The sequence below is a fragment of the Sceloporus occidentalis genome, unplaced genomic scaffold (genome assembly GCF_023333645.1).
Source record: "Sceloporus occidentalis isolate IW3139 unplaced genomic scaffold, rSceOcc1.0.p SCAF_125, whole genome shotgun sequence".
NCBI classification, from domain to species: Eukaryota; Metazoa; Chordata; class Lepidosauria; order Squamata; family Phrynosomatidae; genus Sceloporus; species Sceloporus occidentalis.
In genome coordinates this window covers 340,074-412,162 of record NW_028317105.1, presented here as the reverse complement: position 1 = coordinate 412,162, position 72,089 = coordinate 340,074, and the positions used below count along the sequence as shown (strand labels likewise).

At 41.8% G+C, this 72,089-nt stretch overlaps 2 protein-coding genes and 1 non-coding gene across 4 annotated transcripts; 1 reads left to right on the top strand and 2 right to left on the bottom strand.

Moving 5' to 3' along the window:
- Positions 1 to 16,723: 16,723 nt before the first annotated feature.
- LOC149281983 (protein POF1B-like) lies at positions 16,724 to 38,785 on the top strand. Its single transcript, XM_089498741.1, has 17 exons — positions 16,724 to 16,942; positions 26,312 to 26,377; positions 26,710 to 26,772; positions 27,763 to 27,822; positions 28,458 to 28,550; positions 29,458 to 29,562; positions 30,633 to 30,691; positions 34,216 to 34,338; positions 34,681 to 34,705; positions 35,075 to 35,143; positions 35,630 to 35,722; positions 36,178 to 36,291; positions 36,570 to 36,722; positions 36,900 to 37,019; positions 37,325 to 37,453; positions 37,847 to 37,911; positions 38,503 to 38,785. Exons 1-17 carry the CDS (start codon positions 16,724 to 16,726, stop codon positions 38,783 to 38,785), a joined length of 1,839 nt encoding a protein of 612 aa, XP_089354867.1.
- A 5,334-nt stretch (positions 38,786 to 44,119) lies between these two features.
- LOC149281982 (zinc finger protein 711-like) lies at positions 44,120 to 50,554 on the bottom strand. 2 transcript variants are annotated; one of them, XM_089498757.1, is made up of 8 exons: positions 50,476 to 50,554; positions 48,667 to 49,185; positions 48,151 to 48,309; positions 47,694 to 47,840; positions 47,442 to 47,579; positions 46,710 to 46,757; positions 46,325 to 46,468; positions 44,120 to 45,297 (listed from the first exon to the last, which is right to left on the bottom strand). In XM_089498757.1, exons 1-8 carry the CDS (start codon positions 50,552 to 50,554, stop codon positions 44,120 to 44,122), a joined length of 2,412 nt encoding a protein of 803 aa, XP_089354883.1. The 2 variants fall into 2 exon arrangements, with proteins under 2 accessions (XP_089354883.1, XP_089354884.1); XM_089498758.1 differs by lacking the exon at positions 47,442 to 47,579.
- Positions 50,555 to 53,168: 2,614 nt separating this feature from the next.
- On the bottom strand, positions 53,169 to 53,350 carry LOC149281981 (U2 spliceosomal RNA). Its single transcript, XR_016278003.1, has one exon. It is a non-coding gene; the product is annotated as a U2 spliceosomal RNA (small nuclear RNA).
- Positions 53,351 to 72,089: the final 18,739 nt, after the last annotated feature.

Here is a 72,089-nt window from a genome sequence, read left to right as displayed (position 1 = left end):
AGGTGAGGTCTTACCATTAACTTGTATAGAGGCAAGATGTATGTTTTATAAATCCCAATGTTGTATCATCCTTTTGCAGCTGCTGACTGGCATTGTGCACTGTTGTCTATAATTATTCCTAAATCCTGTATAAATACATATAAATTACAACGGTTTTGGGAAGCAGTGTACCAAAATAACCCAGTTCCATGTAAATTTAGCAGCCTGCATCTACAAATCAAAAGAGCATTGTTTAAACAGTTACAGATATGGATATCGAGTCTTTTAATTGAGCCGCTGAACCCAACCCTCATTTCTTGGCATACTCGGTGCTGTCTCGCATCCAAGCAATGTTCATTCATGCATCTTCCCATTTTAATTATCTAAGGAGTGTTTTGAGATTTGGTTTTCAAGCTGCTTTTGGTGTGCTTTTCTTTCAAATTGCATTAGTTGTAAGCCTGGTGTATGATGTTGATTATCGTGCGTCTGTAGAGCGCTACTTTAATGCTAATTAGGATCTAATTCAGGGCTTATATATATAGATATATAGATCTATACATATCTATCTATCTATCTATCTATCTAGATATCTATCTATCTATCTATCTATCTATCTATCTATCTATCTATATAGATATCTATCTATCTATATATATATATATATATCTATCTATATATATATATATATCTATATATATATATATATATATATATATAGGGGGTAGTAGAAGTATTATTAAACACTCATCTACAGACACCAGACAAGCCAGAAGGCTTGCTTTTCCCTCAGAAATCTCATGGTGCTTTCACAACCACAAGGGATTCTGGGTAGGCGCATGCAAATAAGGTTAAGAATTATCACCTTTTGCCTCTATGTCCACTTTATACATGGATTCCTTGAAAGTAACTGCCCGCTGTACAAGACAGCCTTTAGACAAAACTCAGGAAGAGGTACAATAGCCAGATCACCACTCATGGACAGCTGTTTCATCCTTCATGGGACTCGTCAGCATGAGGTTGTGATACTGGCTTAAAAGTAGAGGCTTGGGGTAACTAAGAAATATCATTACATAAGTTATGGTGGTATATATATATGTTCTCCTTGCAATTCCACTTATAGCCACCAGGGCGCCCAAAGTAACAATAACTTTAGGCAGCTTTTTTGCAATAATTAGATCTTTTCACAATCTAAATTGTCCCTTTTTTTGAATGTATGTTGGTTACATGCGTTTGAGCTTCTCTTTTCCTGGGCTATTGGTAGGGTCCGTCCCCTAAGCTGAACGCTAATTGCCCCCTTTGAAAAAATACTTGCTGGGCAATTTGGGCACGGTGTCCAGATGTATTAAAATCAGAAGCTCAGTGATTGGCTAATATCCACAATCCCTTATCCATTATTTCCTAAACATACTGTTACTGTATTGGGTCAACAATTGGCTTCAGTGTGTATGGAGAGCATCCATGCATTATAATTGGCTTTGTCTAAGTTTTCTTTTAACCGTGTAACTAATCTTGAGTTGTGAGTTTGAACAAGTTGGAGCATGGATTTAATTATCACCCTCAGCCGAGCCGGCCTCATCCAGTTTTTTTTTTTTTAAAAGTACATCTCCAGCAGCAGCAGCAAGGCTGTTCCGAGTGAGTAAGTGTAGAACAGACGCTTGAGTGCGGATTGAAAGCGTTTTCGATGTAAAGTTAAGTTTTACAAGCGCCCAAACATTCTTTAAAGTCTAACAAACTCCAGTAAGAAACAATTACTCGAGTGGTAATGACTTCATCTGGTATGGAAAGGGAATTCCTGAGAAAACTTGGCAGAGAGATTGGAATTTTGAACAAATAAAGATTCTAATTCATAAAAGTTGTCTAACTTTACAAAACAAACTCTCCTCGCCTATCGACGTCCTTGTTGGTTTCATTGATGACATAACCAGATTTCCATTCCATTGATGTAAAGTTAAGCAAAGCGTAGCTTGTTATTATTATTATTTATTTATTATTCATTATTTATTTATTGGTAAATTGGCAGCAGCACTAACATTTCTGACATATAACTCATATCATGTACAAAATCGAAGTGCATCGTCTACCTGCTACCTCTATTGCCTGCACATTCTAATAAACGAGAGATCCATGTGTTGGGTGGGCTTTACCCAAAACCCGATTGTTTTGCTTGTATGACTGTTAATTCTTGTTTTGTTATAAAGTCGTGCTGCCCGGTGATTAAATAAAAATATAATTTTCTTCTGCAGGGTTCCTTTATTTAATAAAAAACAAACAAAAAAAAAACCCTGCAGCAGCCCAGCTGGACCTGCATGCTAATCCAGTAGCTTCATATTTCTGTATGAAAGCTGTGTGCACACATGTACATATACACACACATACATCCACACACACACAAACACACACATCCACACACACATCCACACACACATACACACACACATCCACACATACATATACATACACACACACACATACATCCACACACATCCACACACACATACATCCACACACACACAAACACACACATCCACACACACATACATATACACACACATCCACACACACATCCACACATACATATACACACACATACATCCACACACACATACATATACACACACATACATCCACACACACACAAACACACACATCCACACACACATACATCCACACACACATCCACACATACATATACACACACACACACACATACATATACACACACAAACACACACATCCACACACACATACATATACACACACATCCACACACACATACACATACACACACACATCCACACACACATACATACACACATACACAAACACACACACATACATATACACACACATCCACACACACATCCACATCCACACACACATCCACACATACATATACATACACACACACATAAACACACACACATATACACACACATACATATACACATCCACATCCACACACACATCCACACATACATAGACACACACATACATACACACAAACACACACATCCACACACACATACATCCACACACACATACACACACACATCCACACATACATATACACACACACACACATACATATACACACACAAACACACACATCCACACACACATACATATACACACACATCCACACACACATACACATACACACACACATCCACACACACATACATACACACATACACAAACACACACACATACATATACACACACATCCACACACACATCCACATCCACACACACATCCACACATACATATACATATACACACACATAAACACACACACATATACACACACATACATATACACATCCACACACACATCCACACATACATAGACACACACATCCATACACACACACACATACACATCCATACACACATACATATACACACACACACATCCACACACACATCCACACACACATACACACACATACATATACACACACATACATACATATACACACACATACATACACACACATATACATACACACATACATAAACACACACACACTCTGATTGGCCAGACTCCGTGTTAGCGTTGTGTTCAAATATGAAAAATGCTGACAGCGTTTGGAAGAACGAGTTTCGCAGAGTGTTGCATCACGGTGTCTTCTGGCGAATGCCCAGTAATTACAGCAGAAGTATAATTATTATATGGACTGCTTCGAGGCTTAAGTTTGGGTGGAGGGAGCTTCCCTGTCATAGTAAAGAGGAGCGAGGCACAGAAACCAGCCTTTTCTCTCTAAATGCAAGTGAATGGAACTGCGATGTACTCATGAAGCATGTACGTTTGTGCTGATTTTGGGTTTGGAATGTCTGTCTCTTCCACCTCTTCTGGGATACTCTGCCATGCATCTACAATGATTTGTTTATATGTTTTTAAAATTTTAAAAGAAAGTATGTAATTAAAGTATTGTTCGCTGTTTCTATTATACAGATATGTGATCTATATCCTTTCTGAGGAAAAGAAAGACAACAAAAACAAATAAACAATATAACAACACAACAGTATGGTCAAGATTTATGGACAAGCTCAGTGTTAAGGAGAGGAGATTCATATAAATTCCTGGTTACCGACTCTATTTTTCCAACAGAGCAACACAGTAAAAAGAGAACGACCATGGATAAAAATGTCTACTAAAAAAACATAATTAAATAATAATAATAATAATAAATACTATTATTATTAATAATATCTTAACAATAACATATAATATATGAAGGAATAATTAATATTTTCTCCACTTTCCAGCTACATTACCTCGTTCCCCAGTTCTATTATTTGACATCAGACATAGCGAACCCCTAAAAAAAACTTTTTCTGGGTCCCCAAAAGAACCAAATTAAAATGAATCCTGAATTTGGGCATAAATTTCAGATAACTCCAAAACCTTGACACTGCTCAATGTCAGTTTGGTGTTGACTTTTACATACATAGAATATAAAATGTCTCAACTTGATAGATATTTCCCCAGAGGGGAGAAAAAAACTAGTTTTGCTCCATTTCTTTGTGTTTTTTGATGCCGGTACAGCCACGTATATTTTACACACTAAGCCTTACACTCATCGCTCAAGACTATTAATAAATAAACGTATTTTCACATTATACGAAACAGAATAAACTCCTGGGAACTGGTGGCGATATCCACCCAATTGGGTGTAACCACGCAGGAATTCGTCTTTCAACTAAGCAAAAAGTTTCAGTACTCCATGTTAGGAAAAAAGCATTTTATTAAGACATAAGACGCAGACTTTTATGGCAGATAAGAAGCCTTTGACCCATCAAGTCTATCCATTTCTCCTGCTGTAAAGACATAAAAGCTCACTTGGTCCATGGACTTGTCTTATGTTTAGGGTGTCTTATGGCCATATGCCTATCCAATGCATGTTTATATTCTGTTACTGAATGGATACTGTTAACACTCGTTCACATCCGCTGGGTACCCCACAGCCCTAAAAGCTCGCAAAGAACAGGTTCAATGAAAATACTGCATTCTCCTCAATAACGTAACAACCCTTTCAATGGGTTACAAGGTTAGCGTAAAGCCCCTTCTCCAAAACATTCTTCTAACAAAACCCTACTAAACAGTCATTTGATAGCTTATTAGATATAGAACTCTATACATCACTTAATTTAAGGTGAAGACGAATACAGCTACACAAAAAGAAATAAGCTCGTTTGAGCAGGGCCCTCCTCACCTGTTGTCTCTCTTAGTCAATTTGTTATGTCCTGTCTACCCATTGTACAGCACTACGGAATTTGATGGCGCTATATAAAACAATAATAATAATAATAATAATATGAGATGCTCACCAAAAAAACAGATAGCTGCTTTATAACCTGCCTTATGGCGCATCCTTGTTTGGGAGCGTCTCAAATTTTAGCACTCTTGGCCATTACTGAGGAACAATCTCCATCTACATATCAGTCTAATCCCACCCATAGGTGCTGTCCAGAACCAAGCGAGAGGCAAATGGTGGGGTTTTTTTTTGTGTGTGTTTTTTTGAGATGGGGTGGGGTTTAAGCACCAAAAAAAAATAATTGGGCTATTTCTCCATCTACTTCCATTACATAAATTGTGGTGGGTAAAGGTGATTGGGGGGGGGGACCCTTCCACTAAAATTAAGGGGGTAGTGGAAGTATTATTACACACTCATCTACAGACACCAGACAAGCCAGAAGACTTGTTTTTCCCTCAGAAATCTCATGGTGCTGCCACAACCACAAGGGATTCTGGGTAGGCGCATGCAAATAAGGTAAATAATTATCACCATCTACTTCCGTGATCGATGAAAAAAGGGTGATCTGTGCTCTAAAGGTGGTAGAGCCACAGTAGAAGTCGAGTCTCCAATCTACGTCTACTGTGGCTGCACTCCCCAAAGGGATATGCAGCCCCTTCCTTCTCAGGCATAAGTCTTGGGTGGGCTGTATGTTCTTTGATCTATCCTAGAAGAGACTCTTTGAAGCAGGGACTAAAAAGAACAATCCATTCCCCTACCTAACCTGTCTTCAGGAACTCTGTTCTGCTGTCACTTTTGGTGACCAAACAATACTTAATTCACCAACAAAAGCAAAAAAATAAATCATGCCAATATTATTCATTTTAGAACTTTTACCAAAACGCTAACAATATTCAATCTTATTCCAATACACGAGAGCAAAGAGGTCCACATCTAGACTCACTTTACACTTGGGGTGAACACTTAGAGCCCCCCCCCCCCAAAGGTGCCATGCAAAAAGAATAAGATGCTCACCAAGAACCAGCCATACCCCACTTACGAGGCCAGTTACATATGTCTGGGGTTGTTGGTTCCCTCATGCAGAGTAAATTTGCATCTCATTTGGTTCTGGGCTTCCCTTTTGGGTGGGATCAGACTGATATGTAGATGGAGATTACTTTCTCTGTAATGGCACAAAAGAGCTAAAATTTGAGATGTTCCCAAGTGGGGACGCATCGTAAAGCAGGTTCTAAAGCACTCGCCTGTTCTTGGTGAGTTCTTTTTTGGATGGGAAAGTTGAGCAGGACTAGAACTTCTTTTCTGTCTTCTCGCCTCTTCCATACAAAAACTGCTTGAAGCAATCAACAACAATCAGTAACTTCATACAAGTGTAGAGATAACTGGGGAGAGATAATCATGACCTGGATGAAGGGATTCAAGAGTCCTTTTGGAATATGTATAAGTTGGGTTTTTAAATAATGCTGATTTGACTTCTCGGCCTTTTGGCTAAGATCAAGTGTAGTTCCTCTTAGGGAAGGGGGGGACTATGCTGATCCTCTGGCCTTAGGGTTCGGGGTAGCTAATGGAGCCCGAGGTGAAATTGCCCTGGCAGAAATGCTGGAGTCACCGTGTGTGGTATTGCACGCCACTGCACACGGTGAGCGCACGTTTCCACTGGCGGCCCGTCAGCACTACCTTTTCCCCAGGTACCTTCTGGTCCTGGGGTTAAGAGATATTTTTGAATCTGGCAGGCCAGCAATGGTCTGTCCTTAAATTATTTTTCTCTAATTTATTTAATTCACTTGGTTCACGAGTGCCTATTAATTTGCCCCCATTTTGAATTCACGGTTGCTAAATTTCACGGCTTGGCCCTCACGACTCTATGGCACACGATTTTGATCCCACGTTTTTGGACACTGTTTTCTTTTAAGAGGCATTGAAGCCTGGACTTTGCTGGAGGAGGATTGGGAGCCTCCGGGCCCCTTCCTCTCTCTACAAATCCAGCAAGGAGTCTCACTCTTCGGGGTGAGACTCAAATCCGACCCTCCCATGGGGGGGGGGTTGGAATTTGTCCGAGTTCTCCGTGAGGGAACTCGGAATCGTAGTCTGGCTTCTGTTGCCTTGTGCACAGAATGCGGCACCAAAAGGAGCACGCACCTCGGGCTTCCAAGAAAAAAAAATAAAAAATGCTTATTTTAGTGAGTACACAAAACCTTCATGCAACAGATCAGACCACAAAAGCTGCCAAGGGATGCTATTTAAGATGTAAAAATAAAAATAAATTAAAATTATTGTTACTGCGTTAAACTGCTCTACCTGCGACCTCATTCGCTTTCCCTGAGGAACGGAACGCCAGACACGACCCGTCATTTTATTGTGAGCAATAACCTTTAATAAAAGTGGAATAGTAAATGACAAGTTTGTACTGTGTGCTTTTGTTTTTCCTTTTTGCAAATGTCAGATAGTGGTTTGTTTGTTTTTCTGGAGATTTATGACCTTTGGGGTTTTATTGCACTGAAAGTCCATAAATATATATATTTTGTAACCGTATAGTTTCACAGGCTGACATTTTCTACCTCTGGCTGTATAACCATAGAGGGGCTTTTAAAACAATGACAATAGAACGCATTACAAACTGCTGCAGCAGGCCGGTCTGCTGAATTATTAATTCTGTTTCCACGCTGCAGAACGTCTATTCTTCAGGACTTTCTCAAACACCTTGATGCTGAAATGGGTGTGCGCTCAGCCCCAAGGAGTGCTAAATCAACATTAGTATAGATCCTAAACAGACTCCAATGTATAGGATACAAGTATTTGGCTGTTTTCTTTTTTTAAAACAATTCTAGTCTTTTGCATAATATTAGCTCTTTGTATGAGTGTTTACTCTGTTATCTGAGCCCATACTGCCTGAGGGAAACAATAGAATGGCTCAGTCTTAATCATCACAACCAGACACGCTGACTAATGAAAGTCTATGGAGGAACAGACTTCATTAGCATTGCCATAAAGCATTGGCTCGGTGAGGTGTTTGAGTCGGGAAAGTCACCCAAAATATCACATGACCGACAACAATGGCCGCATCCAGGTCTGTAGATAAAGGGAGATTATTGGGGCAAAATGAGATAAACTGGGTTTTGTCAATGCTATAATCCTCTCTGCTATATCATGTGTGTAGTTTATATCTCTATGGCAGCTTCACGCCGGCATAAAGATAACGGAGAGGGAATTTTAGTTTATATACGGAAAGTTTTTATTCCCAACATAGTTACCCCCTACATAGTGTGGCACCTTGTCATTTTTGATCCGTCAGGAAGCTTTGTGTTTGGTTCGGTTACAACTAAACATTTTAAAAACACCTGAAATGTTAAATTTTACTAGAAAAGAATACATTCTAATTATCTCTCTTTCTCGGAACAGATCACTGCTGCAATTTGAAGTAGAATCTTGTGAATTTCTTTCGTTGTAATGGCCGGCGTGTCAAGGTTAAACTTGTATGTGTTTGGAATTCCAGCAATGACCCTAATGTTTATGTCTTTTGTCCTGCGGGGGATTTTTGTCTAAGAAGTATGTTCATTGTAGAAGAGAAGAATTGGTTTGTGTTACTGTACACTCAGAATCACTGTGCCTGGGGGGGTTGGGTAAATAACTAGGTTTTGCATCTTTAAATAGGTTTTTTCCTTTGTATTGATTCTGGGTTTGGGATTATTTGATTTTTTAAAAAGATCAACCGCAGACGATTGCTAGATCTGGAACGTACAGCTGTTCTAGATGTTCTAGATTCACAGCCAGGGCTGGAAATGGCTTATATTTGGTCTAGGTGCATCAACTCAGCTTAGAAGGAACCACATCTGGGCAGAGTTGTAATTAAACCATTTACCTTTCTTATTACCAGCTTTTGTGGTGGAGAAAAGGGTGGGAGTATTCATGAACGACTTCACTATTGTGATATACCAGCCAGCGAGGCAGTTCCATTACTACACCTATCATATTCACCACCATACGCACTGCTGTAAAAATGTGCTTCATCTACTGTGGGTTAGGTCTCCATACAGGTGGGATAGGGTTACATGTGTTACAATGGGATACAATACCCTCCATTTGGGGTGGGAAATGTCTTCAAGTATGGTCTTTGCCCAAATTACCAATGTAGTTAGTCACAAGCCTCTTTTTGCCTATTCTAGGTTACCATCATTCCTGCCTTGGCAGCCAGTGAGAAGACTACAAGCCCTAAAAGCATTTTTAACACACGCATCACATATAGAATTTTTTGGTGTTTGGAACCAATACTGCTACTATGCCACTTCCAATTGAGCCTCATCCCAACATACAGGAAAAGACTTCCACTTAAACATTTCCATCAGTTGACAAATGCCCAGCCACCACAAACACCAGTTCACATGGTCCATCTGTGATGAGAAATAAGGGGCTTCCACTAGACAATGGTGAGTGAGGCTCAAATAGCAACGTGCGTAACCTGCTGGAATGTGTGGGTCTTCCCACCCAAAAAAATTGTCTCTAGGCACATCCATAGCCCGTCATGACCTTAATCTAACATTCGGGCCTGACCCTAGTCTATTACTACAGAAGTTACCTTGTTGGAACCTGGGTTATTACCATAGAACGTTGGTGTAATTTTTCTATCAGGCTTGTCTTTATGGTGTTTGACCTTTCAAAAAAAAGAAAAGATTTACTTCCCACATCCTTCATTATCAATAGCTGCGATAACTTTTAAAGTTTTTTTATTTATTAGCGTAGAATTTGGCACCACGACTAAAAGTTAACCTTACGAAACGTCCAATCTGAGACCATTAATGATGCATAAATAAAGAATTCTCCATTAGCAGATTAATGTTCCATTTTAACAGTGATACTAATTTTAAATCACTGCTATTTCATGAGCCGAGGTCAGGCGTTAAATGTTAAACTCATTATTTCAGTTAACTTGACCATATTTTGTTTGTTAATGCAGTTATCCGTTCTGCCTGCCAAATGAATTTGTGTGTTTCCCAAAGTAATCCTTAAAGAATATGAACCCGTCAAAGTAGGTTTAGCTTCTATGGATCTGTGGACCTCAAATTCTCCGGAAAAATAGCATTTTTCGCACTCAGGTTGGGTATGATTAATAAATCTTGGAAATCCACTTGGTTCTCGGCCAAGAACAAACAGCCCAACCTGTGGGAGACATTCTAGAGTCTTCAAGAACGGAGTTGACTTTTATTGAAGATGAGCATTGCTTAAGAGCTTGCTTTATGTTAAAACTCCTTTCAGCTCTTACTCATACTCAGTTACATTTTAATTAAAACCCTAATATGTAGACGTGTTTGCTAAGTATGTCTGGAGAGTGTGAGTCATTGACATGGTCCATGAAGGACAACATGTATGCTTCGAGCCACGGTTCATGGCAGGTTTAGTCTAGGCTTGATTGACAGCAGGTCTAACTCAGCTAGATCTCCTTGTGTGCTCCTCAGCATGTATAAGATCCCACTGCACATGAGGCATGAGTGAGCAGCGTAGACCCTACTCAACTCAAGATGACAGCCCAAAATTGGATGATCGGGTAGATTTTTTTCATTTTAGAAAAGCATCTCTGATTAATGAAAAATGTCTATTTCCAAGACTGGTGCTGTTGCAACATTAAACTCCGTCACGCGTTATATATTAACTCTATATTATAATGGAACGTTAGCGTGTGAGAAGAGTGAATCAAATCCAAAGACAGAGAACCTACGGGATAGGTCCCTGTTCCATCATATAATTTAAGATGTCTGTTTCTAATCCAGGATGCGTTAACAATGCATGCTTGATACTCTGTGGGGCGGATATAACTTGTTATCTTCACTTGAGAGGATTTATTGTATGGGGTAATTATACCACCCCAATATCCACCCTGTGACTCCACATTCTTGCAACATTGTATCTTAAATGAGATGTTTACGAGCGAGACTATATTAAGAGATTAAGTAACTTTGGTATCACTAAGGGTGGATTATTGCTTTTTTTTAGCAACCTGTATTATTTTTCCTTATTACATATTTACGTCTGTTTTGGTGAATGTTCTGTACGGTCAATATGTTTTCCAAAGCTTGGTCTCGTATTTTTGCCTTTTTTTAAAAGAATCCAGCGAAATATATGTCTGTCTGATTTGGATATCAGTTATACTGCTTCATGAATTATGAGTCTTACCCTGTCCGAAGTCATTACTTGGCATTTTGGACCGGGGGTTACTATGTGTCCATCAAAGTTCTTGAAATATTACTGATTTGGCCCAAATATTAAATCAGATTTGTCACTTTTCTGAAATATTACACTTGTTTAAAAAAATGACTCAATCTTTGATCAGTCATTGCTATCTTCTTAGATTCAGGGGCCATATGCCTATCCCATGCATGTTTAAATTTCCATTTCTGCTGGGAGGATGTTCCATGTATCTACCAGCCTCTCTGTTGGAAGCACTCTGTTAAGCAAGGCATGAATAAATCCTTGCATGGTTTGAGTAAAGCAAAAGTTATCTTGACCTTCAATTTACCAACTGACTTTGCTCAGCCTCTGATCGCTATCTGGACAAGGCAGCTATCATTGTCCACCTTTGACCTTCTAGTCTAATCTTTGATCTTGTAGGTTTGTGAAAATCCTGGTCTTTTTCTTTTATTTTTCTTACATTCTTTTTTCTTTAATGCTACACATGCATTTCTGACCCAGAGATAACCAATGGATTAGGTTTTTTCTTTAGAGGTTGTCATCGAAAACATCTATTCTTCTTTTTTAATTACATGCACCATTTAACACGAACTACACAACAACTGATGTCAAGATGACTGGTGCTTGGGGCAATTTAACCAGTCCAAGCCACTTCTTCCCCAAGCAAATAGAAAACAGCAAAGAACAAAAATAAATAAATAAAAACCACAAATAATAATAATATAAATAAATGCATCAAACCCAATAAAGCCCAAATAAATTTGTCTAAATGACACCCAGTTAAAGTGCATACAGGAGGATAACCTTTCCCTGAATTATATTATCACTCTGCTTATTTAAGTAAGTTATTTCACTGATGTTCAGGACGGTTTATATTTTAATTAGATTATTTATATATTTTTTTTTAACCTTTGATTAATAATTCACAGTTGCTTGGCTGTGCGTTTCACTGTTTTCCATCCTTAACCAGTTTAAGGAGAGTGGGCAGATGGGTCTGCGGAAGGAAGAAACCGCGGTCCCTATGCACAAAGGCAGAGATATTTCGGGATATAATTTCACTAGAGAAGTGAGGTGGTCTTTTTAAGCGTCTAAAGGTTTTTACCTGTTATATTCTAGAATTGGATCCACGCATCACTGATGGTGAAGCTTCTATTGCAATATTGTGACTTTCTGGATCGCTCTCGTTTCCCCCCAAGATGTAGGGCTTAGAGAAGATATTGTTGGTTTAATTAGAAGAGTTGTTTCTGACGTTTACGGATCAGATCTACAGCTCTTCGTAAAGACGAATCTTTAAAGCCCGAGATGCTGTGTTTTCTAGCGAACATCATAAGGCTGCAGAAGACAGCGGTCCCGATCTTTATCTTCTAAGGCTACGTTCCCTGTAGGTGGGGTAGTCGCCAAAAGGCACAAACACAACCCCTTCCATCAAAACCTATCAAACACATACATGCACTAAGGACTCAAGAGCACGCTTAACAGGCCATGGCCAGCACATACATACATACATAAACAAAACCTTAAAATAAAAAAACACCCACTACCAGCTGGGGGATATTAAAGTTAAGGTGAGAAAACCAAAAAGTGCAGCAGAGGTTCCGAGGAGCATAAGGCGCGCTTACCGACCGCTCAGCGAGTGCCCCGGCACACAAAACCAGGGCACAGGACTACTTAAATACAAAAATATGTTTCCCAGTCCCCTTACAAAAGCTATTGCGGTGGTTTGTGTTTGGTTTTTATCATTAAAAGCTGGGGCGACATTTACCGCCGATCCCTTACAGCGGGCAAAGAATCATGGGAAAAAACGAAATATTCAGTTACATCTTATGCTGAAAGAGAATAATATTTTCCTGATAAGGAGGCATTCATCAGGTTTATATATCCCGATTATAATTATTATTTATTGTTTTATATAGCGCCATCATATTCCGCAGTGGAGTACAGATAAGTCACACAGAGTCCTTGGTTTCTTAGAACGTGTTATTAAACGTGTCAATTTTACTGATTTTGTTCAAAATATGAGCCAATGATATGTTAGGAAACACCTTGCGTCTGCTCAGCATTACGGCCTTCATTAATTACGGACTTATTTACAGACCCATGCCCTCCCAAGGCCGGTGTTTGGTGATGATTATAGCGCTATCATATTCCACAGCCCTGTTATATCCCTGCACACCTATCCCGCACATGTTTAAATCCCCTTACTGTACTAACATCTACCACTTCTGCTGGGACACTTTTCCACTTATCTACCACCCTCTCAGTAACGCAAAACTTTCTTACACACTTCTTTTTTGCCAGTTATCTGGGAATTTACCTGATTTACCGCATTTAGCATAAGCAACAGGCAGTTACTCTTTTACCAAGCAGCTCTTGGGCAAAGTTCTAAACGTGGAGCAGTTGCCATGGAAACCTTTTGAAGGCCCCTGCCAACTGCTCCACACTTAGCTAGAATTGCTCATTATAACAAATGTCAGTTGGCTCCCATATTAAAGACACGATAAAGCGTCTCCCGCCGGGTCCCCGGTCACACCCTGTCTGCACAGTGACAGGGCAGCCAGGTAAACACACCTGCCTGTGAAGCAAGCAGTAACCCCCCCCTGTGCCAGCCAATCACAAGGCAGCGTGTGCTGCCTGATATCTCCCTCAGCCAATAGCAGCTCAAACTGAGGCTATTGTCCCGCCCCTACCTTTCAGACCAGTGGGAAGTTACACACAACAAACTCAGTGCATGCCGAGTCAGGAGCAGGAAGAGCTGCAGCAGCGCAGGGACTCCCGCTCCCCAGGTATAAAGCCTTCTGTCTCTCTATAGATATACCCCTGCCTGGGGTAATAGAAGCCACGGGGCAGCAGAGGCTGACCATTAACCCTTTACTTACCAGGCGGTGCTGGTGCCGGTGCCAACACCCTGTAGCTTCCCCTGGCTTTGCGCTCAGCAGGTTAGACCCGTGACAGCTACAATGTATCCTTTATCCAAATCCCTGATTGTTTATTTTACTTCCCTAAAGGAAACCTGGATGGATACTTTGTTTCTTACTTCCCTTTGAATTTAGATTCATTAACCCCTTTTTTAAAAGGCCTATCAGGTGCTCTGGTACTGAAGGGGTTAATATGGGGATGGGTGTGTGTGTCCGTCACTGAAATAGTTAATACAGAAAGGGGTTAAAAGGTGCGCCTTATTCTATGCACAGTATATATATATGGATAAGCAAATATCAGCGCCGGATCGAATGATATTAACCCTTTCCTGCTTGTCGAGAACCTCAGAGCATTGATGCATTTTTTTTCTTATTTTTTTGTTTTTGTGATAAATTTGAAGACGCTGTCATTCCGATGAAATAATGAGCATTTTGTTGAGTGTCTGTATTGTTAATGACACGGTTTTCTATTAAAATAGGGATTTTTTGTAATTATGTGGGGGTGGGGGGAGAAATTGTAATTTTGTTGGGTATTAGCAGTGGCGGTCGGAGGAAATCTGTGCGTCATATTATATGTTAATATAATTTATTCAGCTGGCAGGGGAGTCATGCTATTGAGTACATTAAATAACTCCCAGACACGGTGATTAAATAAACTAAAAATTTGGAATTTCGTAATTTGTTGGGGAAAAAAGCCAAAAATGATTATGTATTTTTGTATGGTCTGGTTTTCTATGTGATCTCCCCAAAAATACTACATAAAACATTCAGGGAGCTGATGCATGAGAAGTGCGGATACCCCGCAGTTAATGCTTAAGAACCTCGGGGGGGGGGGGGGGGAGAATGTGTATACGCCTCGGCACGCGAAGTTCAGCGGTTTAGGCAAAATTCAAAACACAGGAAAGTTGGCATCAGAAAAGAATCCTAATGGGACAGCTGTATCTCCTGTCTTACCGCATCTTCTGTAAAGCTACTCCATGCATCCACCACCGTATCGTAAAGGTCTGATGTATATAAAGTGGGTATGTGAAGTTATGGCAAAAAGGTAACAGTCAGCAATAATATTGCCTTAGTTGTCATGGTGATTTCACATCTTTTAACCCTCAAATGTTTATGTTTGGAGAGAAGAAGTAGTAGATGTATGGAATTTCCTTCCAGCAGAGCATGTTGGGTGATTAGAAAAAAAACGAGAACTAAAGAAGTTTGTTAATTATGCAGAAAATGCCGCCCAGTCACTGTAGATAAAACAATACATTTTTAAAACCTGTTGATTTTGCCCGAGGTTGGAGGAGGATACCGTGACTCCCCAACACGTTAAAGGAACACGCGTGAGAAATGCTTTTAGCAAATATTTTTATTTATGGCCTGAAGAACAGAGTGGGGGCAGGGAGACACCATTTTTGATTGAAAAAAGTTTTATTTCAAGTAAAACAAAATGACATCATCAAAAAAGGCATCCTATTTAGCGAGTACTGGAAAGAGATGTGGGAAATGTTGGTTGTGGGTGCAGGGCGAGGTTACTGAGAAGAGGTGCCCCCCCCCTTTAAGCCCCCCTCTGTTGTGTAGATGAAGACGGTCCGGAGGAGCCTGGGCGTTGTTCCGAACCTCAAGGTTAAAGTGAAGCCGGCGCCTCCAAACACGGCACGTTATTCGGAGCCTGGCGCCCCGCGTTTTTTCCAATAAGACAGCGCTGCGGTATATGATGGCGCTATAAAAATCCATAAATAATAAAAAAAAAAAATTATAGAAATGAATAATGTTTAAATTACATGCTGATTCCGCTCTCCTGTTTTTTTGTTTTTTTCTAATAATGTTGAAGCAGATAAAAGTGACGCCCCATAAACATTTCACCTGTGCAAAAGGGGAGAGAAATGTTGCAAAAGTGTCCATAATGCTACACAAAATGCACAGAATGTACTTGTGTAAACGAGACGCCATATCACATGCGCGGTCCCTTTAAATTTATTCGGCGTCCCCCCCTTGTAAATGCATGAGGGGGGTCTGCAGACTACCCCATATGCCTCCCCCAGCTATTTTCCGTGCACAAGATGCATTTGGCTAAAGACCGCTAATCAGCCCCAGTGGAGCCACTTTCCTGCCACTCATTGGTTAATTCAAGCAACCAATCAGCGGCAAGAATCGCAGGCCATGAGTACGAGCTCTCTGATCGTTCGGTGACATTAAACTGTCCACGTCACTGGACCGCTAAATGGCACTTAGAATCCGGCGTAGACACTGGACGGTGCTGGGCGCACAATCTCGTTGCCGGGCGCCATTTTTTTTCCCCGTTCCTAAATTGTTGAAGTTTAGTGTAATTCAGAGAGTTTCTTCTATTTTCACAGGTTCTAGAAGGTTTTGAGCAAAGGGCCCCCTCCCCCCACGCTGGCGAGAGATGTCGACGTCTTCCAATTACTGGGTGTCGGAGAACGGCAGCGTTTCAGACAAGGACAACGTCTTTTATGAACGGGTGAGGACGTACAGCCCCGTCACCAAGATGGTCCAGGTACTCGACGGGAGCTCCGGGAGCCCTCTGTCCCCGCGCCCTCATTCTCCGGGATACCAGACGCTCGCCTGGAGCCCCGAGCCGATTCACCAAGTGCACCACGTTCAGGTGAGAAAAAATGTAAGGTATGGAAGATTTACTGCACTGAGAGGGTGGTAGATGCGTGGAACAGCCTCCCAGCAGAGGTGGCAGAGATTAATCCAGTGACCGTACTCAAACATGCATCAGTACATGGTCTGCCCCAGACGTTTCCCGTGAGCAGAATATACTTAATTTCCAGATTTCTTTTCCTATTTCGCATTACAAATGTTTCTAAAGCTATATTTTTTGCCTCGCTTGTTTGCTTTTCAGTCGGCTTCTTGTTTAATTAAGGAGTTAAAATTTGTGTTTTTTAAAGCGATCCAAAAACGTAAACGTTTTCCGTTGGGGCAAAATACAGAACTCAAGAAGCCCAACCAGCCATATGACAGCAATATGGTTTTTTATTCCGGATGAGGGTTATGGGAGTTGTAGTGCCCCCAAAATGAATGAGCTACTTGTGTGTCAGAAACAGGATACTCCATATTGTGTATTTGTTTGTGTATTAAATTGTATCTTCTCTCTTGGAACCGAACACGTTGTTTGGGGACGTACTCTGTTTCTTTGCGCTCGGCGATCACACCCTCCCGGGTCCCTCGTTACGAGCCGCCGGCCGCACCTGTTTACTCTGTCAGCTCCGTGTGATTCTCACATTCCCAGCTCTCCTGCGCATGTTCCTGTGCATCGTGTTGTCAGTTTGGGAAAGAAATCAAAAAAGAAACTGTAACAAATGGCAAATATAGATGTTGTGTACTAGTTGCATATTAGAGATGACATCATACTATATACACTACCGGTCAAAAGTCTGGGGTCACTTGTTTATTTTTTTTAAAGAAAAGCAAATTGTATCTATTAAAATAACATGAAATGGATCATAAATCCAGCACAGTTGGGGTTAATGTTGTAGATGACTATCATAGCTGGAAACGGCTAATTTATAATGGAATCTCTTTATAGGCGTACAGAGGCCCTTTATCACTCCCATCACTCCTGTGTTCCAATGGCCCTTTATCACTTCCATCACTCCTGTGTTCCAATGGCCCTTTATCACTCCCATCACTCCTGTGTTCCAATGGCCCTTTATCACTCCCATCACTCCTGTGTTCCAATGGCCCTTTATCACTCCCATCACTCCTGTGTTCCAATGGCCCTTTATCACTCCCATCACTCCTGTGTTCCAATGGCCTTTTATCACTCCCATCACCCCTCTGCTCCAATGGCCCTTTATCACTCCCATCACCCCTGTGTTCCAATGGCCCTTTATCACTCCCATCACTCCTGTGTTCCAATGGCCCTTTATCACTCCCATCACTCCTGTGTTCCAATGGCCCTTTATCACTCCCATCACTCCTGTGTTCCAATGGCCTTTTATCACTCCCATCACCCCTCTGCTCCAATGGCCCTTTATCACTCCCATCACCCCTGTATTCCAATGGCCCTTTATCACTCCCATCACTCCTGTGTTCCAATGGCCCTTTATCACTCCCATCACTCCTGTGTTCCAATGGCCCTTTATCACTCCCATCACTCCTGTGTTCCAATGGCCCTTTATCACTCCCATCACTCCTGTGTTCCAATGGCACGTTGTTTAAGTTTAAAAGGCTAATTGATGGTTAGAAACCCGTTTTGCGATTATGTTACAGTGAGAAATGTCCTTCGTTTCCATGAAAATGACATCTGGAAGTTACATCGTTTTGGTTTCTTGTTCGTACTCCGGTGACTGCTTCATCTTTTTTAGACTTAACAGGAAAGTAACAAAAAGGCAAAGTTTTGCTTTACGCCAGAACTCCTTCATAGAGATTAATAGCATGAACATTTACTATGGGGCAGGCATGAAAGCAGGAACCAGCATGCGCAAAACTGGTCGCATTCCTCTTCCTGGTGAGGCTGTCATGGCGGTGAAGCTGTTAATATTAACCTTCCGAGCTTTTGCATGAAATCTTCTGCTGTCCAAATAACCTTTGTACTCCGTGAAATCCATGATTTAAGGCTGTGGCTGCACGCACGTGTGTCTATATATATATATTATTACACGTACCTAGCGTACTAATGGTTAAAGGTGCGGTTCCACTTAATGTATTTAATTTAACACTTTCATAGCTAAATGCAGCATTAAGAACACTATTCCTGACTTCCCTCCATTGCAAGTCTCTCCCTAGCTGTTAGTGTTAGAAGTTATCACTCCCTGGCATAGACTGGCTGAGCATGATGAGAGTGGCCGTCCACAGCTGGAGACGCAGGCGTTAACCCCCCTGGTTCGATGTTTTGTCGCTCGTCTTTCCTTCTTGTATTACAAAAAAAAAAAAAAAAAAGGCTCATTAGCAAAAATCTGGGAATGTTCTACTTTTTTTATTGTGTCTTTTTCCCCCGGAAAACCCTTTCTGGCGCGGGGCTTTAGGTGTGATCTCCACGGGTGAGTCATCGGCGGGTTTCACGCGTCGTTTGAAATGTTGAAATCTCGTGTGAAACGAACGCGTCGGCTTCTTTTATCTCCGTTTGTAGCACCGAACAGGGAACCTTTGGTCTGATTTGACATTTAATAGCAAAAAAATAAATAAATCTGAACACACCTTTCATATAGAAAAGAATAATCTGTTATATTATGACATCATTTAACAGATGATAACATCATCCGCCTGTACAGCTCTTTGTATACACCGCATGCGGCTCAGTTATTACGATCAAGACTTCGGGCTTCATATATTTGTTGGAATATCTGAAATATTGAAGAAGTGCAATTTCTATGGCAACTGCCTATCAGAGCCTGTCGGGTGCACGGGGCAATAGTCAGCTGGGCTGACTTTCATTGGTTTTCTATGTTGCTGAATGTGTATTGGGCGAGACCAATGTGCCTGGAGTGTGGGCTGTTTTGGGACAGGTATATTACTCCGAGTTCTCCCCCGTCTGGGGGGGGGGGGGTCAGCCCCAGACAGAGAGAAGAAAGGGAAGCCTAGAGAAAGAGGAAAGTGGTCAGGAGACCCAGGGAAGCAGCACCTGACCAAGAGACTCCGGGTCAAAACCTGGAGCGCTTCCAGTTATGTATATCACTGGCCCACTGGGCTAAAGAGGTTGCCAGTCCACTTCACTACCAGGCAGTTCTTTGCAAATGTACAGCGCTACAGAATATGATGGTGCTATATATAAAAAATAACAATAATAAAATGCAATATAAGGATTCTTTGTGGATAAGTTAATGGGTGTGGAAGCACAGAGTCATTGCCCCGGCATCTGAGAAGGCGATGCGAATGAATGTGCGATGGGGCTATAGGGCAGGCAGAGTTTCTGAAGTGCTTACTCGGCGATTATTATATCCGATAAAGGAGCTTCTGGAAACAAGGAAGCCGTGTCTGCTCTGAAACACGGCTCTTGGCACCGGCTTATTGTGTGTCAAGGGGGTCGTTTTATTTTTTTTTAATATAAAATTTCCCCATTTTCTTTTCACCCTGGAGTAAAAAAAAAAACCTATGCGGATCCTGCATTTAAAATATACCGGTATTTGCTCACACATTTTAATGTTATTTGGAGAATAAAGTTTTATTTTTTTACGTTAATATATTGCATTTAAGTAAAAATGTGTTTCCGGAATTAATTTTTATTTTGAGTGTACAAAGAGGGTGGTAGATAAATGCAACAGCCTCCCAGCAGAGGTGGGAATTAAAACATCCATGGGCCGTAGCCTTATGGCTCCTGGATTTAAGAAAAAGGCTGGCTGGGGTGTGAGACTCTACAGCAGATGGCCCAATTGGGTCAAATTCTACGTTTCTGGTATAACTATACATTATCACGTTATCACATATAGTCAAGGGGGTTATGTATTAAAAAGCACATTCTATTGGTTGCTATGGTGATAAGAACACCTTGTAACTTTTGCAAAAGTTGTGTGTTGTATGTAAAACCCAATGACGTGATTTAAGTATTTTGAAAATAAACAATAACCTCAGTATTTTGTTTTTTAATACATGTTCTGGTGGTGTGAACATTAAACACGAGCTACAGGTACAGGTCACCTGGGAGAGGTATGTCAGAAATGCACCCCGAGGGCTACAACTAGCGAGTAAAGAAATACACTACGGTTCAAAAGTTTGGGGTCACTTAGAAATGGCCTGGTTTTTGAACAAAAAAAAAAAAAAAAAGAATTTTGTCCATTAAAATAACATGAGTTGGATCAGAAATCCAGCACAGACGGGGTTAATGCTGTAAATGACTATAGTAACTGGAAACGGCTGATTTTTAATGGAATCTCTTCATAGGGGTACAGAGGCCTTTTCTCACTCCCATCACTCCTTTATCACTCTTATCACTCCTGTGTTCCAATGGCCCTTTATCACTCCCATCACTCCTGTGCTCCAATGGCCCTTTATCACTCCCATCACTCCTGTGTTCCAATGGCTCTTTATCACTCCCATCACTCCTGTGTTCCAATGGCCCTTTATCACTCCCATCACTCCTGGGTTCCAATGGCCCTTTATCACTCCCATCACTCCTGTGTTCTGTGAATCTGTGAGATCATTTGCGTTATCCGCTTCCAAATTGTAGTTCTGTTCCTCCCAGCCACGTGATTGAAGATGGAAAGCTATGGAGTCTTCACGGTTTTGTTTTCTGTGTTTGTTCTTTAGGGCAGGAAAAGTATTTTGGAATAAACTGGGATTTATTCTTCATCCTGCCGAGGAACGCAAAGCGTAGAATGAATAGACGCGTCCCGCCGTAGAGCCCGGCTTTATCTCATATATACGTTCTCAGTAATTACACGGCAAATGAAGTCAAGTAGCTGGGAAAAGAAAGCAAATGCAAGGAGATTCCATGCATCTGTATTAAAATAAAATTGTTTAGATTGCAAGCTTTTGTGAGCCAGTTTCTCCACGCCATCTGTCTCTGCTTCATAGATTGCATATGCTCCCCTTCTACCTTACCTCCCAACTGTCCTGTTTTAGCTGGACAGTCCCAATTTTCAGACAAAGGCCCACAGAGCTTCATAAATCAATATAAATAAGGAAATGTCGAGGAGTGGTACGCTCTACAACTATTATTTCTCGGGACAGTTCTGTCCAGTCAATAGTGGGTTAATACAGGTAAACGATTTGCATTGTGTTAACCCCGTCGAGCGTTCATTCCACTTGGAGTTCGGAGATGTTTAATTGTCTGCGACGTTCTCTTTGCTAAATGGTTTATGTTTTAGCCGTCAGAGGCGATGCGATCCTTTGTTGTTGTAGCCGGACCGTTAAATGAGTGGAATGACAGGAATTTTGGACAATAACAGATTACGTGTAAATCGGTGCTAGCCATCAGAAACCGGATTCATTTTAATGAATAATAATACTGAGATTAGGAAGGGCCGTCCCCGGGGGGGAGTTTATTATTATTTATTATCGGTTTATATAGCGCCATCATATTCCGTAACACTGTGCTACGTGACCCCGCTTCATTCCCGACTCTTTGTGAAGGCCTTTGGACCGACCCGGGCCCTCGACCCAACCAATACAGAGCCATGACCATGATAAACAAGGAACATATGTTTAGACTTTAATTTTAATTATTTTAAAAAAATCAAGTTTTCTGTTAAAAGCACTGACGCGCAGTTTAACGCACCCTGGAACGGCGCATTTAGCAGGAATAGTTCACCGGTTGCCATGGTGATATGACCACATTCCACGCTTTGCACCAAAAATACGCCTCCAGAGATCTTAATGCTTAACGGGGTTCGCGTTCTCACGCTGCTGAGCTGGATCGAGGTTTGAGCCGGGATCTCCGTAGCCCCCCTCCGCCGGCGTACCGTGAAACGAGAGCCGCGCCGTCCTCGTGAAGCGTGTCTGTGATTAACGAGATGTTTGTAAACACGTTGCGCGCGAGGCTTCTGCTTGTCCGGCCCCGGTCCGCTCGGGCGTGCGTTCGATGGAAACGCCTGTTTTGGTGGAGCGACAGGGAACGGTTTCAGGTTTTATGTGTCTGCCGCTGAGCCGCCAAGCGCGTCGGGATGCTGCCGGATACAATTAGCGGGCGTTGGGCGCGCGGCTCTGCCTTTTAGTCATGTGTTATTGTTCTCGTGGCGGGGCTGCGTCTCCTCGTACACCAGCCGGAACCACCTAACAATTACTCCCCACCGAGCTTTCCTTCTCAAGCAGGTGTGATACGCACGCACTAATAAAACAACTCATTTAATACGGGGTTACGTTAAAAAAATAAATAAATAATACGCGTTGTCATTCATTTTTGCTTCATTCAAAATTTTGTCAGGAACACTTAATTGTCATGTGACACAAAAGCAGGCAGTGATTGGCTGAACAATACCTGGAAATTAAGTGAAGCAACCTCCCAGCAGAAGTGGTAGAGGCTAATACATTAAAGGAATAGGGAATTTTGCTTTAATAGGCGGTAAAATAACTCAAATTTAGTCTTGGAAATGTCAGCTCATCAGTGTGCTAGGATTCAGGCGTACGTCAGGAGATGTTCCAACACGTTCTTGTTCAAGTCTCCCGCTTATGTGCTATACATTATTTGCCGTATAATTGCTGGTCGACCCAATACAGGCTTTGGCAGCTTTTGGCTGGAGAAATCATAGGGAACAAAAGGAGGAATTAAAGTGGAAGAATGAATGTTCTACACCAAGAATAGAAATAGGTCCACTAGATTGTAAGCTCTTTTGAGAAGTGCCCTCCTTAACTGTTGTTTCTGTAAGTCCCGTTGTTATGTTATATACTACTTGCAATGTGATGGCGCTATATAAAACAATAAAATGAATAATAATATTAATTTTGTGAAGGTCGCCCACATTTAATTCATAATCGCTTCTTTGGGTGCAATAAAAATATTTTCAATTATTCTCAATAAAAAATAAGTTCTTGCCTATTTAGCATAATCATAACCTGCCCTAATTGTTGAATTTTTGGTTTTGTAGGATTTTGTACAGAAGATAATTAAAAGCGTGATGCAATTTTTAAATAGTTTTATAGGCTCATTTAGTTAATCAGACCATAAATTTAAGCAGATGTCACGTAGTAGATGGGATACGAGCCTCTCTGTTTAATGTATCCCACGCCAGGAGGTGTGTGAAGCCGTGGGTTTCTCTCATTCACTCGCCCAGCCTGTTCTACAAGGAGAATTAATGCGAGTTACTGTATAATCCCAGCATTAAAACCCGCGTGTTTACACCCATGAGCTACGCTTTGCTTTACAGGTTAGATCTACGGTAGTCTGTAGGATATTATTTCTGGAAAAAAGTCAAAAACGGAGAAGAAATTATCTGTATTTCAAACAAATAAATATATATATATATTATTATTATTATTATTATTATTATTATTATTATTATTATTATTGCAAAACATATACAAAATAGGGGATCACATAAAAGACACACACATTCAGATTCCTGGGTTGCTGCTAGAATATAATAATGACCAATAAATACACAAAACAAAGTAAGAATTCTGGGTATGCCTTGGGTTCTTGCTTTGTTTCATCAACAGGAACTTTTACCGGGGGCAAAATGTTTGCCCTATGTAAATGGTGGGGGCATTGTCTGGGAAGTGCCACCTTTTGCCTTTACTCGGGACGTCCGTACCATAAACATATGGTAGGCTTTGCATGTTGTAGTCAGCTTGGAGAATAATTTTTAGTGTCTCTAAACTGTTTAGGAGGCCATCCTGTGCTTCTCTATGAAGTGTCATAGTCTCTGCAGCTATAGTCCTATAAACCTATAATGTTATCATCTGTCTCATGGGATATGTGGTGTATTTACTAAACAGTGAGTTGCAGATGAACTTGCCTCACAGGTCCGGCTTTCTAAAGGTAGCAGGACATCTGGTTTGGGGTGGTCACTAAGAATGAAGTAGGCTTAGGTCACGCGGTGTGATTACATGCATTGTCTGGAGCACTTGGGGTTGCGGGGAAAGACACTTTAGTTCAACTTAAACCCTTACCAGGTTGTTCCTAAAAGACAGATATCAGCGTTTGGTGACCCTGATCGTTGTGGCCCTTTTTACAGCAGACTCACTTGGGGTTGGGGACTGTTGAAGGCGCACTGTCACTTTAAGAGCTTTTGGCATAACTAAATTCATTCATTAAAATGACTCATGGCTTTTGTGTTTGTCAATTGTTGTAACTGTTTTGGAGATACTTAGTTTAAAAGTTCACCGTGAGATGTGGCAGAGTCGGCATTATCCCATCAACTTCTTGTCCTTGTGAATGAATGGGGAGGAATAATCATGCTGATCATGAGAAAATGAAGTTACACAGCTCACCTGCAACCCAGAATATAAAGCCCGTCCTCCACCTGGCTAAAACTTTGCGCATGGTCGGACTGAGGATGACAAAGTGGCTTTGGCACTTTAAGGCCAGAGGTCACCAAATAACATAAGTGCGGCTGGATAAGGGCTGAATACGGAGCACTTGTTGACCAGCGCCCATCGCGTTTGTCCGGGGTACCTGATGGCCGGTCTGGGCCTGCCTCTGTTTGTGTGACATATGGGTTAGCTCCCAGCTCCAGACTCATTGAACCAAGCCTGGCTTGGCTTTCAACTTAATTCATTAAAAAGACACAGAAATCGAAATGAGACGTGGGCCAGTTTTCTTACTGTCTTTCATGAAGTTCCTCCACCCTGAAAATATTTTTTTTGCTGAGTGTGAGTATGGTTAGAAGCCTGGGGCAGAAGGGCTGTTTCAGCAGGCTGGGATGCTAACAGACTCTTCAGATAGTTAGCCGCTTTTTTTTTTTTTTTTACGAGGAGTATTTATTTGTGTAGAATGTGGGAGAGTCTTTCAGAAGAAGTGTTGACACACATCAGGAATCATGGGCGTTTCATTGAATTTTTTCCTGTACTGACAAAAAAAATATATAAAAAAAAAATCATGGCCACCTATGGGGGTAAATGTGGGACAGGAGAAAGAGCTTATGGGTGGCAAGAGGGATGGACGTATCATATGTGAAGATGGAGATAAAATATGAGCAGATCCTGGGTCTCCAGGATAGAAGACTTCATTGACTTCCCACAATGAAAACCCTTTCAAGGGTTATTTTACTGTAACGATTATTGACTTCATCTGTTGGGGTCTTCGCTAGATCATCCTCACCACTGGCGTCTTCATTAAATCACTTACACTGTTGGGATCTTAACTAAAACGGTTTATAAACCTCAGGTCATGGGAGATGCACTACGAGGTCACACATCTGCATGTACGTTTTTGGCCAGGGCAGAATATAACACATTCCAAGAGACAGCCCTTCCATCCCAAATGGGGAACCATCACACGTCTTGAAGCAACACTTTGTCAATCATTGTAATTGGGGGTGTACCAGTAAACGGCCAGTTTAAGAGATCTTTTTTGTTAAAAAACCGTTACTCTTTAATCTGTATCTCAAGTCTGAAATGAAACGTTGTAACTAAAGTTCTCTTTTTCTTACAGGAAGCACAATCTCCATCATACTCACAAGGGACTATAAGGCGTTACATAGTCCAGGCTCCCGAACAGGTATGGAAATCAGGGGTTTTACTTTCTAGTACCACTTTGTGTAGAGCGTTGGGTTTATGGAATGGGACCAGTGGTGATACCCTGCTTCAGAAGAACAGTTTTTACCACGGAAATCTTATGTTACAACCTTTTGACTCTTTGCCGATCTGATCCATCGCAATACCCTAAACCATCATTTCACTACAAATCAATAAAAATGCAGGCAATTAAAAAAGTATATATATAATGATCAATTTCATTACCTTAAAGCAGCTGCCCGCCATGGCACGTCCGCTACAGAAATTGGTCCTCTCAGCAGTGATTTTCATAATAACTGAAGCTTCTTCTTACAGGAGGTCCCCCCATCTTACCCTCAAGGAACAATAAGAAGATACATTGTTCAAAACCAAGAGCAGGTAAGACAAAATGAACAAAGTGTATGCACTTTATGCAAAAAGATGTAAGGACCATAAGAGAGGTTCACAGGTCTGCTATGGCCAGGGTGAGACTGAATAATGAATTGAGGTGGGGTAAGAGTCAATGGGGTCTATTCACTAAAAGGAGGGCTGTTAGGAGAGTTTGCAGGAGACTTGAGCTTCTGCCGGAAGTGCCTGGCTGGCCCTGTATAATGTATAGGTAAATCAGTTAGTTTCCTTCTTACTCATTAAATGATACATTATACTGGGCCAGCTCGGCCCTTATTGCTGGAGAAACTTGCCAGTGTTGGCCCTTCATAACGAGTAGGGAAGCGAGGAATCGAGCACTTATTCTGGGAATGTTAGTAGAGCCTTGTGCTTCTTGCATTATGGTACCCACCAGACTTGACCATCCTATAGAGTTCTTATTCACTAAACATCCCGTTGCATTATCTACACAGGGACAGATGCAAAGTTCATGCTATGATCAGATATGTATCAGCTCACTGTTTAGGAAATAAGTCCCTGTTTGCTTTCCTTGCTACATTCCAAGTCTGAGCTTGTGTAAGGATACACGTTCCTGCAAACTAACAAGAGACATTACTGAGCGTGCTTTACTCACGAGGATTAGAGAGCAGACTAGAAATTAGAGTTTGAAAAGCGCCAACCAAGCAGCCTGTCTGCATATGCCCCTAGCTATTAAAGGAACTTATTTTTTACCAAAAGGCGAGTTGTTTCTTAGGCGTTTTGAAACGCAACAAAATAATTCATCCCAGCATTAATCCAGCAGTGTTTTTCTCGTCCGGCCGCAAGTGCAGGAAGGGTATTAGAGAAACAATCTCCAGTTTGATGATTGAATGGAATTAGATCCATGTGCAGCCCGTGCCAATGGAGGTTTATCCAGCATTGCGGCCTCTCTTGGAATGCAGTGATCAGCGGGTACAGCACCAGGTAGATTTTAACTCAGCGTAAACACATTTTATATTGCAGGAAATATCTCCGTATCAACATGGAACTGTGCGAAGATACATAGTGCAGAATCCCGAACAGGTGCGATATTCCTTATATCAACCTTCTCTTGTGTATTTAATTTAGATAGTTTAGTTTATATGTATTTTTTTGTAATTAAGTGGTTTGGCTTTCAGTTTCTGGTCCCATAATAGGCTGGTGTAGATCAGATGTCCTGTGTCTATGGAAGCTTTAATCTCTCAGGATCTAAGTTCTTCTACAATTAGGTCATTTTCATAAAAAAAAACACATGGAAAAAAACATCTGTCCCTATTTACCGTAAATACCATATTCCAAGGTTTTTAATTAATTGAATCATCCAGACAATGTTTCTTTTGAAAAATACAGAACGTTCCACCTGAACCAGAAGAAATAGAGTTCTGGGTGGGCTACCTTAAGAAGGCCCTATGTATCTATATCATCACTGTCTCAGAGCCTATTAGGGCAGGTTGGCTTCATGATGCATTGTGATCTCAGCCAGTTTGCAGCTATGGATTCTTGTAAACTTGACCCTCATTAACGAATGAATCGGTTAGCGCCACAGAAACGGTTGGTGCTATATAAATAAAAGATAATAATAATTTATTATTAAATTAGTGTCTTTACTTGGTGAAAACAGAATTCAGTGATACATTCCATTGGGCCTGCTATAGCTTTCACTATATTTACTTTTCCAGCAAACTTTTCTGAAGGGGGTCAATTACGTCCCATCGAATAATGTCATCTATGAAAAGACTATCAGAAGAGTTGGGGTGCAGAATCCCGAGATGGTAAGCCATGTAATATATGACCCATTATAACTTCTGTATCATAGTAATCAAATAAATACCTTTGGTTTTTTTGTGTGTTTTTTTATTTTTTACCGTGCTTGGGCCGTTTTAGTTGACCATTAAAGGAACAAAAATCTTTTAGCGCACTTGGTAGAGGCTGGTAGTGATCCAAATCATGAGAAAGCCAATAACTGGTTGAGGATGGTAGGATTACCAATGCAGCGATTTAATCAAGTGACCTGGATTTAAGGTTCCGGCCGCTGCCGGGCTTCTCCGTGGGATGTCGTAGCAAGTTCAGCTTGTTCTGAGTTCATGTGGCTGCGTGTGTTTCATGGGCACTGAACACAATGCGCTTTTTGTGAAAGGCGTCAATAAGATAAACAGACAGAAGTTCCCAAAGTCTTTGCCAACTGATCAGGCCAAGATCTTCTGTTTAATGTTCTCACCTTTAGAGCCGCCATCTTTCTTCTTAAGTTTTCGTTATGTCTACATTCCTACATTTAGCTTGATGGCTCTTCGATTTATGGAGCGGCCTTCAAACAGAAGGGATAGAAGGAGGAATGTTTGCAAATAAACTAAACAAATAAACGAAACAAACTAAATCCCGGTGTTCTTGAGTGCCAAACTCTACTTGATCTACAAAGTTAAATATTTCTGTTTTCATTGACCTTCCCTTTACGACAAATGCCTATCGTGATGGTCTTTTATTTGTATATCGGACGATGGTCCATACGGGCTCACGACTAGGACTTTGGTGGCTGCATCATGCAGCATATTATATGCCCCTCTTCGTAGGTTACGGAACTCTCTGTTTAAACCGTGTTTAATTATGCAAAGCTGTTCTGCAACATTGTATGAACTGTGCATGTAATTTGCCTCTGTATGTTACTCTGTGTCGCTGGAACAGGAAAAACAGTCCGTCGTAGCAGTGGAAACAAACGTATCCTCTACAAGCGAGCAAATCGTTGAAAACAATAATCAGACAACGGTTGTAGTCAAGTCCACCGATCAGGTACAGTAATTACAGTTAGATCTATCCTATCCTATCCTATCCTATCCTATCTATCTATCTATCTATCAGAAGTACAGTCCCCTCATGGCAAGCATAACAAACAGAGACCACGCTAATATTCATTCCAGGTACCATACCATTAAGTGTCCAAGGTTTAGGGGACTGGGGTGGGGTGGAGTGCTGCCACAAGCTTCTCTCTCATGTTAGGGAGAAGATGCAAGGAAAGGAGAGTTTGCTGAGGCATTGCTTGCCTTGGGTACTAGAAACGTTAGTGCCAACTAGTAGTAGTTCCAGACCATGGAGGGCCATGAACCTCTAAAGGTCTGTAACTGACCACTGTTTCTATAGGATCAGTATATTTCTGTTTTGCTTCTAGCACGGAGGGTCAACGGTCCGATTGCTCGATGGGACATCCTTTTCTATTGAGGAATCCCTCAGCAAGGATAGCACTGGCCTTCTATGCAGTTATCATTCCCGGGCTGGCCAGAGCTCCCCATCTCTGACTCTTTATAGGAGGCAATAAGGGGTTGTGGCTGTGAAAGGGGGTGAGACGGAGCAGTAAAAGGGGGGGCCAAACACCACTCCCCCCTGGTGGCAGATTAAAGACACCGAGAGTCCTAGGAAACAATGAGAATCCCGGAGAGCGCTCAGCGCTGGCAGTATTGCCCCTTTATGCACTGTATCATGCACTACGACTCCCATTTGCAATACTTTGGGGATTACAAAACAATCCATTTGTTGCTATGGTGATAAAACCTGTTTTATCTGAACTTTGCAACAGGGTCACTGTTTATAACCCCCCCCCCCAGTTCTTAATGCAGTCTTCATGCTCAGATCGCAGTGCCCCGTTTATCCGCCTTGTGGGAATATTATCACAATATAACAGTGTCCTTGAACGCGTAAAGAAATATTTATTTTAGTATATAAAACCAATGATACATTTATTTGTGTGTACATTTCTATAGTGTCTTCATTGGGCACTCTCAGTCATGTGACCGTTCACACTAGCTAGACGGCTACTGCTTTCATGTCCTTTTTGGTGTATTTACGCCTCTTTTTCCCCCCTTAAGGAGTTTATTACCGAACAGAAAACCCAGCAGCGAGTATCCAATGATCAGGTAAGAAATTAGTTATCAACACAACGTCCTTTTAACCCCGTGAATCCACTAAAGCATGCAAACCGATCAACGACAACCGAGCACGGCTGCGTTTACGCCTTTTAAAGCACTCTGTGGGTGTTCTGGTTACAAAGTGTCCGAGTCACGCCACCGGGACGCTCTCCAAGTCTTGAAGCGTTGAAGCTGCGAGGCTCTCAGCTCTGCATTTGCTTTGGGCTCTAAGGAAACCGTCGGTGTATTGTGAGAAACGCGCAGTAAACAGCTTTGCAGGCTTAGCCCGATCGAATGAAAAGTTTTCTTTATTCAGCCTTTTCTGCCTTTGATAAGCGAGAGTTCTTCTTTGGCTGTCGTCGTCTCGCCCTGAAGAACACGCTCTGCATTTCTGACATCAACACGTCCTTGCCAAACAGACGGTGTTTATTTTGTACTTCGAGAGTTAGTCTTAACTTTAAAAGTTTTTTTCTTTTTTTTTCTCTTCTTTTTCACTCCTAAAATAAACGTTGTGGGTGGCTGTGATCTCACTGCAGTCAAAGATGTTCTTGCACTTGTACCTTTTCCAGAAATTATGTTTGTCAGAAAAACTAAAATGTAAGAATAAATATTAGAATAAAAAGAAATAATAAAATAATACACATCTCTTAAAGATGGGATAACCAGACACCGGCTCTGTCCCCGATATCTCTCTGGAAGCCTCATGCGATCTCAAAGCGTAATATACCTAAAAGTAATTTAAATGCCAGTCTATGTGGCCTGTGAAAAATACCCACTGGGGAATTTAGACAATTATGACTCTAAATATTGAATATTATAATATTGTAATTATTATATTATAATATTTGATATTATAATATTATAATTATTATATTATATATTAATTGTTAATATTAAAAATTGTAATATATAAATATAATAGTCAGCACAAAGAAAGAGAAAAGGAGAATAGGAAAACACTTCCTAAAATCAGTTAATATGGTTAAACCATAAACGTAACTCTTTTCCACTGATCCGATTAAGGGTTAAAAGGTAGAACATCTGACGCGTTTTACCCTAGAGGCTAATTCAGATATATTCTAGATGCTGTGTGTAAGCTCTTGAGGTAAGACACACTAGAATTTCTAGCGTTCTGAAGTTCTTAGTAGGTTTCTGTCACTTTTTTACCCCTAAAAACTCCCTAATATGTCAATTTTTTTTTCTATTTTATAAAACCCGCAAGGGGTAAATTTTCCTCAACGTGCAGTTGCTTTGGTTTCGCTCGATTACTTCGGATTTTGTTTACAGCCTGTTATTAAGGTTTTCATGAGATTTGTAATTTGGCAAAAAAAAATCAAGTGAATCTGCCCCGGGGGAGTAGAAATATTTTGATTTGCCGAAAACCTGTTCTCAATAAACTAATTAAATTCCCATCAACTTATTTAGCTCTATTTTCTTCTTATAAACCAGAGATGTGCAAGTTTAAACACGAGGAAAGGTGTGTCTTTTGAAGTTTGTTAAACTAAACACATAACAAAATGAAATATAATCGGAGGAGATCTTTAGGAACACTGCAGATCATAAACCATTTTCACAAGCGTGGGCCAAAATGAATTACGATTGCCAAGGTTTGGATTAGTCTGGCTCCCATTCACCAAACTCCACTGTGAAAGGTGTCACCGAGTTGGGCAGCGCTGGTTTCCAGAGAATCTGTGTTTGTGACTTATGTAGAGAAGCTCTGTGATACTCGGGAAGAAAGAAACAGAGACCAAAGTTCTTCGGTTAATAACATTGTTGCACTTCATACGCTTGTGAAAGTTAAGAGATGAGGGGGCCTGAGGCTTCTGAAGGAGCTGTTGCCTTAAATCGACCATTAATGATGGTTTTTCAGAACTATTGGAGAGTTTATTAGGCATTATTTATCTCTCATTCTTTGGGTTGTGTCTCTCCTTTCCTTTCTCTATTGTCAGCTCCTCTCCTCAGCTTTCCTATCGCCTGTCCCATACCACCACATCACATTTAGCCGCTGCATCTCCATCTTCATCTCCTTGCTTCCTCACTACACCCAAAAGTGTGCCTCTATCGCAGAGTCATATTGTGCCATCCTCTCTCGAACACACGATGGGCTAACCCACATCCATTGACCTACCTCAACACCTCCCTTCTTTTCCCCTTTACTCCTACAGCTTTATTTCACTTGCTGCCTTCTACAAACCAAAGCCAAGGCATCCTCGGGTCCATCACTTCTCACATCCCAACATCATTTACAAACCCTACAGAACTTTACAAGCCACAATCGCACTACAATTGGACTTTACCTTTAAGCCCCACCAAGCGCGACCAACAATTCCCACAATGGCATGCGTTTTATGTTTATACAGAGAGGATTACAATTGCCAAGGAATGTCTTTTAATGAATGTTCAACGATAGGAGCCAACGTTAACTGTAATTCTAGATCAGCTCAATGATTTACCGAGGAGCCGTGTGTCTTTTAGCTGGTAATACAGGCAGCATGAATATGTTACTGTGACATGCAGTGAGCTAATTGTGTCCAGAAGAAAGCTTTTGGACCGACGTGGCCTACATCATCTCTTCATCATCATTTAATCTGTCTCGGAACTTTAAAGATTCTTATGAGAGCACATGATTCTTTTGACAGGGCTTTCGCTCCCAACACACGAGAATAAAGTGTCTACTTCATCCAATGTGAATAAGTCATTCGCTTCTTGTAGTTTAGCACTGGCATAAGCATACGATCCATGTTGAGAACAGGAATACCTACTAGATATAAAAGCTAGTAATTAAAACAGTATTTCAACTGACATCAAATAACTGATAAAACAAACTTCAAAGGAAAGCTTCAGGTGAGCATGCCTTTAATTATCATCTTGGAAAAAATATTTTATTCACAAGTCTTATACAATGAAGAGTTCCTGTGATCTATATGAAAATATGGATACTCGGCGAAGATGATAAATCATGTATGACCTCGCGTGTCAACAGGTCTGATGTGCATTCAGTGAGGTTTTAGAGAATAGTTTCTCGGCTTGGCTTAAAGCCCATGGATACGTCTTTGGTCAGAATGCAGGTGGAACTTGTAAAGAATGTGTTGGATCTTCAAAAGTGTTACACGTGGCAGGTGTGCAGTCGTATTCATCATTTTCCATTCAATGAAGTTGTGTAACGACTCCAATACTTTGTGTATTAAAGACTTCGAGGGCTTGTCAAAGTTGTTGGACGCAACTAATGTCTGCTACAGTATCAGTGACTCAGGAGCCCGGGGAAGAATCTTTACCACCCTCTTATGGGATGATGCGGTTTAAGTAACAATGTATCATATACCTGGTTTAGAGATGATTGTAGATTAGGGGGGAATTCCCATAGAGTTAGATGTTTAGGAATCAGATATCAGAAAGAGGTGGTTGATTGAGGTGGCGTCGGGAACACTTATTGAGTCTTTTCATTGTTTGTATTGCTTTATAGTTTCGTAGAGTAACTTAATTTTGTGCGCGTTGAGTGTTAAACGTTCAGATCTCTTTCCTTTCCTCTCATACAGAGATACAGCGTGGACGCAGGACCGGAGCAGTTGGACGCTCGGTATTTTGGAGAACTTCTGGCCGAGCTGAGCCGTAAAAATAATGATCTGTACGGCTGCCTGATGCAGCATGTGGAGAAGATCGGAGCGAGGTAACGAAGAATCAGTTTGCCTGGAATAAAAAATAAAAAGTATATTATTATTTGGGAAATGGGGAACTGGAATCTGGTTTTGGACTAAATCAAAACTCAAAGGGGAAACATTTTTAATCAAATCAAACCAAATGGGAAAAGCCCTCTGAACTTAGTACTAACTAAAAGCGCATGTAAAAATAGTTTATCCCAATTGTTTTTGGTCCAGTCTAATGGCCACCTATTCCCCCATGATACTAACACTCTGTAATAAGTTATATGACATTGAATCACTTCCCTGTACGTTCTGTAGGTTATCTTTTATTATTGTTTATTTTATGGTTTTTTGGGGTTTTTTTGCAGGAAACCCTCCGATTCGGAGTATCAGGTACATGAACACTATCTCTACGTGTGTCTTGGATTGTTGGTGGGGTAGATTTTAGTAGCTTAGTGCATTGGTGTATATATGCGAGGCTCTGCTCCAAGCATGACCCAGGACCATTTCTCTTTTAAATGTCTCTATCGATAAATTATAAAAAATCAGCACCAGCCAATTTATTTTTATTGAAAACAAACCTAAAAAAAAAATATCAGCGAGTCAACTGCGATATATAGATGGATTGGAATTATCCCTAAAAATGTAAACAAACAGTCTCATAATAGAGTCACTCCGTCTCATATTTTGGAAGCCAAGACAGGGAGTATATTCAGATAATAACGTTAACCCAGCTGTATTATCTTCTTACAGACGGCGGAGGATATCGAAGCTTTGATCCCGAAAGGAGTGTCTGAGCTCACCAAGCAGCAGATCCGTTACCTCCTGCAGGTGGGAAAACAAACCCCGCAGAGCCTCTTCCAAGAATAAACTTTTACCTCCGTACTGTGGTATTTGGCAGATGAATGATATTACAGGAGTGAGCTCAACCATCGCAGAGCAAAAGCTGCTTCTTAATATTCTGGGAAACTACGAGCCAACGCGTACAACACAGTATTCATGATCCAAATCCAAAGCCGAGGGATGATAAGATGCTAGCATTAATCCTGACAACAAGTCTAGTGTCAACTTTTACTAAAGACTCTACATTTATTTTGCTCTTTTGCTTCCTAATGCCGAAACCACGTGTAATTTCCCCTTAATGCCCACTCTACACGCCTTCTCGCGCTTACACTCCCACCATCTTCCATGGTATTTTACGCAGAGCCAGTTCTCCTTAACTGGGTCATTTTAAGAGAATTACGATCCCTGTCGTATACAGCGCGCCAATCCAACGCCGTTAAACCTTAAAAATGCGTTTTTTCTTACCGTCTTTAGATGAGGCAAACATCTGATAAATCAATGAGACTCGTGCTGTCCACCTTCTCCAGCCTACGAGAAGAGCTGGCTCACTTGCAAAACGACTTGAATGTAAGTTATTTGACTTTTAAAGACATTTTAAAGGGAAATAGAGTTTTTCGAACACCACTTGCAAAGTCTGTTACCAAATAGTCTGCTATAAGTCGGATAGATGGTAGCCCAAAGTTTGGTGTGGGTGAAACAAGCCTTAATTCAATTACTAAAGTTGGGCCTTTGACCCTTTAGTTTTAGATGATGACCTCTTGTTCTAACATTTCTCCACCTTTAGAATTAACTTCCCTCCCTCCCCTTTAAATAGTTAAATGTCTCTGTCACATGTTCTCGCTCTTCTTTCTCCCAAGCTAGACACCAGATCCATTAGACTTTCCTGATAATTCCCTTTCACCATGGTAGTCGCCCTCCTCTTAATTCTCTCCATAATGTCTATTTTAGTTTGGGCTTCAAAGCTGGGTGCTTCTGTGATGGTAAAATATCCCTTTCAAATGTTTCCCCCGACTTTTTCACAGAAATTGGAAACGGACAAGAGGACGTTGGAAAGAGATCTGACGTTCAAGGATGCCCAAATAAAAGAGTATGAAGTGATCGTGGCGTCTCTGAGAGACAAAAACCGCCAGCAGCAGGTATGGATCTCAAGCCGGTGGACCTCGGTAGCTAACAGTGGTCATCTAGACAACAAAATGGCCAAAATCGGAGACGCATCAACCCAAGTGGGAATGGTCTTCAAGACCCAAGTTTTGATCTGAAAGCTGAAAGTTGCTGTTTTTATTAACCACAAATACTTCAAATTGGCAAATCATTAGGACTTTTAAGTATCAGTGTTTTGGGGGCCACATATTGACGTACATGGCAAGCCTAAAGCCATTGACGAGTATGATGAATATTCTGCGTTTTCTCCCAGCAAGAGCTGAAGGATAGTGCCCTGAAACTCCGCAGCGCAGAAGACACCATCATGTCCATGCGTAACGCTGAGAGCGACAAGGAATATCGCCTGAAAGAGTTTGATTACGTGAAGAATGCCCTGCAACAGGAAAATGAGAATCTGAGAATTCAGGTGAGTCCGAAGACCAGGACCATTGAAAAAGCAACCATGTAACATTCTATTATTTTCCTGTAAGAGTATTGTCATTGTTCCGGCTCCTTTCCGAGTTGGTTCTAGGCTACTCGACACGTTGCATTGTAGCGGTGTATATGGAGTATGCGGATTCCGACAATTTTTCTGATTCTTCAGATCTCCAAGACTTGCTCTAGTACAGTCCTGCAGTCCAAGACGGATGAAATAACGAGACATTACAAGGAAATGATCAACAGCCTCACAGAGGAAAAAGACAAGGAGATACGCAACTTGAGGGTGATTATTCCAGCTCCGTACAAAAATTAAGAATGTAACCCTAACCCCCTCACGCCTAACCTTTCAATATTCGTTAGTTATCCAATCTGCACATTTCCTAAAACCTGCTTACAAAAAAACCCACACAAATAAAAAAAAAAAAATAATTCCACAGAGTTTCCAGATTTGGGCAACTTTTCTCCAGCTGTCGATCCACCCCAACTCCCCTGATACCTCTGGCAGGTGTCCTTGGGATCTGTGGCTCGTCTGTCTGGCTTAAATGTGTTTATTTCCCCAAACAATGAACCCTCCACCTTTCTTTCCAGAGCCAAATTACTAAATTCCAGCGAGACATGATGGCCAGGGACGGCAGCAGCAGCGATTTGCAGTTGAGGCTCCTCGAGCTGACGACCTCTTTGGAGGAAAAGGAATCCCTGATCAAGAGACAGCAGGAGGTGAGCGTGAGCGTGAGCGCAGCGAGGACTCGTCGGCTGATACAGAGTGTCTCAATCTCATCATCCTCCGGAATTCTGAGACTCTTTGACAACAAGGGGTGGCGGGTAGAACTTACACATTAAAGTCCTTATTAAACCCAGGATCTGTGTCTTGATCATAAAAAAAACCCAAAACATTATTTAATCATCATTTAATATTTATTAAGAGTTACCTTAATTCAGAGGATTGGTGAATAAGTGTTGGGTCTGTTACAAAGCTTTTTGACACATGTTGCCCGGGGCTATCGGTATATTTAAGACGTTATGAGATAAAAGGGGTTTCTGTGTATGTGGAGGCTGCGGGGGGCTTCTTCTTCATCGTTAGTCTCATTTTCGCTTTTTTCTCATTCTCAGGAACTCCTTAGACTGCGGCAAGAGAGAGAGTCGAAATCGGTCAACCAAACTATTATCACCAAAAGGTAACGAGCGCAGCGCCTCATCACTCTTTAGACATGCTGTTAATTATTAATTCATTGTTAATTACAGGGATTGTAAGCTTTTTATTCTTAAGAAACCCAAGTTTTACCTTATTTTCAGTGCTTACGTCCCGCAGTGTGCCTTCTCTCTGTTCTGGCAAGCAGGGAAGCCGGTCGCCGGCAGTGTCCATGCGCACCGTCAGATCCTCTCTTTCGGACAGTGTGTTATGGACAATGCCGGCACCTGTACTTTTTCCTGACCGGCTTTGCCCTGGAATGGCAAGAATTGAGCATTCCAAATAAATTACTTTTTAAACATTTTTTTTATGAAATCTCTGTATGCTCAGAACAGAAGTAAGGTTTTTCCTTTTCTTAAGATGCTGACAATGTACATCACTGAGAGGGTGGTAGATAAGTGGAACAGCTTTCCAGCAGAAGTGGTAGAGGGAGTTTAAATATGCATGGAACAGGCATATGGCTGAATTTAATACACAGTTTCCGGGGCAGCTCCAGTTGCGTGCGCACTTATCAAACAGAATCTTCTTTACTTCTTTTACATACACAATCAGATTTTATTTTTCGTTTGGCCTCCAGATACAGGAACCAGTATCCCATTCTTGGGCTCCTCTCCGATTACAATTATTCTACTTCATCGCCGGTGAGGGAAAGCCAAACAATTCTTGTTCAGGAGCGATCAGGATGGAAACAGGTAAGGATCTGTGCTGGTGATTACGAGCCAGCTGTGCTGACACCATTTCCAGCTAGGTGTGCGTATCTGACCACTAGCTGGGTACAGATGGAGCCTTTAGTGGAAGCTGATACCTTCTATTGGACCAACGTAGAAGGACCACACAGTCCTTTTCTTCAGCTGGAATGAATGAGAAGAAGAGACTACTGAGGTCTGGAGCTCCAGATCTTCTGTGTTGGTATCACCTTTCACTCAAAGCCTCCATCTTCTTAGCAAGGTGCAAAGCAAGGTGCTTCTTAGCAAGGTGCTTAGGTATATTGATAATGTAATGTAGACAGCAGAGTGGTTTGTCACCATCATTTACTGTGTTTGTGAAAGTAGTGGATACATGCCTGGGGTGACAGGAGTTGGCTTTGAAATTTACAAAAAGTCACCTTATTCTAACAACTAAAGAAAATAAGAAACGTTAAATTTACTTAATAATTAGAAAGATGATGTCATAGTGATTTCAAATTGTTTTATTTCTTGTAGCTAATAAGGACTTCTTTCTTGTTACAGGACTACACCACCACATCTTAAAGAACACGTTCCTTTCAATTATGGCAGAGGATGAGAATTTGGAGAATTCCTCAGAATTTTTCAGTGTCGGGGGGGTTCAGTCCATAACTATACATTAAGGGAATTGCAGCGTCCGAAATAACAAACATTCTGTATTCCACAGATTGTCATAAAAAATATTTTTTCCAGCGTTAGGCAACAGATTAAGAAACAATGTTTTTAGCAAGAAGAGCATTAGTGTTTCTGAACGCAGTTGATCCCGCGTCTTAGTGCCGAGGGGAATAAGCCTGTTCTGTGTAATATCTTTTGTACTAAATATTAACCACGGCTTGATGTACATGCGCTCCTTCTCACTCGGTCTATAGCAGCTGTGACTTCTGGCTGAGTTTGGCAGGTCCAGGGGCCTCTCTGCCACCAAACGGTTTGGCCAATCAGGCCCCCGGCCGGGCCGCGGCTCTATTGGCCGATTACAAGGAAGATCTCTGCTCTCCTCTACCCACACATGTACGCCACGGAGGGCTTTGTCACCCCCCCATAGCCTTCCACACCATGCAGAGCGCTGAGATATGACATCATATCCTAGTGCTCAGCAGTAAAAAGTATGGCGGACTCAGAGGTGAGTCCAACATCAGTACATTGCTCTCCGCCACTTTCCACGTTCGGCAGACCGGAAACAAAATTCACTGTGATTTCCTATTACACGTGAAAAGGCGATAGGGCGGTATTGAATGTTTTAGGTCGATAGGACAGTTTTTGTTGTTTTTATCCTTGGCATGTTCTTCAGAAAGTTATGAAAGACAACATTGGATCAGCCTACGTAGAGTATTTCTTTGCTTTTATCTGGATCAATGCAATCAGGATAATTTTGGAAAGACTAAAAACTGATATTGTAGTTGAATTAGTGGAACAGGGATATCCCACCAAGGCATAGTGATCAGACATAGAAGAACTTTCTCATTTACTAAGAGTAAAAAATCCAAAGACTCCCCTAAAAAAATTCCCAAAAGCATTCATGAAGCCCCAACCAGATGCATAGGCTTCATAGAACATAAAACGTTCCACCAAGTTCCCCTCGGTTCCAGGAAGTTGTCTTCCAGGAATCTTGTGGGACGAATACCCATTAAAAATAGAAATAGCTGCTCTCTGATAGTAAAGTAGAATCTTATATGTGGACTGGATCTCATTGTAGTGAGAAATGGGTTTGAATGTTTGTAATATAATGTTTTTTTCCTGTGTTTTGCCAGCTTTCCCCATATTGTTATGGACTTACCTTGCATAGCATTCATGAATGTAACGGGCTTCAGACTTTGAGCGCCAGAAAGGGAATAGTTGGCTCGTCCGGCAATCAGAAAGGTGTAGGCGCGTGCAAAGATCCTTATCCTTATTAAATTGTCCTCTGTATAAGGATTATAGTTGTTGAGTTTGGGGCATGGGTTATTTACTAAGGAGTTTACAGGTAGGGTCCTTTATAAGGTAATAACGATCTCTTCATTTAAGGAGAGAAAAGGGTTATCACATCAAAGAGATACTTAAAAGAGATATTCATGTTCAAAAAGATGAAATGCCACATTCATTACTGCACCCCATCAATCCTCAAATTTACTCCCAGAATGTGGACCAAGGAGACGCTACAGATCTCAGATCCCTATTGGGTGACATCAAAACACCCTCACAGCCAATAGGAACAACAATAAGGTCACAACAATGAGGTCACAGACTTGTTAAGAAAGATTATGTTTGAAAATGGAAAAACTATGTTCCTTTTTTTTTAACTGCAATATCCCTGATCAGTGTCACTAAAGAGCTGACAATTAATTTAAACAAGGCAGTGACCGTATTGCCAGAAGGACAGAAAAATCCCTAAAATAGCTTCTTTTGCTTTCTTTAAAAGTAGGGTATTTTGTGTCGTGTTTATTTTTCTGCAAAAACTCTTAGTTTTGTCATTTTTTAATAGCTGTTTAAAATATTATTCTGACTGTTGGGATAATGGATGTAAACTTCTTGGGTAAATAAAGAATTTTACCCAAAACATTGCATATGAATCGGGCTGATATTTCTTGCAACATACAGTATTAGTATTAGAATGTCATCTGATGTTAAATAAATACCATCGCCCCTGAATAATATCACAGGCCCTCAACAAAATCAGACTCATAGGTTCTCGGACAATCTTTTCGTTCGGATGAAATTTAATAGAGGGCTTTTTCCATTCGGAAAGAAATGTATTGTCATTTTCTCTCTCTCTCATTCATGTTCTCTCACACTCTCTCTCACACACTCTCATTCATGTTCTCTCACGCTCTCTCTCTCCATGTCTCCCTACCTCCTCCACGTCCCCTTTACCGCATCTCTGCTTCTTCTCCCCACTAGCTGCTCTGTTATGCAGGCAGCCTGGAGCGCAAAAGGGGTGGAGCCTCTGGGTACGCCTTCTCCACCGATTGGAAGAATGGGGGAGAGACTGTCTCTGTGGCTCCGCCCCTTTGCGGAAGTGCTCCGAGAAGTCTGAATGACGAAGACAGGTTTGCGGAGGAAAAAGAAGAGTTTCTGCATCCGTCTTGAGTACGAGAGAGCTTTGTTTCCAATAATTTCGTTGGGGTCACCCCTGGCTTTCGGTCATTCGTATGAATTAACAAAATTGGCAAATTTTGTTAAAATTCCATTCAAATTTAAAATTAAATGTCTATGTTATATAACCTATCGACAGCTCCTGCAGACTGAATTGTGATCTGCTTTTAGGGGTCTTCTCCATGGAAGAAAGCCTTAATTATCTACAAAAATGGCACTTTTAATAATAATTAAATTACTTTAGCCTCATAAATCAGTCTTTGAACATCAATGAAGTGCAAGAGATGATTTTTATTTTTTCTGTTCGTCATGATATAACACATTAAGAAATAACCCCACATTAACGGCGACAGTTTTATGTTCCAGAGTGTACATCATTTACAGCCACGTAAACCACAATGTTTTTTTTTTTTGTGTGTTTTAAATCTGAGCTCCCCCCCCCACCCAGAAATAAAACATTCTGAATATATTCATTATTATCATCTTAATAAAAATCACACTGAACTGATTTTTCATCTGGTGCAAAATAAAAATGGCAAACATGCCACGTATTCTCATGGAGAAGGGGGTAAAAAAAAAAAAAGTTTGGTGAAATTCTGTGCAAACATTGAGCAACTATTAAAAAAAAATATATAAAACAAAAAAAAAAACATGAAAATGCACAAACGACATTAATGGACAGTTTTCTTTTAGTTAAATAGCCCTAGACTGTTTCGTAATAAGCGCATGTTGAACTGCAGCATGCTATCGCACGGCGTTGTTGAGAAAGGGATGCATAATTTTTAACGTATACGGTGTAAACATAAGGACCGCCAGACTCGTATCCGACGGCAGGGTTGTATACTGGTTACATACTGGATAAATACTCCACGGAACGGAGGGCGACTATAGATTTCTTGTGAAGAAGAAGAATCCGTAGATGCGACTGCTTAACGGTGTAACTGCTACCGAGTAGTTTCTGCGACTGATGCTGACGTTTAGTGTTTTAACAACCTGGCCGAGGACCCTTCCATTGCTGCTAAGACGTTGCTGTCGGGGGGGGAAAGTGCTAAGCCTGTCCTCTATTATTATTCCACGAACATATTTAAAAACAAAATAAAACATACAATAAAACATGATTACAAAACGACATTGAGCTGCGAGACCAGATAAAAAGGTTATTATGTACACGTTGTGTTCATTCTAGCACCTTAACCAACGCAAAGGACCTAATACTGCATCTTGCGAAACCCATCCTAGCTTCAGAGAATCATCCGTAAACATGGCCGCCGACACACCGAGATTTTACAGCTCTATGTAACAAACCCAAACTTTTCCTACAGGTTGACACGTGGCCATCGTTGCCTGGACTCATGTTTAATCCATCATTACTGATGAAATGGTTGCGAGAGATCTCTAAAGCTACACTACCCCTTTTCCGTATGTGTGTAGAAGGAGCCATGGCGTCACCCAATTTGTTTTACCCAACGTCTTTGAAAATAACGCTGTATTCTGCACACGGTTCCCACACAAGGCTTGGAATGGTGGCTTTCTCTTTCTTAATCTCCGAGTCCCTCATCCATTGGACAGGTTACATTTCTAACATTACAAACTTAACTTCCTAACCAAAGACTAGTCCGACCGCCAGTTTAGTTCTGAGCCGCACAGGTCCTCCAGTTTGGTTTCTCAACTTTGCTCCTCAAGTACCCCGACATGACGGGCTTTCTGCTTCATCTCACATGGGCACAAGTCAGCTCGTTCATCAGCTCAGATCTGAAAAACAAACTGGCTGATCCACGAGATGTTGAGAACGTTGACAAACTCTGCTAAAGTTGGGTTTAAACTCTGGCTGTTAACTACAAATCCCATTATCCCCACCAAGCTATACACTGCCTAAAGATCCAAGCATGCAAAGCTGGATAACATCTGAAAAGCAGGACAGCCCTGATCTATCTGCTACAAGAACGAGGAAGCGCATTAGAGTTCTCAACCCTTTACCCTTCAGGAATCTCTTGGAGGCCACCGCGATTGTAATGGTGAGTATGGACATGGACCTCCTTGCGCACTTGTGCCTAGGTGGGATACCAACCATGTTCTACAAATGAGGCCCATGAGATACCAGAGCTACATCTTGGTTTGTCAGATCTCTCATCAAACAAATTTGCCTTGCGTTTCAGTTGTCGACTGCTCTTGTGGGAATATACCAATGGGAGTTTTTCCCTACGTGTTGCTATTAAGAAGCTGTCAGTTTGGTCGTTCTTAAACCTTATTTATGCTATGTTTCTGTGTTGCCTGGAGGACCCCTGTTGGCCAGCCCTGTACAGACATCAGAACTAGGAGAGCATCTCATGAGATCATTCCACCGCCTGGAAACCGAACACAATCACAACATGATTCAAAACAAAGAAACCAACAAAACAACTACATTATCGCCTCTTTGTGATGTCTCATTATATGCTGATTTTTTTCGGAAGGCCTACGGAATCCCTTTTTGCAAAACTCACACCTGTGGGGATAGTCTTTGGTGTGAATGGAGATCACGTGCCTCTTAAAACCGGAAGCGTCCGTGGTGCTGTACTCACAATACTGGCACTGGTAAACTTTCTTCCCGCTGTGGGTTTTCATGTGCTTTTTTAATTCAGGCTGAATCCTGAACCCTCTCTTGCATTTTTTGCATTTAAAAGGCAGGTCTTTAGTGTGGACAGAGAGTATGTGCCCACTGAGTATAAAGGGGTCGGAGGTCTTAAAGTCACAGTGTCTGCACTGATGGATCTTTTTGCCTTTGTGCGATTCACTGTGTTTCTTTAGCTCGGAAGGCCGGTGGAATCCTTTCTCGCACACCTCGCACTTATGGGGGAAATCCTTGGTGTGGACGGATATAATGTGCCGCTTAAGGTCGCTGGAGTTGGTGCTTTTGTGATCGCAGTGGGGACACTGGTGGGTTTTGTGACCCTGGAAGAGCTCCGTGTGCCGCAGGAGTTCCTTCTCGTCCGCGAACGCTTGGGGACACTGTTCACACTTAAACGGCAAGTCCGTGCCGTGCCTGCTTTTTATGTGGGTCTTTAAGTTGGACTGATCTGCGCACCGGAACTCGCAATAGTGACACGAGTACGGCTTCTCCCCCGTGTGCGTCCGCATGTGTTTCTTGAGTTCTGACGGGTGACGGAATCCCTTGCCGCATTCCACGCACACGTGAGGGAAGTTTTTGCTGTGGACCGCCAGCAGATGCCTGTTCAGAAGCCCCTGCTCGGCGGTCTCGTAGTCACAGTATTTGCACTTGTGAAGTTTGGGCTCCTTGTCGCGCAGAATCAGCTTGTTGGAGCTCAGGGGGCTCGCCTCGCGGTATCTCCTGGTGTATTCGGTAAACTCGTGGGGTTTCTCCACCTTACTGCTCAGTTTGTGACTCTCGAGGTGGTTGTGGAAGCTGACTTTCTTGCTTGTCGTAAAATCGCAGTCCGTACACTGGTACTTCTTCTTCATCATGTGGTCGGGGTGATTCTTCATGTGTCTTTTCAAGAAGCCCCTGGACTTGAACTTTTTCCCGCATATATGGCAAGGATACACGGTCAACGGCTGTCCGTCAGGTCCGATGATGACAGCTGAGTAATAAACGCAAAATGGAAACAATTACTTGGTGAAAATATCAATATGCGGCTAAATAATAAACAATAATAAATAAAGTGTGTAAATGAGCCAAGGAAAGGCAGCGCAAACAGCAGATGTTTCTTCTTGGGTAAATTCGCTGTTGGGAACATAAATCTCAGGTTCTCCTAATCTACTGTTTATAAAAACTTTTTCATTTACCGTCACAAAAGTCCCACAAAATATATTGTGGCGCAGAACTAGAGACGTCTTCGTTACAGGAAATGATGCTTTTCAATGAAACTATAAAATTAAATCTGGCCTTTAAATAACCAATATACACAGGACCATACCTGCCAAGTGTCCATGTTATAGAGGTATAGTCCCTTTCAGGACCCTGAATCTATCTCTTTTTCCTCTCCTGAGGAGCTGAGAATGTTTGCTGGGTATGAGGGCATCGCAGGGTTCTACAGTCCTAAAAGCCCCAATAATGTTTATAGAAAAAGCATGAATGGGTTTACAAACAAAATTGTGTAATTCATTCATTCTTCATTCATTCTTACAGAACTAGCTGCCAATTGATCATAAAGCTACTGACAAAGTCTTGGTGAAGCCCAGTCCTCGGCCGCTCTAAATGCCGGGAGCTCTGCAGGGCATCCTGACCCTGACTCCATTTAGAAAAAGTTCCCAATTACAAAACACATTCTGCATCTTAACATGAAACTATGTTTCTGCCGACGGATTTTTCAGTTTGTGTGCCTACCGATGATCTCTTCACATAACACTCATTTCTGTTTATACGCTACCGCGGGTATAATGTGACGGATTAGATTGGAGCGAGCCATGCCAAATGTAATGCCAGGTTCGGAATTAGGAAACATCTCAGAATAGGAAGGTATTTAAAAAAAAAATGACATTGAACCGGGCAAAATGTCACCTACGCCTAGCGCTAGCCTAATTGGCTCGTTGAATTCATTACACACGGGCAAACCTCGGCGAACGTCTGCTGCCGGAAGGCTAGGAGACTCTTTTGGAAGCGGGTACCTGTTTGCCACTGTCTGGGGTCGCCTCTTCTCCGTTTCTTGGTTTTCTGTTTAAGTGCTCGGTTTGCCGTAACGCTGTCGCAGATCTGTAGGTACTGGGTTGCCGGACCCGTCTTTCCCTCCACCCGCGACTCAATAATGTTTCCTGGAGGAGGAGAAAAATATAAACACATTTATAACTATTTAAAAAGGAAAAAAACGCCCCAAAAATCAAACACTCAATATTTTTTTCAGGTACAGAATTACTTCCTCTTATTCACTGTCTTCATGGGGCTCCATTATGATTACAGATACCTGACCTATAACACTAAAGGGCTTTTCAGACTGGGGGCTGTGAAACCGTTATCTCCCCCACTTATCCCTTTAGTGATCGATGAGAAACTCACCGTTTTCTTGCCAGTCTCCGAATTTCCGAGGGAGATCTCGTTCTTCTCCTGTGGGAGTGCAGACATTAATATATATAAATTGGCTGAAGGGCTTTTTTGATTTTTTTAATATACTTGTTTACTTATAACGTTAGGGCTAAGGGAAACTTTTTAAAAAAAAATATATATTTTATTTTATTATTTTCCTTTTTGTTTTTTTGTGTTTTTCTGTTTTTGAACTGTTCCCAGTGCAGTACGGCAAGATCCCTTTGGTGACCTCTCATACATTTTTGATCCCAGTGATGTCATGGTGACATCGCTGTGCTTCTTGAAAATGTTATTTATTTTAAATTTTTTACATATCCCCCTTTTTTCTTTTCTTTCCTCTTTGTTTCTCCTCCTCCTGATCTGTGTTTGCTGACCACACTGTGATCAGCAAGGAGGGCTCCATATTGCAATACGTGCGATCAGCCACCAGGGGGAGCACTGGGAGAGGCAAGCAGGACTCTCTGGTCCTCCAGTGAACTTCCTGTGGGTGTCGGCACTGACACCTACAGAAAGGGAATCCCTGATGCTGGCGACAGCAGTAAGTCCAGGCTGTCAATAGTTGACCCTGCCACAGCAATAAGCCCTATGGGCTTCTTGGCTCAGGTTTAAGGACGTACTGGTACGTCCTAACGGGACTGATAGGCTTAATAAAGTCAGGCACTTAAGACATACATGAGGGTTGTAGAGGATATGAGCCGAACTTACCGTACGCGGCCGCCCATGCTACGGGAACAAATGTTTTGTTTACACCGGGGTCTTCAATTTGGGCTTCTGGAAGGGAAGAGGCTTCTTCTTCTCCGACAATCACTTCCATGTAAACTTCATCTGCTATTTCAGCACAACCTAAGAGGGATGGAGGACATTCAATTCCCCGAGCTGTACAGCTTGTGATGAGCAGCCCTCATAAAATAAAAGAAGTGACTAATAAATAAACTACTATTTTTGTTTTCCTTTTACCAATATCTTCATCTTCTTGAGATGAGTCCTTTACTGTCATATAAACCATCTTCTCTCTCTGCACTCGACCAAGGCCGCTTTGTTCAATTACGCCAGCTACGGGATGCCCATTATGAAAGTCGCTTTCGGTGACGATTTCAGTCCCTCCTTGATGGAAGAAAAAAACATCAAATAAACCAATTAATTTTACTGAAATAAATAGATAATAGGGTTATTGGGCTTGAAAAACAGAAAAGGTGAATGAAAACATAGCAGAAAACAAAAGAACGGTTTATCCTAAGTGTTATATTTTAATGTATGATATATGGGTTGTGTTTTTACATATTTCCTATATATATATATATATTTCTATATATACATTATACATGTGCTCTTTAACTTTTTAACCATGTTGTGAAAAGGGAGATTGAGGCTCACAAATGTGACTTGACTATACGATATATACACAGACACTCACCGATTTCCACATCGTCGTCCGCCTCCGCTTTAAATATGTAAACTTTAATGACTTCGGAACCGAATGCGTCTTCTTTACAGGCGTCCCTGTGCGACACTTCCGTGCTGATCTTTAGAGGCGCGCTCCCGATGTGTTCCAGCTTCTCCCCGACATCGTCCACTAAACGAAACAAATCAGTTTTCCTAAATTAGAAAGCAGGCATGTCTCTGGCGAGGACTTCAGTCTGCCGGGGGAACTTTAACACCCCGCGCGGCGTGCTTGGAAGAGAGGGGTAAATCCCTGGCGCAGGTGGCGAGGGCTCTGTCTCTTGTAAGTTTGAAACCTTTATTAAAAAATTATGCGAATAAGAAAAAAAAGGAAATATGGCGGTATTTAGAAATAAGGAGTTATACTGGGCTGGATACAAAAGGGTAGAGCCACGGCATACACAATGACGGCCCCCATTCCTGCAATTGGGAAAGAGGTTTTGAGCGGACACTCGGCACTCCGGGAGAAGAGGATTATTAATTGACTTACATGAGATCATTAAGTAGTCTTCAGACGCACTCTTGATGTCATCATCTTCTGTCTTTATCGTAACGTTGGAACTAGTGGCTTGCATGTTGGGTGCTTGGATGAAGGAGTCTGAGTCGCAGCTTGCCACAAGAACCTCTTGGGAAACCATTGTTGGTGACGGAGGATCCGACAAAGAGTTTTGAACCACATGTTCCAGCTGCCCGTCGGGATCGGTCACAAACACTTGGTCGGTAATGGCGACGGTCTCCGTGATAATGTCCGACTCCAAAACGTGATGGGCATCATCCAACGCCTCCTCGATAGCGACGTCCGTTTCCAGCATAGACTCGGGGATGATAACACTCTCCGTGACGACATCGGCCTCCGTTATAATATCCGGACCCTGGACCACGTCATCGGAAAGCTCATGTTCCAAGGTGATTTCGTCGTCCGTGATCACGTCGGAAACCAACACGGCTTCAGGGACGGACACCACAATATGGTCGCCATTGACATGCGCGGTTCCGGCCATTCCAGTTACTGGAGGAAGAAGCAGGGAAGATTATTGTTCATTATCAAGCTGAGAATTAATATGCATCTTCAAAAATCACATATTACACGTCTACAAAGAGGCGAGCAGGTTATTAAGCATGTTTTTTCCCCAAAAAATCAATCAAAATGTGAAATTGTTCCACATTTCAAGACTCCGTTTCGTTTCTGTGACATATCTTTAAAATAAGAGTGATGAGATCATCCTTTCAAAGAGGCGACTTCATGTGTTTTCCCCTCTTTTTTTATTTTTATTTTATTTTAATTGTCACATGACACCAAAGCGGACGCTGATCGGTTGTTTCCATAGACACTGAAAAAGGCTTCTTCAAATGTTTTTGTGTTATTTTTATGTAATTTAATGAATAAATGACAGATCTGCTAAAGGTTTATTTGCCTACAGAGTAAAATTAATGGAACAGCAACTGTTTTATTAGAGAATGAGGTTGGAAGAATCCTGCATTTCGTTTTTTTTCCCCAGAAGTGCTTAGCTGGGCATAATTAATATTATTATGAGACGTAATTATAAGGATCAATCCGATGGGGAAATGTCACTTTAGTAAATGAACTTATGAATCCCACTTACATGGCTTACCGACTGACAGGGCATTTTGGGGAGATATTTGGTTTAAAAGGTCTATGGCAAGAGGGGACAGAATAGGTATTGCAGAAGGAAATACTGGAATTTCTGGGGGGTTTTTTCTTATTTAAAATTAATGGTCAACATGTCACAGTGAATTTCATAAAATCAGTAAATACACATATGCAAGTTTTTATATAAAAGCAACATTTTGATGCTGATGAGTTCTATTAAGGATGAAACAGCTGTCCACGAGTGGTGATCTGGCTATTGCATCTCTAACCAGAGTTTTGTCTAAAGGCCGTCCTGTACAGCGGGCACTTACTTTCAAGGGATCCATGTATAAAGTGGATATAGAGGCAAAAGGTGATCATTGTTGACCTTATTTGCATGCGCCTACCCAGAATCCCTTGCGGTTGTGGCAGCACCAGGAGATTTCTGAGGGAAAAACAAGCCTTCTGGCTTGTCTGGTGTCTGTAGATGAGTGTGTAATAATACTTCTACTACCCCCTTAATTTTAAGTGGAAGGGTTTTCTCATCACCTTTACTCACCATAACTTATGTAATGGTATTCAAAAACATAATATTTCAGGGAGATAAAAGATAACAAAATTAAAAAAGTTTTTCCTATTTGTAAAGGTTAAAAAAAAATCAGTACATTCGTAGAGAAACGCTACAGGGCATGAAAAATAAAGAATTACCGAAGTCTTGCATTATCATGGTGTGAGGCATTTTGGCCTCTTGCGTTTGCAGGTCCAGACCTCCGCCACCGGGATCCATTACTGATTCCGAACATTCAAGAACCTGCAGAACAAAAACCAACTTCATTGGAATCCTACATCCCATCCAGTGCTGTATACAGTAATATACCCCCAGCACTGTATACAATAATATATCCCATCCAGTGCTGTATACCGTAATAAAAAAAAAAATATATATACATAAATACATTTTTTTTTGGGGGGGGGATTCCACAAAGTTGCTGCTTGAAGGAATTTTAAATGTCTTTTTGCCGTACGGGGGGGGGGGGCTTCTCTTTTAAGGATAACATGTGATCTTCGTATTCATGGTCCGGAAAGGGAATCTGTGACAACGTGTGATCCGCAGAAATAAAATGATGCGCCAGAGAGCCTCGTGAGGAAGGAGAGCTGTGTTTGCCCAAATAACAATGGCCACTACTCCGTGAAATAAAAACAGACGCAAAAACATTCACATACTAAAAGTGACTTACAAGAGGGACGTTTATTTCAAAGGAGGAGAGATGTTAGATTCATCATCTAAAACAGGGTCAGAAGCTTAGATTTAATTTAAGGAAAGTTTACTTTACTGAGGAGGAGGTGGATAAATGGAACAGCCTCCCAGCAGAAGTGGTAGAGGCTAATACAATGAGGGAATTTAAACATGCTTGGGATATGGCTCCTGAATCTAAGCCAAGACAGACGACTGATTAAGGTTTGAGTCTTTACCACAGGAAAAATAAGTGGACTCGACGGGCTGATCTGCCGTCAAATTCTACTTAATTAAATGTTTAAATCATATTTATGTGGGCCGCCGATGTTGCCATGATTTACGCCGGCTATTCTTTGCCGGTAGATTTGTATAAACTTTATTGTTAAGCGAACAGAAGCAGCCTCTGATGGTTGGCAACTCTGATTGTAATTCATATCAAAAGAGCCTCCGATTAACATGAGAAAGGAGCGGATACGGATGCCTTCCGACAGAACACGTTCTAATCACAGAACGCTGCGTTTAAGGTTCTAGAACCCTACGGATCCTCACCTACCCCGGACTCCCTACAGCTAAACGTTTATCGACATGTCACATTGGAGCATTCATCTTAATGTGTCTCAATCCCCTAATATTTATTTAATGCTCAACTGCCAATTAAATTCAGTACCATGGCAACAGCAGCGACATATAGCAAACAGCTTAGCATACCCGCGCCGCACACTTAGACGGCCCGCTGAATGTATATAATAGTAAAGGACTCGCCCCGGAGCATGGATCCCCAGGTGTGTTATAGCCGTGGATGGTATGGTTTCTATAGAAGATGCGCTGGATTCGGACTGGTATGCGCCGGCTGATACAGAGCCGACTCTTTATACTTTAATCATTGCAGCGGGGCAAATCACCCAGAACAAAAAATAATATATTACAATGGGAACGACCTGTACCCTTCTCTAGAGCTTTGGGGGAACTGTAATATAGTACTATAGTGCTTTTTTTTTTATTATCGTTTCTTGGCCTTTTGGCTAAGATCAAGTGTAGTTCCCCTTTGGACAGGGGGGGAGTATGCTGATCCTCTGGCCTTAGGGTTGGGAATGCAATGGAGCCCCGGCAGTAATGCTGGAGTCACCATGTGCGGTATTGCATGCCGCTGCACATGGTGAGTGCACAGTCGCACTGGCGGTTGCTTTGCACTTACTTTTCCCCCTGAACCATCAGGTCTTGGGGAGAAGAATTTATTTTTGAATCTGGCTAGGCTAGAAATGGCCGCCCTTAAAATTTTTTTTTCTAATTTATTCATCACTTTGTGATTTCACCAGTGCCCATTAATTATTTTCTCTTATTGATCTCACGTTTTTTCGAATTTCACGGCGAGGCCCCCACTTTGAGTTGGCACACGTTTTTTGGCACTTTTGTTTTGGACACTGTTTCTTTTAGATGCAGTGAAGCTGTATTTTGCTGGAGGAGGATTGGGTGCCTATCGCCCCTTTCCTCTCTTCAAATAAGCAGGGGGGGGGAGGAATTTGTCTGGGTTCTCCGTGTGGGAACCCAGAATCATATCTGGCTTCTGCTGCCTTATGGCACAGAGTGCAGCACCCATGAGCACGCACCTCGGGCTCTAAAACAAAACAAAAAAAGCTTTACTTTTTTTTTTTTTTTTTTTTTTAGGAAGCCCGAGGTGCGTGCTCCTTTGGGTGACGCATTCTGTGCACAAGGCAGCAGAAGCCAGACTACGAATTCCGAGTTCCCTCACGGAGAACTCGGACAGATTCCAACCCCCCCCCCATGGGAGGGTCGGATTTGAGTCTCACCCCGAAGAGTGAGACTCCTTGCTGGGTTTGTAGAGAGAGGAAGGGGCCAAAAGGCTCCCAATCCTCCTCCAGCAAAGTTCAGGCTTCACTGCCTCTTAAAAAGAAAACAGTGTCCAAAAAACGTGGTGTCAAAATCGTGTGCCAAGAATAGTGAAGGCCAAGCCGTGAATTTAAAGCCGTGAATCAAATAAGGGGGACAAATTAATGGGCACTCGTGAACCAAGTGAATTAAATAAATTAGAAAAAAATAATTTAAGGACAGACCATTGCTGGCCTGCCGGATTCAAAAATATCACTTAACCCCAGGACCAGAAGGTACCTGGGGAAAAGGTAGTGCTGACGGGCCGCCAGTGGAACGTGCGCTCACCGTGTGCAGTGGCGTGCAATACCACACACGGTGACTCCAGCATTTCTGCCAGGGCAATTTCACCTCGGGCTCCATTAGCTATCCCGAACCCTAAGGCCAGAGGATCAGCATAATCCCCCCCTTCCCAAAGAGGAACTACACTTGATCTTAGCCAAAAGGCCGAGAAGCTTAAAAAAAAAAAAAAAAAAAAAAAAAAAAAAAAAAGCTTTACTGTCCTGAAAAAGACCAAGACCCCCACCAAACCACAAAAAGAGCACTTGAAGGAAACAATCACTACCAGTCTCCAAGAGCCTTTCAACAGAGTGACGGTGAGTTATGACCAGCATGCATCACACCATATGCAAAACAGAATATGCAGATAATATGCAAATTAGTTAAACCAGAACCCCCACAGCAACTTACACATTCCTGCCATTAGAACCAATAACATTGGTCAGACTGACAGGCAGTTTTTGGCTGGGATCTTGAGAATGCTGACTCACTTTTGCATCCCTGTGCCAAATAAAAAGCTCCTCATCAGTTGGGTGTTCTTGGTACATCTCTCACCACAAGTGAGAAAAGAGGTCCTCATGTGGACTTGCCATTAAAACCCAGGGTGCACCTCATGAGATCAAGAAATGATCATACAGTGTATATTATTTCCGAACATCATTTTGCTTTTCTGTGTAGTTAATTATATACAAGGTGGTTTTAAAACAAACCGAAGTGAATGAGCCAGAAATAGTACTGAAATTAGTGCCCACTTTCACCTGCTGGGGGTATGCAATGCAATCCAGGGGTTCACTGTCTAAATACAGCTTCAGGTGCCCCCAAAGTCACAGAGGCTTCTGTGGCATTTATCATAATAAAATATGTGATCGTAGTGACCCTAAGCGTACTCCTTGTGTACCGAAATGGGGTGCGTAAACATAACAAAACAGAGTGATGGTGTAATACGCTGAACTTTGATGATCCTCGCTGCTCCTCACATGGAATTAATCGCATATCCTACATTTCCATCAAGTGTCTCTCTACATATCTGCGCTTTCGAATAGTATTTATTTATTTTTTGGCAATAAATTTGGCGTTTTCATTAATTTTACAGAACAGTGGAATTTGGAGTTGTGCAATTTTTTCCCTCCCTATGTAACAGGCACGACTTTAACATTAATAACAATTAATGATAATTAATAACAATAACCACACTAAACGGCTCTCATCAAAGCTGAGTTATCAGAAAGTTAGGCGCCAGCAGATACCGTTTACGAGCCGCACGTTATAAGGGCTAGTATTCTTTCTCTACGAATGGGAGATTTTCTAAGGAGCGTCGGCTGAATGAATTAAAGCTCCTATGATGCTCAGTAAACAGGTACATATATTATGCAAATTTACATCCAATTGCAGCTATATGGCAGCATTCTTCTCTCCACTACTAACTACTAATACGGTAAAACAGAGGAGGTGGTACTAGCGACTGGTGTGATCCTTCCATCTATCAATCAATTGATCATTCATTCATTAGTTTGTTCGTTCGTTCATTCGTATTGCTGTGCCATGAGTTCGGTAAATAAGCTGCTGGTTTAGTGGTGTTTCTCGTTGATCTATAGGTTTGCTGGCACATATATGTCTAGATCAGGGATGCTCGATATTGCCAGGGGGTCTGTGGAGAATTTGTTGTTCTTGAGACACGGGTGAGGGGGCAAATCTTGTGCCCGCTTGATAAATATACATCTTGTTTGCCCCTATCTGAAGACCCCTGCCTACGTCTGTAGAGGTAACTACCTCCCCCACATTCCCTTCCTCTTATTTCTAAAGGCTGCCCAGAGGTGCTGCTCCATTCACTCCGGCCTCTTATTGCTGAATACCCCCATGAATCAGAAACACCTGGCCTGTTTCTGCGCAATAACCCCGTTACTAATAAATACCCCAGACTGCCTCATCAGTAACATTCAACACCATGACCATTCCTGTGTGTGCAGGAGGTAGAAGAGAATACTCCTTCTTCTGCAAAAAAAACCCCTTTAGTAATTTATACCCCATCCTGTCTCTGCAGAATATTCTATTTAGTAATAAATACCCCAGCCTATATCTGCAGAATGCCCTCCCTTATAATAATATCCAGCCTATATCTGCAGAATGCCCTCCCTTATAATAAATACCCCAGCCTATATCTGCAGAATGCCCTCCCTTATAATAAATACCCCAGACTACATCTGCAGAATACCCTCCCTTATAATAAATACCCCACACTGTATCTGCCGACTACCCTGCTTAGTGACCGACGCCCCGGAGGGCATTTTGCAGAACAATCTGAATGGTAATGAATAACGTTGATGCCCCGGCCTGCCCAACCATCGCATCCCCGTTAGCCGGCCCTGCGCCCCCCCAGTGATGTATACCCAGGCCTGCAGAGGCCTCCTCCCACACCGGGCCTCTCCCGGCCGCCCGCTCCATCTCCCCCGCCTTTCCTCCGTACCTGGCCGGGGTCCCGGGCTTCCCCTCACCGAGCTGTGTCCGGAGCCTCCTCCGGGGCCGCGGGATCCGGAGCGGGGGGCTGCTGGGGGGCCGCGGCCAATCAGCGCGGCGGAGACAACGAGGGGAGCGGGCGCGGCCTCCTCCTCCCCCCCGGCCTGGCGCGGCCTCCGCCTCTCTCTGCCAGCCGACAAGCCCTACGTCATGGGCCGCAGCGCTCGGGGAGAGGGAGGGGGAACACCGGCGGCCTTCAGCGGAGCATCCCGTACCCAGCCCGGCATCCTGTATCCCAGCAACCCCGGTGCCTCAGGACCAGGGCTTCCTACATCCAACCAGCCGTCGTGAGCTGTACCTGCGGCCTCCAATACCCGAAGAGGCCTCCGGGGTGCACCTGACCCGCTATTATAGGCCCCCCAGGTCATGGAGCGTCGCGGATAGGGCAAGCACCAGGCCCGTGACCGAGGCTTTCATCTGTGGTAATATGAGAGCGGCCTGGAGTCACAATCACTGTGCAGGGCCTGTAAGTGCCTACTAGCCTCAGGCATACCCCACCTGGTACTGCTTCCCTACCCTGCTTGGGTGGACCAGGCCTGGCTTAGTCTGTTCTTTGTACACTGCTTCTATTGAGCTTTCCGTAACTGAAGTCGTACTGTAACGTGTATTGCCCTGCGCTGCGTCGCAGTACTGCTTATCGTCTATCTGTACCGATAATACCAATTTATGTATTTCTGCTAAAACAGGTTGATGTCTGTTTTATCATAATCAGTTTTGTATAATAAAAAATAGCCTGTTCTTGCCCTGGCCAGTCTGAGGGGCACTTAGAGGCACAGGCACCCCAACCAGCACCCTGTGCCCCTGGCTTAGCAGTGACTTCTATACTCCTTGCCAAACCCAGTGTGAATGAGCTCTGGGGGAAGCTGGGTCTGGGCAAGTCGGTACGACTTGCCCAGACCCAGCTTCCCCCAGAGCTCATTCATTCACATTAACCCAGACTGGTCATGCTGGTGCTTTTATGGAAAAGTAAACCAGTCCTAGTATACTGAGCCTGGCACTGCCGTGTTCTCCATGGCATCCTCCCCAGACCCGCCACGGTTCCTTTAATTGTATTAAATTATTATATTTTTTGTATTAAAAGTTTTTGCTAACATACCCTGTACCCGGGACAAACACAAAACAAATGTAAAGTTACATACGCTTTCCTGATCTCAGAGACCCCTGAGGTCCTGACATATTATGTAACGTTGCATCTTTTTTAATGTTAATAATAGGGTATTAGGGTAAATAAGGCAACAATGATCACCTTTTGCCTTTATAGCCACTTTATACACAGACCGCTTGGAGCAAATGTCTCCTGTACTAGACAGCCTTTACACAGAGCCCGAGACAGACGGACAGCTGCTTTGTTCTTAATGGGCTGCTGTTGGCCTTATTTACATATATTTACATATATTTACCCAGAATCCCTTGGTGGTAGCGCTACATGGTATACATGAGAAAAGCAGGTCTTCTGGCTTTCCTGGTGGATGCGGATGTGTATTTAATAATTCCTCTCCTTCTCCTTGGTCATAAGTGGAGGGGTATTCCATCACCTTTACCCCACCGCAACTTATGTAGCGAGTATTAAGAATAAAAGGTATCAAGTCCGGACACCAAGGTTGTAGGTGAAAGGGTGCTGATGGCCGTGCGAGGCGGTCTCGCTCATCCTTCGGGTTTTTATTCTCGCTGTTAGTTTGCAGAAGCAAGAAAAATGCGCACAAAGACGTTTTATTGTTTCTGTGTTTATTGTATTAATTCGCTGAAGGTGATGATGTGTTTATCAATTTCCTGTTTAAGCCATATATATATATATATATATACAAAACATCAGTAGCGGTCTCGAAGAGGACGGCTCATCTCCGCACAACCTCTCAAATGATCCCCTCGACCCCGGGTGTCACTGTGGCCGTAATACCGCATTATTTCCTTCCTTCCTTTTGTTCTAATGGCTGCGGCTTCATGTAAATCATGGTTGGTGCTACGCAATAGAGCGCCTACAAACAAGACCCACTCCACGTATATATATTATCAAGGTTGTCCATTATTCAGGCTGTTTGATTGGTAGACAGAGGGGCTTATCCACTAAATAGTGAGTTGCTCCAACGTGAAGAACCTAATTAACTATTCATTAGGAAGGGCCGACCTCATAATTAAGTTGACGCGATGAGATGTCTCTACTCACTGTTTACTGATTAAAAGGCGGATACGTTGCGGATTCTGCATCCTCTTTATCATTTGTAAGCAATTACTGGCTTCTAGTGAATGGCCTTTACCCTTTGCTCTGCTCGGAGATAGCAGGAAACATTACGACATCCCCTGAACCAAGAAGAGAGATACATATTTATCACTGGGGCGTCTTAGAAACATGCAGGAAGCAGCGGTCCCTTTTAATATTTGTAGTCATTTCTAATCTGCGGACGCCGAAACATGAATGGTTTGCTTGACCAGTCTGTTGAGCTGGTATAAGGAGCCTCCTGTCCGTAGTCCGGGTCAGGAAGTTCCAGGCTGTCGTAGTTCTGCTGGGTCTGGGGGGGGGGGGGAAATGGAAGGATGAGTGTCCCATAGAGATAACATGCAAAGGTATCAATGTTTAGGTCATACATGAACAGGTAATGGTGATAGTGTACATAATTGGGAACTTCCCAAGGTATGCTGCCTGAAGCTACTCAGTGGGGGGAAGCTTTGTGTAGGGATGGGGCAAGCTGCACATAGGAATGAAAGTAGGGTGGAGTAGATGGAAACATGGGCAAAGAGTGGGTACGTGTCACTTCCCTGCCCGGAGAAAGAAGACCCTGACCCCGGAAAGCAGATGTCTGTGTTGGCCTTGTATGTATTCTATGTTCAGTTCTTGAATAAACTCAATCAAGTCAGGGGCAGCTGATCCTCTTACCCCATGAAAGCTACGAGCCCAGTCTTTCAGCTGGAAGCTTGGGGTTGGTTTATATACTGTATATAGTAGTTATTTTAGAATAGTTTGTTTTAGAATACCATTAGTTGAATGAAATGATGTACTGATTAGGATAATCCCATGTTCTCCTCCTCCATGGTACTATATGAAGCTAAAACTGATGAACTTGAGGAACATTCACGGAAATAGCACATGTGAATTTTCTATTTTGTAATCTACTAATGGTTTAGTAATTCATACAGTATGAGGGGTTGATTTATGATGAAGTAGATGGAATTACATACCGCAATGCGGTTAAACTGCTGTGGCGGTTCCTGGCGGCTGCTCGCATTGTACCCCTGCTGTGGCGGTTCCTGGCGACTGGTTGCATTGTACTCCTGCTGGGGCGGTTCCCGGCGGCTGGTCACATTGTACCCCTGCTGTGGCGGTTCCTGGGGGCTGGTCGCATTGTACCCCTGCTGTGGTGCTTCCTGGCGGCTGGTCGCATTGTACCCCTGCTGTGGCGGTTCCTGGCTGTTGATTGCATTGTACCCCTGCTGTGGCCGTTCCTGGCGGTTGGTCGCATTGTACCCCTGCTGTGGCAGCGTGATCCCTCCATTTCCCAGGTTTGAGGCCGATTGAAAATAAATAGGAGTATTTGGTGGAAAATTCTGTGGTGGTGTTGGATCAGAATACCTAGTACATGAATAATACACAGCATATATAGTAAATAAGCACAGGATATTATACATACCTTAACATGCATATACAATAAACAATGAAGGAGCCTTGTACATGTAATAATATAATATAATACTTTGTTCCGGTGTGTTTGCCAGTAACAGCGTGGGTCGGAATATCAGTCACTAAACCTGCTATGGAAGGGCCCCTTGTCCAAAATAATTTTTTTATCCACCATTGTAGGGGCCACAATCCCTTGTGATATAGAACACTAACAAAGACATTCATGCTTCCGTCTACAGTTCTTTTGGACATTAACTTGGACAGTTCCACGTGAAGAAAGATAACACATACTGAAATCTTTGTTCGCCTAGGTTCCCGAGGAATACTGCGTTCTGCGGAATCCCCTGCGATGGCCGCAACGTCTCTAAATTGATATTAACCTTTATGATGTAATTAAACAAAAAAGAAAAAAGATTAATACATTTCTTAACAAAGCCATCAAGAGATCTGCGTAATCAGCTTTTCATAGTAAAAGGGTTATGAATGGCAAATTACAATTCCACTAATGAATATATTAGTATTTAATAAAACAATAAGATTTTTTTTATTACTTCTCTTAAATTCTTTAATATTTCATAAATCTGGAATAAATGTGTAGTTAAAATGTGTTTGCGTTTCACAGAATGTTAAAGTCTGCTAAAATGTGGGATGCATTTATTTGAACCGAATGGGAGAAACTAAATGTAGCAACATTAATGGGATGTAATAACTAAAGTAAGAGCTACATATTTCAGTATCTAGTATGGAAATATGTTGGCAATTAAAGCGGCGCTGTCACTTCTGCAGCTTTTGGTGAAAGGAGAACTGCCTTTAGCAGAACCAACATTTTGTGTGTTTGAGTGATTTGGAGATTTCTAGTTATGTGCCTTAATGTGGCAGGCAATGTTTCTACGGTTGTACAATATACGGCTCATGATGCACGGAGCTGCTGCACAGATAGATTCAGTGTAACTTTAGCTCTTGGGTACGCTGAACGTGTTTGAATGTCTGAACTTGAATTCAGATCTGGAAGGATACGTCAGCATAATAGAGATCCTGCAGGGTCCGCACAGGGTCTCCAGTCACCGTACCTGAGAACTCTTTGGGTTTCGCCCAGAGACAATTCTTCATCATGAACTTATAAACAGTAAATTACCAGAGGCAGGTTTGGATGGAGTGGGTTTGGGTCAGCTTCCCGCACGTATCCCTGATTGTGATGGGAATTGCTTGTGACTCTTTCTCTCTGAGGACTTAAAAAAAAAATATAGATATATTTTTTTAGGGATTTTTAAATAAACATGTCTGGTTGAAATTAGAAGATAATTCCTTATAATTGAATCCAGGTATCTTCTCTCACTAGTGGTGTAGAGAAGTCCAAGTAAGTTCTGGGACTAATTACAGTGTGTCCCTATTGGTTACTCCTGGTAGCCAATCAGAATGCTCAGATTACAGAATTCTGTTAGAAGCATTGGGGTTATGTATAAAACCTGATTCTAGTGCCAAGTTGAAAATATGCATTATCATTATTAACCGATGGATTCCTCTTGGCCATTGGACGTAATCAGCAAGAATAATTTGTTCTGGTGATAAAATCATTTTTCAATGACTTTTTATGAAAAACCTCTGATATCTTCCCAAAGCTGATTTTTCTAGAGGTATCTCTATTCATGTGGCATGCGGTGTGCCAAGTCACCCTGTGGACACGTACCTGCGTGTTTTCTTGCTGGGTTTTGTTTTGCAGTAATGAATGAGTTGTGCCACGACACCGACTACAAAAGCCAGGGACACCGCGGGAAGCACCGTGACAAGGATCAAGTCAAGCGTGTTCCAGAGCTGGTCGCATTTTTCACCCATATACCAGTAATTGCCGTTTGGACCCCTGTAGTAAGGACAGCTGAAAAAAACAGACATCTCTAAAAGGTGCTAAAATGTTACAAGCAATTAAAAACATCAAAAAATATAAAAAAAATAACCAAATGATATAGAATTGCGCAATACTGTGTCATAACATATATGACTCCACTAAAGAGACACTCGAGGCATCATATTCATCATATTCACTTTAGTGCATATTGGTTTTCATGCTTTATTAATTAAGCCCAAGAATCCCACCTGCAGTACGGCGTCGCATCTCTACAAACACATTGGATGTCCGGGGGGCAGAAATTGTTTGTGTCTCCAGCGCAGCTCCCAAAATCTTCCACGTTTTCACATTGGGCTGTTTACGGAGAGAAGTATTTTCATTATTCTGACGCACACCCGGACAGCAAAAAAGTGTTTATGGCAGAGCAAACGTTCATTCGGTGGGTTTTCATTGACAGCCCAATGAAGTTAGTTAGGAAAGGGAGTTTAGGTTAATTAGAAATGTCGACTTAATTAGGAAATGACCAAATCAACGGGACGCTGTATGGCGTGTGCTCAAAAACCACAACTTTTCAGGATAGTCGAGGAAACCCAGTGAAATAGACATTTAGCTATTGGTGTAGTATTGCGTGAGTCTGCCGTTAACAGAAATATGAAATTATATTATAAAAATGTGATCTCCGTTTCCATTATATACCTGTGACATTGTAAGGGATATATATATATATATATATAGCCCTCAATAAAAATACAAATGTTACATTATTATTATTAATAATAATATATTAAATCAAATAACATTAAACATAAGCTCGGAGCTTTCTGGTTGATGGAATCACGCACCCACCTCGCTTTCAGCTATTTAATTTGTCTTGAGCGCACATCCTTGCAGATCTGGTTCCTAAGTGCCAAGTTGGCCCCCGATTATACCTGAAATTCTAATCTGGGATTTCTACGTGCCTCGCGCACCACTTTGCTAGCCTTGCCCAACTCTGCGAGTAAACGGCTCCATCAAAAACAATCACACTGAAAGCTTTTCTTATTTACTTTACTTGCTGGTTGTTTTATTCTTCTTCTCAAGAACCCCTATTTATCAACCAAAACAGGATAACTAGAAGTTGATTTGCATTTTGACCGAGATGACTGAAATTCAACTTTTTACTGCCTCCCGTCACATATGAAACTATTTTTAGAACACAGGGCGGACTCGTTGTGTTGCCCAATTCAGGATTTTTGTTGCCGCGTGGCAATTAAGGGCTGGTAGTATCATCATTATGGATAAAGTTCTTGATTGTGCAACATCAGACGTCATCACGGCCGTGGAACGTAACATTTCCTTCTACAGACAAACCAAGGACTTATTCCTGGGTATAAACTCTCAAAAAAATAATAGACGCTTTTGTTTGCTTAGAACGTATTCATCGGTCTCGTCTTAGATTCAGGAGCCATATGCCTATCCCATGCATGTGTAAATTCCCTCACCTTTACCACTTCTGCTGGGAGGCAGATTGAAAAGCAGCACAAAACACAAAAATCAACAGAATAACCGTCTATATACAGGCTTAACGTATACAGTCAACACACTGAGACCCTCAACGAGAAAAGTCCTGGTACAATCATATAGCATCAACATATTTTGTGTCCTTCTCTCTACAGTTAGGTCTCACTGGAGTAGGGTTGCCATATCAGCAATTTTCACATAAATCCCCTAGAAGGAAAAAAAAAGGTTCTTACGTTCAGCCGCTGCCATCACCAACAAGTAACATATCACTGCAGAAAATGGTGCAAATTTCCTGGGGATCATTTTATTTTACCCCTAGAGAAGTTTGATGATGGTGGACACACGACGACACTTGCTGGTTCCTTATGCGCTGTGATTCTGTCTTTGAGAAGTTCCCCCCTTGGCGGTCAGATTACTGATTAACCCGAGCTGCCTACCAAACATTGATAACAGGAATCTTTGCACTCTAAGTGCTGTCATCTCGTTCATTGTTCATCAATAGTTTCTACAATCTGTCAACCCAGAAATCCGGAAATGAAAAAATATGAAGCTCTCGAAGCCTCTGAAAATAGTTATTTCCAAATAAAATTAAAGTACAATAGAGGGCAAATGTTTTTTGGAAAAAAAAAAAGTTTTCTCGTAGAAATGTTCCCCCCATTCCATAAGCTCTGCTTAAATGTAAAACTCTATTCCCAGAAGATACAAAACAAATCGGAACAAGTGTTCCTTTCACGGTGTTCTACAGGGCTAGAAAACAGCCGATAATGGCATATTTTTGTATTTGCCCCATTAAGGGGTAAATAATCCCTATGTGATGGGTTATGGGGTTATGTACAAATGTGCCTTTGTTTTTAAAAATAAAATTGGATCTCCCCAACTGACCCATCATCGGGACTGTGTTTTAAAGACACAGGAACGCCAAAGAATCACAACAAAGAGACTTGGAAATGGCACCGCTTTTTCTCCTAAGCCCTCAATGAGCCATCTGTGTAAAGAGCAATCGGGACCTATCGTTAAGCAAAAGGGTAGTTGAGATGTGGAACACACTCCCAATGGTCTTGGCAGATTCTATGTCATTCTAAGGGGTAGTAGTAGCATTATTAAACACTCATCTAGCCAAACCAGAAGGCTTGTTGTTCCCTCAGAAATCTCGTGGTGCTGCCACAACCACAAGGGATTCTGGGTAGGCGCATGCAAATAAGGTCAACAATAATCACCTTTTGCCTCTACATCCACTTTATCCATGGATCCCTTGAAAGTAAGTCATTCTAGAATCATCTGTTTAAAGCTCTAGAACAGGATGACTTTTATGTTCTACAGCCTTTCCATGATGTCATTACCAATAACTGGTACATTGTGATCAGACCAGACTCATGCGGCTGCAGTATGAGAAGGATGTGATCTGGTTTAGGACATGGAGGCATCAACATCAGAGTATTAGACGATTGGCCACAGGGTGGAGAGTCAGGAGAAATGGAACCTAACCAACAGCCCGGAGGATGGGTCATCATTCCAGACGGGGAATCAGGACTTGGCTGTGGGGGGGAGAGCCCAGCCAAGGCAGATGTCCGAGAGCGGTGTTTACAATCACAAAAGCTGCACCTCTTGACTGTTGTGACATCCTGCGACTCATCAAAGTAAGAACGCGTAGTTGTCTCGCCTCATCCCCTAATTCCCCATAAGAAATATACCAGGGGTATCCAAATTGCGGCCTTCCAGCTGCTGCAGGACTACATCTCCCATACTTCTGAACCAGCCCCTTAGCTGAAAGAGCATTATGGGAGATGTAGTCCTGCAGCAGCTGGAGGGCCGCAGGCTGGACGCCTCTAAAATATACCATCAACAGCATCATGAATTGCATAGACTGGTTAATTAAAAGCGTTGTTCCAACGGCTTTACTGGATTCAACCAATCTATGACTAAATGCAGCACTGGAGACATCATTCCTAGCCTGCTGAATAATATTCCTCGTGACTTATGACATCATACCCCAGTGCTCCACTATCAGAGGTGCTGAAAACATATTATAGAGGTCTCAAATGGGCTGTTCTCAAGGAAGAACTCTGGTTATCACCAACAGCCCTATTGAGAGCTGCACCGGGCTAGGGGGGGGCAGTCAGCCACCCAATGGAGGTTCCCCTGGACAATACGTCGCGGTCTTCACGCTATATAGAAAGGTTTACCAATTCCTGTAAAGTTGTGTTTGTTTTTGCCGGGCAACACGCCAGATTCTCAGACATGAAATATTAAAACAATTCTTGGGTCTGCTCTTTAAAGTGAAATAGCTGATGTTTTACACACTAGGAAATTCACATCAAATAAATGAACCGTAAGCATTTATTTTGTCAATGGAATAAATAGGTTTTTTTCTATTTTTTTTTCTCCACAGGAACTTGCCATTCATGAAAACATGGCCCATGCTGTCACAATAACAGAGAAAGGTAACATAGTATATGCTACGTAAAGTCAAAGGTCAAATGAGATGTTTTTACAAATAATATAATTTTTTTTTTTTTTTTTACACAGGAGAATAGGGATTTAAAAGAAATGTTTTTAACTAATTTGGCTGATTTTTGGACAATGGGTACTATGAATACAATACATTGCATATCAATCATTCTGGTTCTGTTTCAAAGTTTCAAACATGATCTTGTTGCTATAGCAACTACCAAAAAATCATATAGTTGTAGGTATATGTTAGTTAGTTTTTTTTTAAATTAATATTTACTATTAACTTTATTTGCAAAAAAAATTATTTATTGATTTTTCTAGTTTATTAAATGGATTAATGTTTTTGCTTATTTATTTGTAAATAAATGAACTTATTTTTCAAATTTTTCTGTATTTTGCATATATTTTGCAAGATCTTTATGATCCTTAGACGTATTTTGTAATTATGATATATATATATATATATTAATGGAACATATGACTGTGGAAGAATATCTAAGATATATTAAATATATTAAAATAAAAAACCTGGTTGAAGGATTAACCCCTTAATGACAATGGATTGTTCTTAAACCCAATAAAAACAATGCATTGTACATGTACGGGCTTTGTCATGAAGGGGTTAAAAAAACGGCACTTAGATCCGAACCAAATTCGTTAACCCCTGCTAGAACCACATTTTATTCTTCTACTTGGATTTGCTTGAAGACGGCTTTGGAGATCATGCGTATTATTACTGCTTCGTCACAGAAATACCGGATGACAGAAGTAGGTTGAGGAGTTTCACAGCCCTGACATTCCTCTCGATTCTACTTTGCCCGGTTATAAACAATTATGGAGCAGGAAGCTGTGATAAATTAATCTAGGGGAAAATAAAAGATGAATCCTTAATTATATTACTTCCCCAATTTAGTTTCCATGTTACTTGTGACATAGATCAGAGTTGCCAAGACGCTTCCCACTTCACTATTCATTATGAGGGCTAACATTGGCAGGTTTCCCCAGCAGGAACGGCTTACCCTGCATAATGCATGATTCAATGGGTGAGGAGACCTTGTAGTACTCTGATTTAACTATACATTATACAGGGCCAGCCAAAACATATAGGAGCTGAAACACAACGCTCGCTTTAGGTGAATAGACCCTTGTATGTTTGTATGAATCACATGTATTTCAAATGAAAATCTGTTAAAAGAAATAAAAAAAAACCCCCAAAGTCTTGTTATTCTGGTTTTCAGACAGTTCAAAGGTGGGTTTTGCCATGTACTGCTACACACATGATCCTTGGGTAAGGAAAGTCCTTTACCTGGAAGAACTCTTTGTCATGGAATGATACCGAAGTAAGATTTATATGCGATGGTAAATTCTCAGTATTTTGTTCATGGGTATTATTTTTTTTTAATTTTAATTATATTTATTTATTAGCATTTTAATACAGGCTTGGGAAACAGGATCCGCGATGCTGAAGGGGTTAAGTCAGGTAAAACTTAAAACGAGTTACCATTACGTCTCACATAAAACATAACAGAACGCGGCATTGAAAACCATCAATTTAATAGTTTTTAAATTAAATTGAATCTGATTTATATACTTCCTACTCTGACATCACAGAGAAAAGAAGCCGTAACACATCTTGGCAGCCATCATATACTAAGGCACATAGAACAAAGTGATTTTATTTATGCAAACACAACGGCATCATTTTCTTGTGTTATTTCTGCTCATAATATTAAAAAATGATACAAAACAGTTGTGAAGGTGTTAGGTTTGCAGAAAATAAGTGCTTTAGAATACATATTATATAAGTTACATGTTTCTTCCTTTCTGTTAAGGTTTCAGAATAAGTTACTCGGTAGTATTCAGCTCCTGGTGCTGTACATATCCACATCTTCAGGGTTTGCCTGTCCGTGGTCCAAAAGGTTTGTGTCAGGTTTGAACTTTGTCTCCTTGGTTGACACTGTTAGAAAAATAAAGAACATAATAACCTTTTTTGTAGATTTTTTTATTAAATAGCATCACTACTGCATTCACAGAAATGCCAGATTTTTTATTTATAGTTCGCATAGGCAGAATGCAAGGGGAGATGTTTCCCGGGAGCTGCTGGAGACCAACAACCAACTGTCCGCTAAGAACACAGGATTACCTAGAACCATTATCTGTTACGTTCTATGCAGAAAGATCTTTAGATAGAAGCGTACCATTAACATATATGATGCGGATGAATGTCCTCACACTACAGTACAGGGATCTGTCTTACAACACAAACTCAGAGGCCTGTATCAAGCATCTGTCCTCACACGGCAGAGGAACTTTCTCTTTAATATTAATAAAAACATTGCTGGTAAGCGAATAAATGTGCAGTAATTTCATACCTAGGGAGCCAGCGGCTGGATTACTCTCAGTCTTTTTTGCTTCTCCGTTTAGTGGATTCTGTGTCTCCGACTCTGGCTCTGCTGTGCTGGTGTCGGCACGTTCCTCCAAGCCGCTGTGCCGCAAGGACGCATTATTTGCCGCCTCTGTTACAGGGGGCACCACCTGTCGGGTTAATCATCTCACAATAAAATGATCCTGTATAATGCGTTACTGAGCAGATCAAACAACACAAACCACTGGACTGCTTACTGCAAATACAAGTGCAACTAAAATTTCCAACTCAGGGACGATACCTTTGCATCTTCAGACTGGGGTTTCTCATCTTTCTTGGGACTTGCTTTCCATAAACTACTAATTGCATTGTATGTCTGGTGACTTCCGTTATAAATCTTTTTTCCTGTTAACTAAAAAAAAGAATAAATAATAAAAACTAAACTTTGCCCCAAAACATTTTTTTGTACCCTTCGTGACAATGGCTGGGGGCCCTTTTAATGCCACGACCGTCCGGCATGACATGCCCGGACCGTCAACTGTCATCAAGGTGTTAAAGAAAAGAAATATGTAATTCTAAGGCATAGATCACAGGGTGTTCTATGTTGTTAAACTGGAGAACCTTCTTTCAAGATAGTACTGTGTAAGTAGGGTTAATTCAAACAAAAACAAAAAAAAAAAAACCCGCCAAAATAAGAGTTGATGGGAGAAAATACTAACCTTTGCAAAAACCACTGCCTGCGTTGGGTAACATACGGATACACCTAGTGCGGTGAGACCAGCAGAGTACAGAATCTTCTTCAGTTTGGACCCTGGAACGATGAGAAACATGAAGCATTTGACTACCACTTTTCTTAAAACGACCTTGTAGGGATTAAAAGGGTCACAGAAAGATCTGCAATCGTGCGAAGGCACATGTAACATACGCTACCTGACCCCATAGGGGTCACAGAATGACTTTAATAACATACGTATGCTCCCATCATATACACCTGCTTACATGTCCCCCTGAAGCAAAGTAAGACCCTTATCCATCACCACCTGGTGAACTCTGTTTAGGAGTAACCTTGCCTAACGTTTCGGTTTGTCTTAGTCCGACCATTCTAGTTTTATCGGACCCTTTGAATGTGCGGACTGTGAGAAACACTGCGGAAATTATTGGCGCTATATAAATAAAAGTAATAATAATAAAAAATAAGATGACTTACCTTTCCTGGCTAGAACCAGTCCAGCTAACCCGCTGACTGCGATAATACCCGCTCTTGGAAGGAATTCCGGTGGCGGATTATTTAGATAAACATAACTATCTGAATGAAGGAAAAATATCGATTAATATCATGTTGAAAAATAAGACCTACGTCTCAGTAACACAAGACGTATAGTGTGCCAACCTTTACACAACTATTTAAGTATAATTAATAACTGTGGTTTTTAAGTGTTAAGTCTTACTTTATCATAGGCAGGAATCAAGGTACTTTTGTGATAAACAAAACGACAATGGAGCGAAAATAATATCTTTAATATAATAATTAATATTTTAATAAGTTTCTATCATTTAAATAGCTTAAATAAATATATAAGCTGTGTTCGCTTGCCCCCCCAATGCACCCCATACTGACACACATCCTAACACTAAAACATACACTCACCCCCATCACTCACATACATTGCATAAACGTAAAGTTTCAGCTAAAGGCTCTCACCTTTTCCAAACTGTACGGTATCTTCAACACTCATTTTGATTGAAGAACCGACATGCTGTGCAAGATACCGAAACTGTTAGTGTTACACCATACATCAAAGCCAGTGTAAGAGCTGCATACTGTACACGTTTACAGACTAGAAGAGGTCACGGATGTACATCAAGTTTCTTTCCAATCCTGTATCACATTCTGCTTTCTGGCCACTAGGCGCCACTAAAAACCCATTGGAAAAAACTGTTTTTGCATAAATATTAAAAAACACGACTTGTGAAGAAGGTACTCTGGGTCACAAGGCAATTTGGTTAGACGGTGAAATGAACACACTAATCCGAGAGGAGACGGGGAAGACACGGATTCCTCTCAACATTTATGAAGAAGAGCTATTCTGAAACATGCTCTCTGATTATAAACGATTCAAAGCCTTTATGGGCTATAAATGCAAGGAACGCATTATGGAGTAATGCTAATGTAAGTGGGTCACCACCTGCAGAGAAGCAACATAAACCCAGGTGCATTTTCTAAAACGCATAGAATGGTCACTTCAAACTAACAGCTGAGCGGCCGTTTAGATGATCATATTTGCCCCCTTTTTAGATGCATGGAGGGATCGTACCGAATAATGCATTTGCCCTGTCCCTGCCCTCCAGCTCCTTGCTGGAGATGCGATTGGCAGACAATATCTCTCACTCCCTGCGTCCACATGATATTCCCACACCGGGGAACTCTCTCGGTTTGACCCGGAGATCTCCGGTTGAAGCACCACTTCTCCAGGTCAAGACCCGAATCCTCCGGGTCGCGGGGGTCTTGACATGCCTTGCTCCCCGTCCATTTCCCCTTTACATGGGGGAGTTTTCCACCGGCAGCACCACCCACCGACATCAGGGGGACCGCCCACCGGTGTCAGTCCCCCAATACCCAGCGCTAGGTGACCAATCTATGGTCGGAGCTTGTGAACGAAGGCTATTTCAAGGAAAAGCATTATCACCGACCACAGCATTCCTCAGATGTTGAACCAGACGACCAGTTTGTCTGTCCGTCCGTCCGTCCTTCCTTACCTGTCCCCACGTAACAAAAGGCCAAACTGTTTGCCGCACGACGGAGATCCCGGACTGCAGACGGCCTGGCTCTTCTTCCACGTACTTGGATTTTTTCAAAGGAGCCGAATAAATGGACAACTGTAACGAGACGCACCTCACATTTTTAACACATCAAGGAATTAGAGTGGCGTTGGCGTGGATTAATAGTAAAGGAGATAAGTGGACGGTGGCGAGTGCGTCGCCGTAGGGATATTACCTGATTAGGGTGCAGGAGGCTACCCTTAGGCTCCCGGTCGGACACAGCATACAAGCCATAAGAGGTGAGGGCTAGCCCAGCCGGCACGGCGGCCAATCTGAATATCTGGAGAAGAGGTCAAAAGTCTTCAGATTCATTAAAAGACACTGGGAATTATTTCAATAAAAGAAAAAGATATATAGAAATATTAAATCGTGGCCAACATTTATTCTATAATCATGATTTTGAACTTTCATTATTGACATAAACAGACTGAACTTGCCAAACGTGGAGAACTTGAGGTAGTGACGAGCTAAGCAATTCCCAATATTTATCCCTTAGATAGGTGTGAAATGCAGAAACATATATGACATCACTCACGCCTCATAATTCATATAAATCCCTCCCACATCGCAATGCACAAGGCCCATTATACTCCAAAAGATTAGAAAAATGACATTGTGACGACATCACAGCTGTAATATAGTTAAACTACTTTCTAGGAAACCAGGGACAAATTACGACTGCGCTCCGTTTTCCAGCGAAGTCATTACTTCGAACAATTTGCTGCGAGCGACGATACCGTGAATCCCGGCTTCCGCGAAAGCGGCTCAGCCTGTGACAGCTTCTCTGCTTTAAACGCGGGAGCGTATCCCGCGCGATAGATCCCGGACATCTCGCTGCTCACTTTTACCGTCTAAGGCTAGGTTTCCACTTGGTTTTTTTTTATAAAAACGCCCATAAAAACGCCAATTCAGCCATATGGCGTTTTTTTGTGAAAAAACGCTGCGGCCAGATGTTAGCTGTTCTTCAATAGGAAATCGCACAATGCCATATCCACTTGGCGTTTTTTTGTTTGGCGTTTTTTCAGTCCTCTTTGGCGTTTTTCTGCTTTTTTGGGCTCTGTGGCAGTTTTTCAGAATCGCAGCATGCTGACGCTCTGGCGTTTTTTGCAAGGAAATCTTGGCGTTTTTCTCCAATAGAAGTCTATGGGACAGAAAAAACGCCATGAAAAAGCCATGTGGGTTTTTTGCCTTGGCGTTTTTTATGGCGTTTTTTCCACAGTTACAATGCAGAGGATGGACCCAGTATCTGTGTGTCCTACGGGAAATAGGCTGGAAACAAACAGTTTCACACAAAACAAAGTTCATATTGAATTTTACACCATTTGGAACAAACAAACCGACTGGATCCTGCGTGCCAAAAGCAACAGCAAACAATTTGCACCATCATTTGGGGCCAATCTTCCTAGAGGAGCAGACATTCGGAATAAAGCAAGCCTTACAAACCACAGAAAAGAGACAAAAGGGTCCGCCGGGGCGTGGAACTCTACCAAGGAAATGACATCAGGAGGGGCAGATACTCGCCATTTATCCTAATCCCTTTTAGCTGGGTGAAACTTCTAACGCGTAAACACTGGCAAAACTGCCTTTCAAAAAAGCAATTTCCACAGAAAGGCAAAAACGCCAGAAAAAAATCCAGAAAAAACGCCAAAACGCAGGTAAATGCATCAAGAAAATAACGCAGGACAAAAACCCAAGTGGAAACCTAGCCGAACACATGTCTGGTGCAATTATTTTATTACCCATCAGTAGATATCGGAAAAAGCGTCTCTTGTTTAAATAATAATAGAAAAAAACCCAGGAGGGTGTAGCAATA

Coding starts and splice junctions, on each gene's coding strand:
- LOC149281983 (XM_089498741.1), top strand. CDS start 16,724: ATGTCGACGTCTTCCAATTACTGGGTGTCGGAGAACGGCAGCGTTTCA. Junction 26,378..26,709: donor TAGTCCAGGCTCCCGAACAG/GTATGGAAATCA, acceptor TTCTTCTTACAG/GAGGTCCCCCCATCTTACCC. Junction 28,551..29,457: donor GGGTGCAGAATCCCGAGATG/GTAAGCCATGTA, acceptor TCGCTGGAACAG/GAAAAACAGTCCGTCGTAGC.
- LOC149281982 (XM_089498757.1), bottom strand. CDS start 50,554: ATGGATCCCGGTGGCGGAGGTCTGGACCTGCAAACGCAAGAGGCCAAA. Junction 47,841..48,150: donor GGACGACGATGTGGAAATCG/GTGAGTGTCTGT, acceptor TCTTCCATCAAG/GAGGGACTGAAATCGTCACC. Junction 45,298..46,324: donor CCCCAGACAGTGGCAAACAG/GTACCCGCTTCC, acceptor TTTATTACTCAG/CTGTCATCATCGGACCTGAC.